The sequence below is a fragment of the Mesoplodon bidens genome (assembly GCF_964165515.1).
Source record: "Mesoplodon bidens genome assembly, chromosome: 2".
Taxonomy (NCBI): Eukaryota; Metazoa; Chordata; class Mammalia; order Artiodactyla; family Ziphiidae; genus Mesoplodon; species Mesoplodon bidens.
Genome location: NC_138177.1, coordinates 155,390,988 through 155,462,815, shown reverse-complemented (window position 1 = coordinate 155,462,815; position 71,828 = coordinate 155,390,988). Strand labels below are relative to the sequence as shown.

At 43.8% G+C, this 71,828-nt stretch overlaps 3 protein-coding genes across 3 annotated transcripts; all 3 read right to left on the bottom strand.

Moving 5' to 3' along the window:
* Positions 1–43,406: 43,406 nt before the first annotated feature.
* On the bottom strand, positions 43,407–58,326 carry RRAGC (Ras related GTP binding C). Its single transcript, XM_081225822.1, has 7 exons — positions 58,001–58,326; positions 56,073–56,276; positions 54,911–55,110; positions 52,281–52,395; positions 50,927–51,069; positions 48,743–48,891; positions 43,407–44,950 (listed from the first exon to the last, which is right to left on the bottom strand). The coding sequence occupies exons 1-7, from the start codon at positions 58,235–58,237 to the stop codon at positions 44,799–44,801; spliced, it is 1,200 nt and encodes a 399-aa protein (XP_081081948.1). The 5' UTR covers positions 58,238–58,326; the 3' UTR covers positions 43,407–44,798.
* Positions 58,327–61,448: 3,122 nt separating this feature from the next.
* On the bottom strand, positions 61,449–68,300 carry MYCBP (MYC binding protein). Its single transcript, XM_081225825.1, has 5 exons — positions 68,197–68,300; positions 67,930–68,002; positions 64,319–64,367; positions 63,946–64,075; positions 61,449–62,680 (listed from the first exon to the last, which is right to left on the bottom strand). The coding sequence occupies exons 1-5, from the start codon at positions 68,278–68,280 to the stop codon at positions 62,636–62,638; spliced, it is 381 nt and encodes a 126-aa protein (XP_081081951.1). The 5' UTR covers positions 68,281–68,300; the 3' UTR covers positions 61,449–62,635.
* Positions 68,301–68,523: 223 nt separating this feature from the next.
* Positions 68,524–71,194, bottom strand: GJA9 (gap junction protein alpha 9). The gene has a single exon (XM_081225821.1). It carries the CDS (start codon positions 71,098–71,100, stop codon positions 69,556–69,558), a length of 1,545 nt encoding a protein of 514 aa, XP_081081947.1. The 5' UTR covers positions 71,101–71,194; the 3' UTR covers positions 68,524–69,555.
* Between the last annotated feature and the right edge of the window lie 634 nt (positions 71,195–71,828).

Below are 71,828 nucleotides of genomic sequence, written 5' to 3'. Positions count from 1 at the left end.
GCTCTGGGCGAGGGTGTGAAACCTGGGGCCTCAGTCGAAGGTCACCCATAGACCCTCTGAAACTCTGAGTGGGAAGAAGTCTTGAGGGTGCTACCTTGACATCATGCTCAGCCCCTGCACACAGTGGGATCAATCACAGCCAACGCCTTTGCCTGGCAGTTACCCTACCAATTCCTTAGAATGAGTGATGTCTCCGAAGCCTGGGAATGTGCCATTTTCCTCCTGCCTCGGGGCCTTGGCATATCCTCTGCTGGGAATCCTCAGGTCACCTGGCAGAGTCACATGCACAGGGTCCCACTTCACCCCAGCCTGTGGCTGCCAGCATCCTTGCTCAAAAAGAGCCCAAGTTCATTTGTTCTTTCCTCTACGGGCTCTATATGGGCTCCTTCCTGCTCTCTGCCAATAAACAGTAAACCTTCTATGCATGGTGAGGCATGTTAACTAGATTTACGACAGTGATCATTTCACAATATATACAAATATCGGATCATTATGTTGTACACCTGAAACTAATATAATGTTTTATGTCACTTATACCTCATTAAATTTTTTTTTTTAAATCAGTAAGCCTTGCTATCTAAGCAACATCAAATTCTGTGGGCTTTCCAGTTTTATGCCCTGAGTATAATCAAGCCCTCCAGCCTGGGTAACCAGACCCAGGTCTCATGCAGACACTGTCCAAGAGAACCTTCTGTAATGATGGAAATGTTGTGCTCTATCCAGTTCAGTAGCCATCAGTCACAGATGGCTACTGAGCACTTAAAATGTGACTAGTGCAACTGAGGGACCAAATCTTAATTTTATTTTTGTTTCATGAATCTGAACTTACTTACATTTAAATAGCCACATGTGACTAGTTGTTACCATATTGGACAGCACAGATTCCATTCTCAGGCCTCAGGGCAGGCCTAAATTCTAAGACAGAGAAGAGATTCAAGGCTCAAGGACAACCCTACAGGAGACAGGCTCACCTCTATACCTTTGAACCCCCTGGGTCCTGACTAGCTTGGAGCATCATTTAAAGAAGAGGAAAGGACTTCCCTGGTGACAGAGTGGTTAAGAATCCGCCTGCCAGTGCAGGGGACACGGGTTCAAGCCCTGGTCCGGGAAGATCCCACATGCCGCGGAGCAACTAAGCCCGTGCACCACAACTACTGAGCCTGTACTCTAGAGTCCATGTGCCACAACTACTGAGCCCACGAGCTGCAACTACTGAAGCCCGCGTGCCTAGAGTCCGTGCTCCGCAACAAGAGAAGCCACCGCAATGAGAATCCCGCGCACTGCAAAGAAGAGTAGCCCCCGCTCGCCACAACTAGAGAAAGCCCACGCGCAGCAACGAAGACCCAATGCAGCCAAAAATTAAAAAATAAAAATAAATAAATTTATTTAAAAAAAGAAGAGGAAAGAAGAAATTACAAAAGGTGAGCTCAAAACCCTTCTTTACTGATTGCTCCATTCAATGCAGTCTTTTCTGAAAATTATATTCAGACTGCTTTTCTCGCTAAATATTAGAAGGCCGAGGAGCTGGAATTTAGCAGCAGAAAACCAACAGGCTTCTGCCTTGGGCATGCTCTCCATCATCCCAGCACCTGCCCAGAAAGCAGAAAACATCTCAGGCCAATTTTTTGTCTTTTAATTCTGAAAGACCAGAATGCAGGTGGTGAAAGGGTATGCAGAGTGTGCTACCAAAGGTATCTCAAAACACCAGGACCTGCCATCAACCTAATCTGGGGCAGACAGCGGCTTCAAGCAGAACTAATGGCTCAGTTATAGACCTCATTAGTGGGTGAGATTTTACCCTCTTCCTTACTCTGATTGCCGAGGTTTTTCCCCACTCTGCTATTGAGCGGAAGGAATTTTGTAACAATGTTAAATTATTTGCCATTTCTGAGAGGGGGGAAGAATCAATTAAAAAGGAATCTGGAAGAGGGTAAAAATGAATTTCCTCATCATTGGTGCTGATCATTGAAGATGGGATTTTCCCCCGCAGAGCGACTGCAAAGAATAACAGTCCTAGGGCGTTTGATAAAGAAAAAGTTCTCTCTCGGTGGCGATTAATGTTGCCATCTCCCACCCCTTTCCCGCAAAAGGGGCTTGGAATTCTTCAGTTCAACCTCCAGCTTGGTGGAGCCTCCGCAATGTCCCACGTTGTGGTGCTCGGCAAAGGAGATTTTATGTGTAACCAGGTGCCGTGCTTAGCATGGACAAATGCATACCCCTTACGAAATACAAATGCATTTTGTTCTTCCTGCAGACCTTTCTGGGGAAAGCCTGGCTGTCCTTCCTTGCGATAAGGCTCTTTCTAGAAAATGGGGAAACGAACTCCCGGACACCAAGCCTCCTTCTCCGCATCCCCACGCAGTATTTAGCCAGGAGCCTCCTGCACCGCAAACAGGTCTCCATCTCTGCTCTCATAACCTCTGACAATTCAAATTGCTAACAGTATTTCCGTTTGGAGAAACTTTTATAAAATATTACAATCAATTCAATTTCATTAACACACTTGAACCTCTAAGTTCACCACAGTGGAAAACACAATACTTCTCTATTACATCAAATGTCTGGTCAGATATATATCACAGGAAACTGAAACCAGAGGCACTGGGGGACCCTGTACATCCCAACTTAGCAAAAGGAATTATCTGACAGTTGGAAATGAAAAACTACTATTAAACATTGTGGTTTATTGAAAAGTTTAAACAATAAGATTAAGGAAACTTCTGCAATATTAAGAAATGTATATTATCCTACTTTACCTTGCTTGGGGAATTCCTCAAGGATTTATTATCCTGTTACACCACCAAAAAGCCTGTGTTATGTTAAGGGATTCTGCCTTCTTCCCTGCATTCCGCATGAATCTAAAATTAAGAGGCAATCTTTCTGCAGCACGTTGCACTTCCCTAAATTAGGTTTGGTTTCCAGTGCAGAATTTGGAAGTCGGTGTTTTTCCTCCAGGTACCATTGGCCCCTAATAATAAATGCTCTAGAAAAAAGAGTCCCCTTTTCTCTGTGCTTTTGTTGTTCACACTGAAATGTATGCCCATGAAGCTGGTGAGGATGCTGGGATGGGAAGCTGACCTCCAGGGCCCAGGGCCCAGGGTACAGAGCGGTGGGGAGGAGCCCGGGGCTGCTGCAGGAAGCGGTCGGACCTTTGACCAGCCAGGAACAAAGAGGTCCTTGGGTGTTTCAGGCTTCTAGAAAGCAGCCTCCAAAATCCTCAGAGATCATAGGTTGAGCGGCCTGACCCATAGCAAGTCCTGCTTCCTAAACTAGCTTGTTCCCTGCTTTCCCAGCACATCTCTCAGTGGGTCTCCATTTGACCCCCAGCAGCAGACCAGTTCTCCCTCCAGGTACGAGGATTCTGTCAGGGTCTAAAGCTTCAGATGGGAAAAGAACTGAGCCCTTGACCAGCCAGCCAACAGCCTCTCAAGGTTCAGATGCCTCCACTATAAATAGGGGGTATTGATAATGTCCGCCAGATGTAACCCCAGCCTGGGGGACCTACGGAGGGGCTTTTCAAACCTTCCCAGGATGTGGGTTGAGTCCCCAGACTCACACACCTGTGGTCTGGATTCTGCTCCTCCACAGCATCTCTGTTCTGTCCCACATCACCCTAGGTGCAAAGCTCAGCCCCTTGACTAGTGTCCACTAGAAATCCATTCACTCTGAGCATTTAGTGAGTTTCAGTAGAATCTATGAGGAAGGGAGTGGCAAGGGGAGTGGGGAGAGAGGAGAGAGAGGGGCCTCATCAGACAGTACAAAGCCTGCCACCTCCCCACGCCACCCCCGTCCCGCACTGCCAGTTCACTGATAATCCCATGGCTTATAAGTAGCAATGATCATTCCACCACCTGAGTGACACTCCCTCTAGCAGGCACTCTTGTCTCTGAACTGTCTGTGCAACGGGGCGGGGGATAAAGCACCCAGAGTCATCCACACTCTCAGCCTCCTGGGAGGACCAACTGCAGGGCTTGGAGCAGACGGATACAGCCTTTGGCTAGGATTTGAAGGTTTCACTGCTCCACATTGCTAATTAGCACCTGCAGAAGCTGAATCTATAATCCTGGTGCGGATCATGCCAGCCCAGTCTAAACAACAGGGTATTTAGATCCAGTTGGAGAGGATCCATGTGGAAGACCAGGATAAGGAGATGTGCGTTATTGTCTCAAGTATGCCTCACTCCTCAGGTAGCCTCTAGAAATCTGTGTGCCTCTGAACCTCAGTTTACCCCAACTGCGACTGGGCATGATTCTGCATCCATACTGGCAATGAGTGGTTCTTCACTGGTTTGGCGTCTTTTATAATCTGAAACTCCAAACCAAAACTATTTTCCGGTTCCAGAATCACTTTATCTCACCAACCTGCTGCTGCAGCTATTTAGTCCTTCCCCTTCCCCTTACAACTGAATTAGGTAAAGACCTCTCTGTCTCTTGAATGCCGCCCTCAGTTTGAGGTGTGAGGGCAGAGCTTGGCTCACGCAGGTTAGCTCCTTTAGGACTTGCTTTCATCCACTCTGTTCATGTTAGAAATGTTACCAGATGCATTTTAATCTCCATCTGCCATTACAGGGAAATTATCCCCAATTTTTTATTAGTATTACATCTTGTAGTTCTAAAACGTAATGTTTAACCATCAAACCTCAAGACAGGCTTGTCCTTCAAAATTCCAAATCTCTCCTTTCTTGGAAATTTCTGCATATGAATTGTTAGCTGAACACCCAAAAATCTAATGGTTTGCACTGGTATTCAACTGTATTTTTTTTTTCAGCACAATAGAATTAACACTCAAATCTGACTTTCCTCGGGACCACAGGAAGTGACCAGGCAGCTGCATTTCTTATCCAAGGAAGGTCATTTTGCCAAATTGGACATCCCAATGTTGCCCTGATATTCCCACAAAATTTGGGAAAAGTTGCCAGTGAAGCCAAATATAACAGAAACCACTCAAACACACTACAGTACCCACTCATCGTGACATTTGGGCCTGGTCTAGCCACAGCTTCCACATAACTTAAACCCTCTAATGCGGAAACCTCTAAACCCAAGCACACCCTCCCTGTGCTGTGTGGAAAAGATGGGGGTGAGCTGTAAAGATGGGTAGGTGCTAAAAACAACAAAGTTCATCTTCCTGAACATTAGAGAGAATCCTCCTCCTTTTTTCACAAAACCTCTGGGTGAAAAGAAACAGCATTTTCTCCCCATTATCCCATTGCTCTTCACAGCCTCCTGTGAGGTCAGTATTATTGTCCCCATTTCATAGATGGGGAAACTGAGGCTCTGAAAAGCAGTGACTTGCCAGAAATCACACTATGAGGGAGTTGCAGAGGTGGGAACTTGTACTCAGGTGTATCCAGATTTAAAGCTCTTCTCAATGGTTATTCGTAGTCCAATCCACCCCCATACCCACCACCATCATCCAATGCCTGAATCCCTTCTGTGGCTTCCATATCTAATGGCCATCCTGCCTCTGCTTGAACACCTGCAGAGATAGGGGGCTCACTCCTTTCTGAAGCAGCCTCCGTCCCCCATCAGCACCCTTACTCTTTCTTGCCTCTCCACTGCGGAGAGCCAGGAAGACTTCCACTCCCACTGAGGCAGGATGATAAGAGAGAAGCCTTAGAGCTAGCTTCTAAAACATTAAAATTAGAAACAGTCGTTCAAAACAAAGGGAAGGGGCCTCCCTGGTGGCGCAGTGGTTGAGAGTCCGCCTGCCGATGCAGGGGATACGGGTTCGTGCCCCGGTCTGGGAGGATCCCACATGCCGCGGAGCGGCTGGGCCCGTGAGCCATGGCCGCTGAGCCTGCGCGTCCGGAGCCTGTGCTCCGAAACGGGAGAGGCCACAACAGTGAGAGGCCTGCGTACCGCAAAAAGAAAAAAAAAAAAAAAAACCAAAGGGAAACAGACAATACAGCAACAGCCAGGAACCTAGCCTGCTCCAAAGAACTTGTCAATTTCGCTTTTCTGAGGAAAACAGGAGTAAGTGAAGAGAGTAGGTGATGGAGAAGACATCATTCCTGGTACCCAATCTCCATGGGTCTGAGTGAGGCCAGCTGGCCCCATTTGGGAGATAGCTCCTATCATCCACCCAAGTGAATGTCCAGGGAAATGTGGATTGGCTTTTCTCACATCCCTACACTGTGTCTAGGGGGACAAGAAACACTGCCACAAATTTTGTGGATCAGCAGAGAAATGCAACAGTTTGACGGATTCAACTCAACTAAGGGGCTGGAACCAGCTTTGCCGTAACGTCTCTCACATGCTTATGGTGTACCAGGGTCTCTGCTAGTATCTTTACCTATCACTGCATCTCTTAACCACCCTGGGAGGCAGATACCATTATTGTCCTTGTTTTAGAGACAAGGATTTGAAAGCCTTCTTTATCTCTGTGCTCTGACCCAGTCATTTGCAACTGAGCCTCAGTTGCCCCATGCCGCTAGCAAGTGGCAGAGCTGGAATTCAACCCCACTGGGTTTCAGAGCCTATGCTCTTAATCACTAGCTACACTGCCTCAGTATACTGCAGCTATAGACATGGTGCTTACACAACAGGCAGTAAGGGTCTGCCAGTAATTTTTGTGAGGCCAAAATCAACCAGTCAACAAGCTGAAAACATCATACAGAAACCACAAGTCCAAAATCACTGGGTGAGAGCAGAGGTTGCTAAAAAGCTTCAGAATCTGTTTTCACAGTTCGTATAATATCAAAACCAAAACCTTACAAAGAACCCAAAATGAAAATGTCTTATTTATGCATAGTGAATAATAATATATAGATTATTAGCAACCAGAATCCTACCACATATTAAAAGACTAACATACCAGGACAAAATGGAGTTCACCCCAGGAATGCAAGGCTGGTTCAATTTTAGAAAATCTATTGCTATAATTTACTATAATTAACAAATTAAAGAATAGGGACTATATGATCATTTTACAGGTGCTGAAAAAGATTTTATAAATTTCATCATTCACTCCAGATTTTAAAAACAGAAAAACTCAATAAAATAGGAATAGGTAGATACTTCAATAACATGATTTATACATCTTAAGCATCAAAACAAAATTTAGGCAACACTGAGTGTTGGCAAGGATACAGAGCAACCGGAACTCTCATACATTGTTGGTGGACATGTAAAACTCTTTGAGAAAGGTCTGGTACTTTCTTATAAAATTAAATACAAGCCAGCCATTCTCCTAGGTATTTTCCCTAGAGTAATTAATGAAAGCAAAAGTCCTCAAAAAGACTTTTACATAAATGTTCATAACACCTTTATTCATATTAGCCTAAAACTGTAAAGGATCTGAGTATTCACCAACAGGATAATAGTTAAGCAAACTGTATTATATTCATATAATGAATGCCTTAGTCTGCTCAGGCTGCTATAACAAAATACCATAGACTGGGTGGCTTAAACAACCAAAAAGTCTATTTTTTCACAGTACTGGAGGTTGGAACGTCCAAGATGAAGGTGCCAGCATGGTCTAGTTCTGGTGAAGGTACTCTCGTTGGGTTGCAGATAGTTGCGTTTTCACTGTGCCTGCACATGGAGGAGAGAGACAGAGAGAGAGAGGGAGAGAAGGACAGAGAGAGAGGGCTCTTCAGTATCTCTTCTTATAAGGGCACTAATCCCATCAGACCAGCGCTCCACCCTAACAGCCTCATCTAACCCTGTCTCCCAAAGGCCCCATCTCCAAATACCATCGCATTGGGGGTTCAGGCTTCAACATATGAATTTTGGGGGGAACACAACATTTAGTTCATAACAATGAAGTAAGACTCAGCAATAAGAAGGATTGCTGATACCTGTAGCAACGTAGATGAATCTCAAAAACATTACGCTTTGTGAAAGAAAACTTACACAAGAGTATGATTTCTTTTATATGAAATTCTAGAATAGGTCAAACTAATCTATGGTAGGAAGAAATCACAACTGTGGTTGCCTGAGGTAGAGGGATGGGAACTGAGCTAAGAATGAATACAATAGAACTTTCTGGAATTATAGTAATATCCTATATCTTGATAGGATTTGGGGTTATGCAAGTGTACAAATTCATCTAAACTCATGGAATGGTATAATTAGGGCCTGTGCATTGAATTGTATTAAATTTTACCCCTCTAAAAAAACGAACCGTATCAAATATTGAACTCTGGTTAATGAGATGTATGCTGAAATTTTTAGAAGTAAAGTGTACTGATGTCTTCAACTCACTTTGAATTGCATCCAAAAAAATCAGACAGATTGATGAATGGATGAAGGGAAGGGTAGATGGATAGATATGTAATAAAACAAGTATAATAAAATGTTAATTGTAGCAACTAGGTGCTGGGTATGTGAGTATTAGCTATATACAATTCTTTCCACTTTTCTGTATGTTTGAAATTTTTCATAATAAAATGTTAGAGGAAAAAGCCAGCTTCATACTTAACAGTAAAATACTAGAAGCATTTCCATTAAAGTCAGAAATAAGTCAGGGATACCTACCCTCATCAATATTAACTTAATTTCTTTCTGAAAGTACCAGCAAGTTTGCAAACTCAAATGCCTTTAGGGGCCATGCAGGTAATGTAAAAAGGTAAAGAGAGTTAGGTTTAAAATAATAGGGACTGGTTAAACTCTGGCGTCATGACCCACCTTAGAGCAGCAGCACATGCATTCCAGTGCATTTTCTCCTGCAGGAATACCAGCCCAGTGTGGTCTAATCACCTAAAATTTCATGTGAGGCTAGAATTCCAGCTTTGGTATATGTGCGAAACTCAATTTTTTTAAAGATGATTTAATTGTTTTGCAAATACAGAAAATACACCTTGCCCTAGAGCACTTAGTTATTTATCAACCTCCAGACCAGCAACAAGTAAGAAAAATGTAAAAAGGAAAGGTCATTTATTTGCAGAATCTAAAAAAACAATACAAACGAACGTATATGCAAAACAGAAAGAGACTCACAGATACAGAAATCAAACTAGTGGTTACTGAAAGGGAGAGAGAGGCAAAATAGGGGTATGGGATTAAAAGATACAAACTACTATGTATAAAATAGATAAGCAATAAGGACATATTGTATAGCACAGGGAATTATAGCCATTAACCCGTAAAAACTTTTAATGGAGTATAGTCTGTAAAAATACTGAATCACTGTGCTATACATCTGAAGCTAATATAATATTGTGAATCAACTATACCTCAATAAAAAAATTAAAAATTTTAAAGGAAAGGTAAATCCAAGATATCAACTGAAAATCTATTAGGAAATCTAAGAGTTTCAGTAAGAGGACTGATTACAGATTTAATATATAAACATTGATAACTTTCCTATATATAAATCACAAGCCATTAGAAAATATACAGGAAGGAAAAAAATCTCATTTATGATAGCAACAACAAAAGAAAGAGACCTAGCAAGAAATGCACAGGATCTAAGAGAGTAAAGCTTTAAAACGCTGCTGAAGGTGTATCAGGCAGTATAGGCTAAGTGATGTTGCAGAAACAACCGGCACCAAAATCTCAGTGGCTTAATGCAATACAAGCCTATTTTTCTCACCTGAATTCAGTCGTGTATCTGGGCAAGTTTTCGAAGCAGCTGCCCTCCTGTGTGGTTCGGCAATAGGCTTACTTTGATCCTGAAATACCTCATGCTTCCATGATCACCAAAGCAAAGGAAAAAGAGAGAATCACACATGTGTTTGTCATTGTCTCAGCCCTAAAGTGTCACATGTCACCTTTACTCATATTTCACTGGCCAGAACCAGTTAGTTGCCCTGCCATGTCTGAGAAGCTGCAAAATGTAGGAGAACAAATTAAATACTTGCTGAGCATTTACTGCCCCAGAGTAAATGAAAGTCATATTATGATCTTGATGTAAAAGACAAAAAAGATATCAATTCTCCCTAAATTATGTCATTAATGTAATATAATCCCAAAGTACCAAAAGAGTATTTCTTGGAACAAGACAAGAAAATCTTAAGTTTATATGTAAAAATAAACATATATGTATAACCAGGAAAATGTGGGGGAAAAAAAAGAGTAATGGCATGGTGGCTGATCTTACTAACATGTTAAAACAAATTACAAAGCATCAGTAATTAAAACAATTTGGTACTGAAATATGAATAGACCAACCAATCAATGGAGAGAATAAAGGGTCTAGAAATAGCCACAAACATATATTGGGATTTGGTATATAAAGATGACATTTAAAAACAATGAGGAAATGTTTGATTATTTAATAAATAGTGTTGGAACAACTGGCTAGCCATTTGGGGGAGAAAAGCTAAATTCTTACCTCACTTCTTATACTCAAACATATTCTGGGTAGATGAAAGATTTAAACACTAAAAAATAAAAATATGAAAGAAAACATGAAAAATATTTTTGAAAATGTGAAAAATATTTTTAAGATCTTTCTAAGTAAGATACATATCCAATGAATTATTTTAAAATTAACAAATTTAACTACTCCAAAGTGTGAAAATTTCTGCCAGACAAAACAAAAACCAAATCAAAAGACAATGGCAAACTGGGAAAAAGATAATTTCCATAATATTATGTAAGAACTCTCAGAAACCAAGAAGAACAAGTCCAACAACCCAATAGAAAAAAAGACCAAAAAAAGAACACAAATGACTTTTAAACATTTTAAGATGTTCAGCCTCAGTCATTAAAACAATGAATTATTATTTTTTATCTAGCAGATTGGCAAAGATAAAAAATGTAATAATACCTAGTGTAAGAGAAGATATGAAGATACCAGCATGCTCATGAACTATCAATAGGGTTATAAATGGGCACAACTGCTTTAAAGGGTAAATTGGCAATAAGTTTCAAATTTTCAGGGCTTCCCTGGTGGCGCAGTGGTTGAGAGTCCGCCTGCCGATGCAGTGGACACGGGTTCGTGCCCCGGTTCGGGAATATCCCACATGCCGCGGAGTGGCTGGGCCCGTGAGTCATGGCCGCTGAGCCAGCGCGTCCGGATCCTGTGCTCCGCAACGGGAGAGGCCACAACAGTGAGAGGCCCGCGAACCGCAAAAAAAAAAAAAAAAAAAAAAATTTCAATCTACCTGATCTTTTTCTTTTTTTTTTTGCGGTACGCGGGCCTCTCATTGTTGTGGCTTCTCCCGTTGCGGAGCACAGGCTCTGGACGCACAGGCTCAGCGGCCATGGCTCATGGGCCCAGCCGCTCCGCAGCATCCTCCCGGACCGGGGCACGAACCCGTGTCCCCTGCATCGGCAGGCGGACTCTCAACCACTGCACCACCAGGGAAGCCCTCTACCTGATCTTTGAGCCAGCAATTTTACCTCTAAATAATTACCGATATACTCACACACCTGTACAAAGAGTATGTTTGCTGCAGCTTTTTTATGTGATCACCAAAAAAAAACCCTAAAACACCTAAACTTTCATCAATAGGATAGCTAAACACATAAAAAATATTGTGATTGTTGTATAAAGAGACCTTGGAAAGAGACACTAATAAAAGTAGACACCCAGGGTGGGAGGGGAACACCCACAAGAGAGACAGGGATAGGAGTACGACTTCTTAATGTATTCCTGTTTCTACGATTCTGATTTTTGAATCTTTTGAATGTATTACCTCTTCCAAAAACAAAATTGAATTGAGAAACAACAACAACGAGAAAAAGAATGAGATTGATCTGTATATGCCAATACAAAATGATCTCCAAATACGTTAGTGGGAAAAAAAGCAAGGTTCAAAAATCTGTCGAGTATGCTACCATTTATGTGGCAAAGTATATGCACTGAAAATGTCTAGAAAGATACATAAGAAACTGCTAACAGCGGTTTCCTCTGATAAGGAAACTAGAAATCTGGAGTGGAAGAATTACCTTTCATTTCATACCCACTAATGCTTGTTTTTTAACAGGTAAATGCAATACTATTTCAATTATTCGATCTCCAGATCAAAATCACTGGGCTAGAATCACCACGATGAAATCAGCTGAATCTCACAGAAACAGATGTAGCGCTTGTGTGTGGGATTAAAAAAAAAATAGCAGGGAAGGGAAAGGTCCCCGCCTACCAATATTCAGTGACCTAAAGGATACATCCGGAGGGGCACTGAACTTTGGGAGAAGAGCAAGACTTCAGAGTCAAGTCCACCGGTGCTTGAATCATGACTTTGTCACTTACTAGCTGTGTGACCTCAGGCAAGTTCCTTCACCTCTCTGTGCCCGTTTCTTCGTTCCTTAAAAAAGGAATTGTTACACTTGTCTTCTGTTATGATGATTAAGTGACATAATACAGGTAAGGTGCTTAAAGCCCTGGCATGTAGCAAGCATTTAATTAGTAGTAGCAGGAGAAAGGTTAAATTATCGTACCCTGGTGCTCTGGAATATTATTATATGGCTTTTGAAAAGAATTACATAGGGCTACTCCTGATAACGTGGAAAGATCTCCAGGCACATTCTTACGCGAAGAAAGCAGTGAGAGACCAGAATGTATAACAGGACTGCAACTTGCGGGGGGGGGGGCATGGGGGTACCTATATTATTTATGTTTCGATTTTGAATTTTTAAAAAATTCAAATTGCTACGAGTATTCAAAAGTCTGGAAGGCTCTACACCAATCTGTAAACGGTGGTTATCTCTGGAGAGGAAGTTTGAGGAAGAAGTGTTGGAAGGACTTTCGCTTTTTACTTTATGTATCGCTATATTGTTTGAGCTTTGCACGACTAGCGTTGATCACTTTTTTGATTTTAAAAGAAGTCTTTTTCATTAGAAAATTAATGGGAATTAGGAATCTGGTGCACGCTTCCTCAGCAGCCGGGCCGGGGAACTGGGGTGGCAAGGCACTCACTCCCAGCTCTCCGCCCCGACCTCCCTAGCCTCCCACCCCCGCGCCCCGGACCAGCCCGCTCCAGCAGTGGAGGGCAGCGGGGTGCGCACGGGGGCACAGGGGCCGCAGGGACGGAGACGGGGGAAGAGATCGAGGGGGGAGGGGCCCTCGGGGGTATCGGGGGTGGAGGGGGCGCAGGGCGGGCGCGCGGGGGCGCGCGGGGGCGGGGGGACACGGAGCCACGGGGGCCACGGGGGGCGCGGGGCCCCGGAGTGCGCAGCCCGGGCAGGCCAGACACACGCTGAGCCCGGAGGCTACGCTGCCGTGCCATCAGCGCCGCCATCAGCTGCGCCGCGTGCGGCCCCGCTTCCCCCGCTGCTCGCGGCCGCGGGCCCCCGGCAGCAATAATGAGGCAGAGCGCCGTGACCGCGGCCCCGGGCTGCGCCGCCGCCAGCCGCGCTGGCCCCGTATTAGCATTTTCGAGGCCTTCCTGTTTGTTCTTTTGTGCTCATTTTCCATCCCGAATGCTCGGCACATCCCGGGCCGCATCCTTAGCAGCGGGGCCACCGAGGCAGAACGCGGCTGCCCAGGTTTGGGGAAGCCAAGCCGGCCGCGGGCCCGGCAGCCTCCGGAGCACCCCTGCCTCCTGCCCTGTCCGGCCAGACCTCCTTGGGGAGGCCCGCCAGGGAAGGAGAGGCTGGGAAGGGAACCGGGAAGGGGCGCACGCTTTCGCCCCAGAATATGCCCTGAGCGGGGTCTCCCTGGAAAGCTCCCTGCCATCGTCTCTGCAACTCCGGCCGGGGTGCACAGGCTCCAGAGCCCGACTGGAGTGGGCTTGGGTCCTGGCTCTGCCACGGAATGATATGGAGCCCTGGTCTACAACCTCTTCTCTGTGTGCCTCGATTTCCCCACCTTTAAAAATGAAGCTGGGAACCTATCTCATCGGAGTAAATGCTTGTAAAGCACTTATCTTCGTGCTTGACACGTTATCTAATTTATTCTTCAACAATCCTGAGAGGTGGGTATTAATACTGTCAAAGTAAATGGGGCTCAGAGGGGTGAAGTGGCAGAGGTCTTGACAGCTAGGGAGCTACCGCACTGCTGGAGGAAGCAGCCAAGAGCAGAAGTATTTGTCTCTGAGGTAGACTGAGGCGTGCACTTTGCGACTAAAGTTTTCTGGCCTAGGGAGCAGATCAGGAACAAATGAGTTCAAAGGAGGAGGCTGGAGAAGAAGGCTGTGCTTGGGGTGGCATTTTTAAAGAAGGGGCTAAGAAGCCCTGAGGTTCAGATGTAGGTGTGCATGCAGCTGCTGCCCCAGCGTCAATCAAAAAGCGCTGCTGCCTCTTTCCACCATTCATGCACCAAGTATATGCTGAGCACCCGCAATTAGCCTGGGGAAAGGGATTGGGGGTTGGGGGGGGTGCAAAACCTACTACAAAGCTACAGTAATCAAGACAGCATGGCACTGGCATAAGGCCAGACATAGATCAATGGAATAGAATGAGAGTCCAGAAACACACCTTTACATTTATGGTCCATTGATTTTTGACAAAGGTGTCAAGATAATTCAATGGGGAAAGACTAGTCCTTTTCAACAAATGGTGCTGGTACAACTGGATAGCCACATCATCATACACAAAAATGAACTGAAAATAGATCATAGGCCTAAATGTAAGAGCTGAAACTATAGTATTCTTAGAAGAAAACATAGGAGTAAATCTTTGTAGCCTCGTGTTAAGCCATGGTTTCTTAGATATGACACCAAAAGTGTGTGTGCATGCACACACAAAGAAAAATTGAGCTACATCAAAATTTTAAACATTTGACCTAAAAAAAAAAAAAAAGAAAAGACGACCCCCAAAACAGGAGAAAATATTGACAAATCATATATCTAGTAAGGGACTTATATCTAGAATATATAAAGAACTCTTACAACTCAATAATAAAAAGACACATACCTGGGCTTCCCTGGTGGCGCAGTGGTTGAGAGTCCGCCTGCCGATGCAGGGGACATGGGTTTGTGCCCCGGTCCAGGAAGATCCCACGTGCCACGGAGCAGCTGAGCCCTTGAGCCATGACCACTGAGCCTGCGCGTCCGGAGCCTGTACTCCGCAACGGGAGAGGCCACAACGGTGAGAGGCCCGCGTATCACACACACACACAAAAAGACACATACTTGATATTTTTTAATGGGGAAAGATTTGACTGGACATTTCTCCAAAAGAGATATACAAATGGCAAATAAGCACATGAAAAGATGCTCAGCATCATTCATTAGGGACATGCAAATCAAAAATACTATAAGCTACCACCTCACACCCACTAGAATGGCTATAGCCAAAAAGGCAGGATGTGGAGAAATTGGAGCCCTCATACACTACTGGTGGGAATGCAAAATGGTGCAGGGATTGGAAAACAGTTAAACACAGAATGACTCAGCAATTCTACTCCTAGGTATATACCCAAGAGAACTGAAAACATATGTCCACACAAAAACTTGTATATGAATGTTCACAGCAGCATTATTCGTAATAGCTAAAATGTATTAAAACCCAAATGTTCATCAAGTGATGAATGGAAAAATAAAATGTGTGTTATCAGTACAATGAGTTATTCAGTCAGCACTGTCCCTAAGTGCAGGAAGTGCTCTGTATCTGTACTGAACGAGTGAACAAATGGAAGGTGAAAGAATGACTTCAGCTGAAAGCCGTCCATCTACATTCCCCTGGGTCCCTGGAAAACATCTCTAGGCACAAGCAAAGCCCTACACTGAAGCATCATAGTCACCGCAGAAGGGACCCTGGTTCCCTCACCTCCTGGCTGCGTGAGCTTGTGCTGCCCTCCTGGAGCACACTTACTCACCTGTCACAGGGTCGTCAGTGCCTGCCCACTTCCCTCCCAGGGCTGTGCGACTCAAATGAAGTGTGGCAGGTATTAAGTGCAATCTTCAAACTCAAGTGGTCAAGGAATCTTTTTTATTTTCTTTAAGTAAATATAAGACCAGCTCTGAAGACCCAGCCCTCTAAATCATCGGAAATTGAATCAGGTGTGACTGGGGCTCTTCCTTGCCCCAGGGTTGCTTCAGGATCCTTGGGTCTTGGGCAGCACCAAGCCTCAGAGAAGGCCCCTGGTCACTACCTGCCCTACTTGTTCCAAAGGACATGCCCGGGAGGCCCAGCCTCACAGCCCCTTTGGTCAGACAGCTCTGCTACCCCCATGCCACACAGCCAGCCTTCTGAGGTTGTGTTGTCTCTCCTAGAAATGGGTCCCCAGGATCCCCTTGGAGGAACCCACTACCCTCTCCCATTCCAGGTTCATGAAGGCTCTGTCCTCTCTCTCTCAGTGCTTTCCAAGGCAATCCCTACTCTCTAAGATAGCCAGCATCACTTTTTCAAGGAGCTTTGGTTTTTACAGAACAGGAGCCCTCTCTTCAATCAACTCCTGCTTTGCCCCGTGCAAGAATCCCTGAGGCAGAGGAATTCGAAGGGCCAGGCTATTGGCTTGGAGCATAGGGATTGGAGAATAGAAAAACAAACAAAAAAAAAAGTACAATGCATTCATATGTCAAAAATAGATCCTGCCACAAGCAGGCACCAAAGAAACTCTAACAGATCGTGAAGGGCCATGCCTTGGGTTGGAGTTACACAGCTTGAGTGGGGCTTCAGTTACCTCCACGTGGGGTCACCATCTGGGAAATGCCTGCCACGGTAGGCCATTAACAAATAATAATTTGTGGAAGGGATGAAAGAACAGAAAGGTCTGATTTCTTCAGTCCCAAGCAGCAAGCTTTTCTGACTTAAGCAGGGCCTTCAAAATCCAAAAATCAGGCTCTTGACACCCAACATCGGCCTTTGGGCTCTCTTTGGTTTCTCTGTTGTTCTAGATCAGGGGCAGGGTCTTCAGCCTGAGTGCCAGTGCTGACTGCCCCAAATGGACTGCCACTCAGGAGAAAACATCTTGCTGAGCCATCCTGGGAACACCCACAACCATCCTAACATTGAACTAGTGCTTCCAAATGCCAGGCACCCTCCTCCCTTCGAGATGGTATTTCACTTAATCTGCAGGAGAGTCCTACTGCACTCCTCTGTTGACACTGAGAAAACTATAGCACAAAGAGGTGGGTTCAACCTGCATCTGTCTGACTCCAGAGGCTGTGTTCCTAACCTCCCTCACACATACTACCTCCAGTTGTTTTTAAAAAGTCTGGAAATGTACCCATGATGGGAGAAGCAAATTCAGTAGTTTCTAGTAGGAGTCTGGGGAGAGGGTCACTCAGCACTGACCCACAGAGCACTGGCCCACAGAGAACCAGTAGGAGGCTGAGCCACAACAGCCCTTATGTGTGCGATACTGACCCTCACGTCTCGGACTGCCCTGTGGTTCTGGGGCTCAGAATACAAGATCAAATGCGCAGGTAGTCAAAAGCATGTCATACTTCTGCTCAAACATCTTCAAGGCTTTCCCATCACCCCCACAACCAGACCCCTCGGCCTTTTCCAATCTGCTGTGGAACAAGCACTGGTCTGGAATCTGGCGATGTGAGCTTTGTTTTCTTCCTCCGATCCTGGCTTCCTCCTCTGTGAAATGAGCATCCGCATCCCTCGGCCCTTCCAGCTCAAATGGCTTGACTCCATGTGTATCTCGGCAGCCTCATCTCCCAGAAAGTCCCTTTGCATTTTAACCAAAGCACTTCCCTTGCCCTGGAATCCTCATGCCTTCTCTCCCCTGGGTCTTTGTTTATGATGACCCTTCCTGTAAAATCTTCTTCCCTCCCATCTCTGCCCACCCAAATCCTCCTCGTACTCCTAGCTCCAGCCCTAACATCTCTTCCTCCAAGAAGCCTACTCCGATCCCCAGAGGAAGCATCCCCTCTGAACTCTCCCAGCACAATGTCTGTGGCTCTCCCTTCTTTTTATGGGGTTTTATGCCATCGCAAGAGGTACAATATTGTTTGGGTCAAGGATGCAGGTTTGGGGACTTTCCTGGCAGTCCAGTGGTTAGGACTCCATGCTTCTGCTGCAGGGGGCTCTGGTTCAGTCCCTGGTGGAGGAACTAAGATCCCGAAAGCTGTGTGGGGCAGCCAAGAAAAAAAAGATGCAGGTTTTGAGTCAAACAGACCTAGGTTCAAATGCCGGTTCCCCAGAGTGTTATGATCTTGGGCAAGTGACTTAATGGTGCTGAATTTCACCTTCCTCGCATGTAAAATAGCAATAACACAGCATCTCCCTCAGAGGGTCATGGTGAGTGTTAAATAAAATGATGCACGTAAGAGCTCAATAAATAGTTGGTATTACTATTGTCTTGTCTTCCTCTTGATGCAAGCTCCTTGAGGGCAGACATAGCATCTTTCTCATCCCCTTAGAGCTCAGCACAGGGTCCTTCCTGAACGTAGTTAAACATTTTTAGAATAAATGAAACAATCAGAAGTAGTTTCAGGCTGTACACCTATGTTCATAGCAGCATTATTTCACAACAGCCAAAAGGTGGAAGCAACCCAAGTGTCCATCAATAGATAAACAGATAAACAAAATGTGGTATTTACATAAAATAGAATATTATTCAGCCTTAAAATGGTAGGAAATTCTGACATATGGATGGATGAACCTTGAGGTCATCATGCTAAGTGAAATAAGACAATCACAAAAAAAAATAACTATATGATTCCACTTATACAAGGTACCTAGAGTAGTCAAATTCATAAAAATGAAAGATGGAATGGTGGTATCCAGGGAGGAGGGGAGGGAGGAATGGGAAGTTGTTGTTTAATGGATACAGAGTTTCCATTTTGCAAGACAGAGAGCATTCCAGAAATTGGTGGCACAACATTGTGAATGTACTTAATATTATTGAACTGTACACTTAAAAATGGTTAAGATGCTAAATTTTCTATTATGTGTATTTTATCACAATTAAAACTAAATAAGATAAAATAAAATCAATAACTTGTTCAGACCTTTAAAAAATAGTAGGGGCTTCTCTGGTGGCACAGTGGTTGGGAGTCCGCCTGCCGATGCAGGGGACACGGGTTCGTGCCCCGGTCCGGGAAGATCCCACATGCCAGGGAGCGGCTGGGCCCATGAGCCATGGCCACTGAGCCTGCGCATCCGGAGCCTGTGCTCCGCAACGGGAGAAGCCACAACGGAGAGAGGCCCGTGTACTGCAAAAAAAAAAAAAAAAAAAAAAAAAAAAAAGTAGATTTAGGCTGAATCCCTCAAGAGTCTCAGTAGGAACAGAGCAGCTGGAAAGATGGGCTTAAAGTTTAAAATGTTTGGATATAAAATCTGTTTTAATGTCTGTGAGCCACTCATATATACATATGCTCCAAACGAGCTCATTTTTCTTCTCCTTTCTGCTCTGAAGGGTGACATAGAGATCATCAGCACGGAAGGATCTGAACGACCTGCTGATTACAGGATAATATTCTTACAATGGGGTTAAAAGCACTGGCTGAAAAGTTCTTTCATAAAACCTGCTACATGAGAAGAGAAAATAATTTATGAGAACATGAACAATTAGCACTTTGTAAAAAGAAATAATGCACTTAACTTGATCCCTATATTTAACATCTATTAAAGATTATTCTCATGAATGAAACTCGACCTGGAAATTAACAAGGGATTTAAATTGCATTATGCAAGCGAAAGATAGAAACCAAGAAGCCAGTGCACCAGCTCAGGACTTCCAATATGCGGCTAGGATGGCATCTGTACAGTGAAGCCTGACCATTTCTTCACATTTCTCTGAGCTGCAAGATGTTGCTGCAACATATAAGAGCATTTGTTTCAGCCCCAAAATCCCATGATAAAAATCCCTAGGTAGCTGCAAGCACAAGGTTGGCACCCTTCATTTTTAAAAATAACTTCTAGGTCATTTTTTTACTGATAAAACTAACCAAGAGATTCCCTTTAAAAGGATGTCTGCACTGCTTCTAGATCTGACTCTGGATTGTTTCCATAGAACCATTCAAGTGAATCTATAGGGCAAGGCTAGATCAGAAATTGTATTCTGGGTCACCTAGTTTCCTCCAAGTTACAGAGCATTTTATTCCCCAAAATGAGCAGCTCAAAAGGTGTGCAATGGGTCTTAGAAAACAAGTGCGGACTATAGATATTTATGTGCGCTTTTAAAAAAATAGTTACCATGTACTGAGCCATACTCTGTGCTAAGCAACCCACAACCTGCCAGGTCAGTTTTATTATCCCCATTTTACAAATGAGAAGACTGAGGCTCAGAGAGTTCACTTACGCTCACATGGGCATATCTGGGATTGGGACCCAGGTTCCTCTGCTTCCAGAGCTCACTGGCAGTCACTACCCTTTACCGTGGGGGGCAGAGATGATGGCAGAAGCATAGAAACCCTCAAAGAAGACAAGCACAAGTCCCCCCCCGCCCCCCCCCCCCCGTCAACCCCTGGAATGACCCAGAGCCTGTATCTAGAACCAGAGGCTGAGCTCTCTGTTTGTCTCCTGACACAAAGCATCCTGCTGCTTCCCAGGGGACTTGTCAGGACCATGGGCTCTGATGCTGATTGCTAAGAATTGCCCCACTGGGAGGAAGCAGAGAGCTTCTTGCCATTGTTCAGACCCCCTGCAAGATAGGGTCTTGTTCACAGCCTCATGGGAGATTTGGCTTTGTTTTTTTGTTGTTGTTGTTGTTGTTGTTTTCTATCACTGTCACTCTTGCTACATCCAAGTTTTCTGGTTATTGTTCCTAGTGCTGGATCTGGGCACAATTTACCTCTTTGCTGAGAGAAAAACTCGGCTCTCACAGTCCTGGCTTGGTGTGTCTGCATGCAGAGCCCAGCCTTCCCCATTGTTATCTTGGGAAAGAAAAAGCAGATGTTAACCGTTACCCCTTGAGAATTCACCTTGCTGTGCTGTAAAAGTCTGCATTATTAACATTCCAAAATCCTTCCACTCTTGTATGCATCTTAGATGGGAGTGAATTTTTGAGAATTCAAAAATGTGGAGGGGATGGAGGTGGCAGAATTTTATTAAATTGGCCCAGGGCAGTTTTGAAATTTGAAAGTTTCTCACTCTCCGTGGCTCTGGCCAACTCACAGCCAACTCAGTTGAGCAGCTTGTACGAAGGTGTCTCATTGGGTGGCCGTCTCCATCCTCACAGAGGGTGAGGGGCAAGCACAGTGGGCACCCAGGGAGGACAGATTTGTCCAGCTCCAGCTGGGCACACTGGGAAGAGGGCACAGTGGCAAAAGGAAGACACTCCATAAGACTTCACAGTAAGTGCATTAAATAGTAGTTAAATTAATAGATCCTTTTTTAAGACAAATAATTCTAAGGCAACTTCTCTTTTATATAAGCCAGCAATGAAACTCAGCGGTTTCTTCCTTCTCTGATCTGGCTGACCCATTGGAAAGTAGGAGATGGGGTTTTTTTGTTTTTGTTTTTCACTCTATTTTGAAAAAAAAGAGAAACAGCAAAACCAAACAGCCACTCATTGTAAAACTGTAAAATAATTTCAAAGGGTATTTCCCAACATACAAATGTGCTTTGCAGCAAAATAACTGCAAGTTTCTGTAACAATAGAGCAGAGTGATTAAGTCCAGGGCTTTAAAATCGGGAGGACCTAGGCTGAGTTCTGTCTCTGTTCCTTTCCAGCTGTGTCACCATAAGCAAGTTAATTAACCTCTCGGAGCCTCAGTTTCCTCCCCTGCCAAGTGGAGAATGACAATAGCACCTACTTTATAGGTCTGCTCTGAGGATTAAATAAGATAAGGGAGATAGAGTACACAGCACCTGGCACATACTAGGTGCCCAAGAAATGTTAGCTGCCTCATATTATTATTTTCACCATCATTATTGTTGGTGAGGTCGTTTTTGAAGTACATTGGCCCCCAGATGCAGTAGCATCCATACATCCTGCCCTGAAGCCAACAGCTGGGATTTGGTTTTGCATCATGAACTAGACCCAAGCAACTGCAAAATAAAGGCCCCTTCCAACAGGAAGAGTTTCTCCTCCTCACCCCTCACCCCCACCCCCCTGGTTTTGATCTCAGAATTCCCAGCTACTGAAGATTTACTAAGGACATTTGGGGGTAGGGAGTAAAGAAAGACACAACATAATCTATTCCTGTAATTAACTGCTTAACTAGAGCTTTCAATTAATGGAATATTTTAAAGAAGAGAGGAATGGATACCCACCATCTCTGATCTGTCTTCCCAGAGGTAAGTTGTTCCCTAGCCCAAGCGTAAAGTGCCACCTCAAGGAAACTCAGGTGAGTCCTGGAAGGAAGACCCACGTGGGTTAGTTGTAAATGGCAGGGTTGGGGGGTGTCAGCGGAGCCCGGAGGGGGAGATGGAAGTTTGCGCAAGGCTGCCACAGATCGGGATGAAACCGAAAAGGATGGTCTCATTAACGCGAAGTAACCGGCCAAACTAACTGACCCAGAGTCCATATTCCCCGAGCATTTGGGGAAAGAGAGTTTGCCAAAAGCCGCAGCGCCCGGTGTGGGAGGCTGAGCGCAGCTCCCTGCAGAGGGAGCTGTGCTGGCGCTCCCCCGCCCGAGTAGACAGCCATCCATCACTCCGGGAGAGGCAGCGGTGGGGACGTGAACTCGGTCACCTCCTCCCCCTCTCTCCTCCCCAGCAGCCTCCGAGGAGTCGAGGCGGTGGCGGCAGCGCGAGGAACAGAACGCGCTGCAAACTGCTTGGCTACCCCTTTGCAAGACTGACGCCGCCGACACAAGTTTTTCCATTTCCCCAAACAGCCTCTGCGGCTGCCAGTAAAGACGGCGGCTCTAAGCCCAGGCACGCGGTCAAAGGGGGTCTTATACAGCGGGTTCGGAGAGGCCCTCTCCGCCCGGGGCGTGCGCTGAGGCCTCTGGGGATACTCACCTTCCCCCTCTGTCTGCTGGCGGCCACGCCGGGGACCCGGGCCGATTGGGCGGCTGTGCGGAGTAATTACCGAGTAATTCGATGGCGGGTCTGATAGGTACCAGGTCTAAGTCCCCTTCGAAATCGAATTCCGCCGCCTTCTGCGTCCGGCGTGGGCAAGGGACGGTTAACGCCAGGGATCCCACATTCGCAAGGGTTCTGGGGTAGGTGTGCTCTGAGCCATTGTGGCCTAAGCCGAGTTGACAGGCTCCATTAGAGAGCGGCTCTGTCATGGAAATTGTGGTCTTAACAGAGGGGTATGTGGTGGATACCAATTATTCGCACCAATCTACACTGCCTGGCAGGCCCCTTTCCCTGCCTGACTGACGCGATCAGGGGATGTTCTCATCACCATTCTCTAACTCCACAGACCTGCCCTCATCAGACCTGACCTGCAGGGGCTGGAATGGGGAAGGCATGGCCTGGAGACCCACAGCACGGAAAAACAATGTCCCTTCAATGCCTGACCCAACTCCTAGGACCTAATGACCCATGCATTCTACCCAGAAGCCTCAGATGCCTCTCAAAATCAATGCAAACTGCAGAACTTTGCAAGGACTGTCAAATCTAAAGTAGAAAAACATTTGAACAGGTTTTACGGCAGCAAGAGTCCTGGTGTGGGACACCTGGATGCCTGGGAGTGACCTTGACAAAGACCTTCCCCCTGGATCCTCAGTGTCCCCACCTCAAGTGCCATGATAAGGCCCAATTTCCCGGAACCTGAAGCAGATCACGTCTGTCCCTGACCAGGGCATAAAGATGGCCGCTAAGCCAAGACAAATTCAGGTGGAGCCCCCTTCCTCCTAGAAAGCAGAGAAGCCACCTGGAGAGAAGGAACTTGACTGCAGAAGGGAGGGGAGAGGGTGTTTGTGAACCTCACCTGCCCAGGAGGCAGCTCCCAAAAGAGTAACACAGGACCCTGAAGGCAGAGCCCCTAGGACTAGGACTTGGATCCCCAAAGAAAGAGGCCAACGAAACAAATCCATGAATTCCTATCATACTCTCCAGAGACATCAGGACTGACCCCAGCCCCCTGGGTCCCACCTCCCCCCTACTCTGGGAAGGGCAGTGTTTGCCCCACCACCATCACCACGGCCACCTCCTCTACACAAACCTCTCTATCCAGTGGCTGGGCCCAGGTCCCGAGGTGTGCCAGCCAATCGCTTCTCCCCAGAGGTGCGGCCGTGGGGATGGGGAAAGGAGGGGTGACTCAGCCAGCCACTGTGCGTCTTGGGTGGGGGAGTGTCGCCGTGGCTAAGAGGCCGTCAGTGACTGACCCAGGGTCACTAGTGCGAGGCTCAGAACGCCCAAGTCTGGGGCCCAGAGAAGGGAGAAGGCTTAACTGTGGGCCACTTCTAAAGAGACCGGATCGGGATAGGTCCGGTGGCCCCCGCTGCGGGCCCTGCACGCGCATCCCCGGCTGCCAGAGCTGAAAGCGCCGCCACCCCGCGGAGGTCCTGGAGCCCGGGCCGCCGCGCCCTCGGACCCCGCGCCGGGAGAGCCTGGAACAAGCCCCCGCTCATTCCAGGCAGGGGAGCCTGGACTGCTTCCAGCAACCCTCTTCCTTTGGTCACTTGGACTCTGTCACCCCGGGCTTGCGTGCCCACAGCAGCGCCTCCCACGGAGCAGCCCGCGGGGCCTCCGGCCGGACCCTCCTGAGCTTGGCGGCGGCCTCCGCTGAGCCCCCGCCGGCCGCGGGGCGCGGCGGAGACCAAGGCTGCCATCTAGCGGGCGCGGCGGGTGGGCGCCGTGAGGAACCCGAGCCGGGCCGGGGCGCCGAGGGCTCCCAGGGTCCACTGCAGCCCGGACGGGTTTGAAAGACAAGCATTCGGAGCAAACTTCAGCACGAGCTGTGTGACCTTGGACAAGTCCCCGACCCGTCTTGAATCAAACCTGCTTTCCTGGTAAAACGGAGAGGGTACGACTTCTCCGCTCAGGGTCGTCGGAAAACGGGACAGGGAGAGAGGCACATCCCCCTTCCTCCAGGCCAGTCCTCCGCGCGCCGCTTCACACCCCACTCCTGCCCAAATGAGTCTTGAGCAAACCCAGTCCCCCAAAGACGGTAGAAGAAGGCGGCGCCACGGAAAGCCAGCAAAGCAGGAATCCACAATGAACAGCAGGATCCTTTTCTAGGAATTGTAAACCCAGAATTGTAAATAAAATGCTAATGATTTATTCGTGCTCAAACTCCGGGGGCCGCGTCGCAGCTTTTGAAGACAATTCCAAGGGAAGCTTTCCAGGAAGGCGGGCCTCCCCGCGACGCCTTCCAGGGCTCTCCGGGGGCTTAACAGGCAGTAGTTCTCTGCGGAAAGCCCTGAACTGCCCTTGACTGAGAACTGGATGGGGTTAGAGGAGGAATGGTCTTTTTCCTTCAGTCTACAACTGAGTCAGTCCCCCTCAGCACACACTCATCATTCATTCAACAAATATTCGCCCATCACCAAGTACCTACCAAGCCCTTAGCTGAATCCTGGTGGTCAAAACAGACGTAGAATTCACATCTGGTTGGGGAAGGTTGACTTAATAAATGATCCCAGAAATAACTCCATGCAAATTACAGTAAGTGCCTCAAAAAAAAGAAAGAAAGAAAGAAAGAAAGAAAAGTATAGATTTTTAATGTCCAGGATGGATTCCATAAAAGTTTTGGAAGCTTCCAGGGGCTCTGGGGGGTGGGGCTGGGGGTTGATCCTGTAATGCGCCTTGAGGGTCCTAAATATTTTAAGGTATTTCTTCAACGGATGGGCTTTAAAACAAATGAACAAACAAACAAAAATAATTCAGCAAGATGAATATACAGCTGCTGCTGCCATGGTAGCCGTCTTGATGCCTGACCTGGCTGGGTAAGGGTGGGGTCACTGAGCCCATCAGACTGCTGTCCAGCCAGCCCAACCCACGAAGCAGCACAGACAGCCTCACTTTCAGCTACTTCACCCACCAAAGCAGGAGGCTCAGAGCCAGCCGGAGAAGCTTCGGTGGCTACAAACCCTAAAACTCAGAGCAGGAGACCTGGAGCAGCCCCACCCAGCTCTCCAGAGCTCTCTGCAAAAGCACATCGCAGGCTGTGTTTATTTTTAAGAAGACCTCTCTCCCCCACTTTCCCTTTTATGTAATTTCTTGAGAAATGGTGAGTTTTGTTTAACACTGACCTTTCTAAGTTCTTTTTAAATATAAGACACAAACGTTACTAAGGATCATCAAGATTCCTGCCTCCGTCACTAAGCTGGGTTTTGCATTTGGGAGACCTCCATCAGCCCACCAAGGAAACAGTTCCTTCATGACTGGTCACTGAAGACCCTTTTGTAGAGGAGATTCAGGCATCCTGCAGAGGGCTGCTCTGAAGAACCTTTATTCTTCCCTTCAGTGGACAAATGTTATTGATATCCTGCTGTGGACTGACTCTATATTGGGTCCTGGGAATGTAAGACAGATAAAACAGCTCCTGCCCCTAGGGGGCTCACAGTCTGTGTCAGGCTCCTCCTTTGCAAAGCAAGGAATTCTGTGATTCCCTTCCCTGGCCTGGCCGTGTGGAGATCTGGACCCCAGCACAAACCTGTGTCCTTTAAATTAGTGTATGTTTTGAGGGAATTCATAAAACAGTCAGGTCCCTAATGCTATATAAAAAAAAAAAAAGGATGGCATATAATCAGGAGAGCCAGAACCAAAGCGCAAAAGACAACCTCTCTGGGGCACCCTTGTTCCAACTCCCACCCTCTAGGCTGAGCTATATCATGCTTATTTCACAGGGCTGGGTTCTAATAGGTTTCTTTAAGACAATTTCCATGTAAAAAAAAAAAGTACAAGCAATGAAAATGAATGAAATTCAGCTACAAGAAACAACATGGATGAATCTCATAATGTTGGAGCCAAGAAACAAGACACAAAAGAACACATACATACAAGATGATTCCATCTATCCAAAGTTTAAAAGCAAGCAGCAGTAAGCTATTTGGGTGGGAATATTATGCAAAAAGGCAAGGAAATGGTCAAGGTAGGATTACTTCTAGGAGGGAGGGGGTTCAGATAAGGAAGGGACATACAGTGGGCTTTGGGGGAGTGGGTAATACTCTAGTTCTTAACCTGGATTGTGGCTACAATAGTATTTGCTTTATAAATTATTTGTCAAATCGTGTCTGTGTTTTATTCACTTTTCTATATATGTGTGATAGCTCACAATAAAAAGCACATTCAAGAAAAAGGAAGAAAAGGAACGTCCAGCCTATTTTTTAAATGTGTTATAATTTTTTCAAACTGAATTCTTCAGTTTGGGTGTCTCTACCCTGCCTGAATTCTCTATAACTGCTGTATCAACCTTCTGTTTGATTCTCTCACGTGACTGCAACAAGGTCTAATCCTGACTCAGCTTTATAGATACAGAGATGGGGAAGAGCTCAGCCCAGGAGACTTGACTTCTGGTTCTGACGTGTTACTAATTCACCATGTGACCCTGGGCAAGTCCCTTCCCTCTCTGGGCCTCAGTTTCCTCGAGTGCACAATGAGGGAGTTAGAGGAGATGATTTCCTCAGGCCTGTAGTTATGTGAGAGGTACTTAGTATGTTGGATGAGGTTTTCTCTGTTCTAGAAACCCGCTTCCATCTCCCATGGGACCCGTACCCTGGAGCCAAGCAAATCCCACAGTGATGTCACATTGCAGAGGAAGTGAGTGGTGAGTGTACATCCTAAAAGCAAGGCCATCAAACACCCAAAGTGGCTGTTTGAAACTGCCATAAAGGCTGTTCCTGGGGGGTGGGCACCCCATCTCTCACCACCTCCCTGAATCCACACCTAGAGAATCAAGGCACCGTCCGTTCTCAGATGCCTCCCCTTGGCGGAGGCAAGAGCTGCCTTTGGGCATGATGGCCCTTGGGGACATGAACACCACTAAAATCCCATTGATTAATTGTGTGCCACCCTTGGATCAATGGCTGGCATTAGGCGAGCTTAGCACAGTTTTATTACTCTGACTGGCCTCTTGCAGATGTTATAGATGAAGAAATAAAACGAGGAGAAGAGGGAAAAAGGACAAAATCATTAGTCTGAAAGGTGCAAAAGAGCATCTTCTCTATTTTGTATTCAGATTTAGAGCTGCACTGGGAGCACACACAACAATCCATTTTTATGTTGTTTCCAGAAGTTCAGTTCAGCCTCCTGACTTCCCACTTTACCTGATAGCTAAAACCCCAGGAGCATCTGGTCCATAACAATGGCCAGCCTGGCCTCTGAAGCCATTCCAGGACCCCGCCAAACACCTAAGGTCCCATTCATTCATTCATTCATTCATTTCTCAAAAGGGCAGAAGGTTTTTGCCTGATGTAGGGAAACAGGCCTAACCCTCCACCAGATAATCCATCTTGAAAGGGTCCTATTTGCTCTGAAGGTACTGGTCCTTCCACAGGACTTGTAGAGAAACCTGCTACACACACAGTCACCAACTTGCCAAAGCTTTGGTTCCAGCAGAGGAAACCCACGGCCTCTGCTCACTGAAGCTCTACTGAGAGACGCTTTGAATTAAGACCAGAAATGCTTTTAAAAGACTTGGGTCCCTGGCTTCTAATGATGACCTCTTCCTTAATTTTGTGATGGCTTCATCTGCCTCCTTCCATCATCTAGGTAGCTATAAAAAGCTAAACACCTCCTACTAACCCCATTAGGATGAAAGCGGAGGATTTTATTATTCATTTTTAATAGGAAGAGGCTCAAACTCCCCCAGGAAGTGTAAAAGGTAGGGTTTTGATGTATCTGATGTGGAGAGGTTGCAACAAAGCAGAACCCCCGAGAATGGGAAAGCCTTGTTGGAGGACGAACAGGAAAGACTGGGGTGACCGGCTCTGCACGGAAGGCAATGATCTCAGGCAGCCCCGACCGACTCCTCCAAGTTGCAGACTTGATTTCAGAACCTGCCTGGGAATCCAGGAATAACCCGAATCCCCTAGAACACCGTCTCCTGATAATTGTCTGTTAAACATTTGCAACTCACACACAAAGGTAACTAATCGGAATGGTTCCCTCCAGGACTACGCTGTTCATAACAGTAATAAAGCCCCTGCCACAGACAGCATCATTATCCAAACGCCATTAATGTCAATATTCATATCAAATGCCATCTGGCAAAGGAGCCTGCAAACCTAAACCCCTCCTACTCTAGGACTTTGCAGCCTGGTGGGGTGAGGGCGACCCACAGCCCTCCTCCTCTGCAGCCTGATGCTCAGGACGGGCCTGCCTGGGAATCCAGGGCCCCACCAACAAGCTGATCCCAGGAGGGGACTGAGGTATACAAGGAAGAGCAGGACCGGAAGGGTAAAAACATCTAATTTATTCAGTGCCATTGACTTTTCTTCAAGTCTTAATTATGAAGATGCAACCAATTTCTCCTTCACATTGTCATAATAGGAAGCTGATTGAGTATTTATACAAACCTCGAAGGGATCATTGTTTGGAAGAGAAACAGAACTTAACCGCCCGCCAGTCCTTGGGGTTGCCTTGCAGACAACGTCACATCCAGAACCCTGTACTGAAGTTGAAAGAGCTTTCTGCAGGGAGTAATTAGGTGACCCCAGAACACAAGTTCTTCCTGGAGAGGGAGGCTGGGTGCTTCGGGCACAGCTCAGCTCCTCCTCTGGGCTGGATCCTGTTTCCCCAGCCACTGCATCCATGTCACTGGGTGGCCTTCTGAGAACCAGCGACCACCGGGCCATGAGGCCAGCATCCTTGAGTGTGGGCATGTGAAGACAAGGGAGAAGGAGGGAGCCTTGTAGGTGTGGGCTTGTCAAAGTGGTGCTGAGCACAGGCAGAAAGAAATACAGGAGCAGGCTTCAAGGAGGTCCTCACAAACCATGCTGGATCTCATTTTTCCCTCTGTCAACTGTATCTATTATGATTATAAATATCTATAAATGAATCAATGCGTACCTGCTGCACAGGGTTATGGTGAGAGTCTGAGTGAAGCAGTAGTGATGCTGATGTTGACAGTGATGATGTTGATGGCTACCATTTATTGAGTTTAATATGTGCCAGGTACAAGGCTGAGTGCTTCATGTTTTATGTCATTTAATCCTCACCACAATCATGGGGGGTTAAAAAGAACTGATCTCCATTTTATACAAGATGAAACAGAGGTTCAGAGAAGTTAGGTAAGCTACCTAAGCTTACCCTAGCTAAATAACCTAGTGAGTAAGAGAGCTGGAGTTTGAGACCAAATCTACCCAGCTCTAGTGTCCAGGCACTCGACCACTATTCTGCCCCCCTCCCAAAAGCATTCTGTAAGCTCTGATATACTGAGCACAGGATCTTGAGTGAGAAGGCCAGGGTTCCAGTCCTGGCTCCACTGATTCCTAGCCATGTGACCTTGGGTTTGTCACTTTGCCTCTCTAGGTCACAGTTTATCTGCCTGCCTCACTGAGTGGCAGTGATGCTCTTAGGAGATGAGGTCTGAGCCTAAGTGCTCTTCCTAATGGGTAAAGCACTGCACAGATGAAAAGAGCAGCCACGACGAGCCTGGCTCCTAGGAGAGCAGCGTGGACCAGCAGGAAACAGCTGGGAAACAGTGCAGCAACTGCAAAGAGGAGTGCAGAGGGGAAGCACCAGGGAAGGAAGCGCTGTTTGAGCCCAGTGTCTGAGGCAGCCAGAAAGCAGAATGACCGTTTCCAGCCACTGCGGGCTCTCTAGAGAGCAGACAAGGGCCAGGGAGATGTGAACTGGGCCACAGGCAAAGGACTGTCCTTTGGCCCTTCAAAAGCCTATCTGGGGACAACGCACTCCCAGAACCAGGGGCCTGGACAGCGGGAACAGGAACATAATTGCCCTTAGCAGCAGCCGTAGCACCTTTCATACTGAGACATGACTGGCTGGCAGCAGCATTTAGAACTGCTCTGACATGTACTGTCTCAGGGAAAGGGAAAAATGTATCACAAGACAGGAAGCTCTTCTCTAACCCCACTTGTAAATCCTTTTGCAAGAGATACAGGACTCAAAAAAATCAAAAGACAAAACAAAAAGAAGTGAGCTTCCCAACATTGGAAGCATCCATGCACAGCCCACCAGGGCTGTCCCAGGGAGGAATTCCTTCATTGAGAGGGAGGTCTTCAGCCCCAGAAATGTAGTTCTATAGCCACCCTTTGTAATCACCCAGCACAAAGTCTTCATATGAGAGACAGGGACAGACTTGGAGAGGAGACACAGCTATTTTCTGGAAGAATCGAAGTCTCTGACACCAATACAGTACTGTTCCCACTCTATGTAGCTCATGTGATAAAGTCGAGTCATCCCATATCCCCTCTCATTCCCTGCATGCCTCTTGGGGCCAGCACGGTGGACTGGTGCCAAGGATGGGGTAAGTTTGGAGGCCAGGACAGGGCTGGGGTTCCCTGGCCTGGGAGAGCAGAAGACACCACTGCCAGAGGTGAGCAAAGTCAGAATGCAGCTCAGACTCTGGAGCAAAGAGACACGTCCAGCGTGGCAGGTCAAGATCTAATGGGAAATCTGTGTAATCGCACCAAATGCCAGCCAGCATTTAGAGCTCACCTTTACAACCAATGAGGACATGACTCGTGGCTTGGTCAGCCCTGTTCAAAAAAGACCTGGGGGGCTTCCCTGGTGGCGCAGTAGTTGAGAGTCCGCCTGCCGATGCAGGGGACACGGGTTCGTGCCCCGGTCCGGGAAGATCCCACGTGGCGTGGAGCGGCTGGCTCCATGAGCCATGGCCTCTGAGCCTGCGCGTCCGGAGCCTGTGCTCCACAACGGGAGGGGCCACAACAGTGAGAGGCCCGCGTATCGCAAAAAAAAAAAAAGACCTGGGTAGGATGGGTGCTTGGAGTGAATAGGAGCAGTTCCTGCCACCAAGTACCCAGGTGCCTACACCCTGAACTTGACCACCCACTGGACCCTCTGAAAGCCTTGGGCACATCTTCTTTGACTCCAATCTAATCCTGCAACCCTGGCAGAGGGAACTTTTTCCTTTTCTACTTTTCCCTAATGCATTCAGGCAGAAAAGTCATTAATACTTCACAAAGAATGAAAAATCAAAGGAGGAAGACAATTTTTTACTGTATTTTTTAAACATTTGGGTAAGAAAAGTCAGGTGTCAAAAAAAAATCCCCATTTACATCTTTTAAAATACGAGCAATTAATATTTTCCACGGAGGTTCACGCTCCCTCTCTTCATTCTGTTTGCAGGGTATTGTTAAGCCATGCTTTGTAATTTGTTGCATGTTTAAATATTCAGTCTGTATTTCATTTGGGCTCCACATTTAATTCAGCCAACATGTTCATTTTAAGATCAATACTGTCATAACTATGTTGAAAAATTAAATTATTGTAACTTTATTTACATTTCTTAAAAGTACTGTGAAAATTATTCTTAACCAGGACCTAATCAATGTTAGAGTCTAAAAATATGCCACTCTGCATGAAGCTATAAAAAGATTAATGTACATTTTTTTACAAGAAATTAGTAGCTTAATGAAGTGGATAAAAACGCTGTCACAATTTTTATTGGATCTAAATTGCATAGTAGTGGAGGTACAGTAAGTGCCTTCTACATAATGACATAATGAGTCATGACTGGTGCTGGAAGGCTAATTTGCCCTTAACTGACACAAAACCAGGGAATTAACATCCCAGTCGCTCTACGCCAATAGCAGATGCATTATTTCATTGCACAGCAGGGTTTTTAACTAAACTCTTAACTGTAGAAATATTGATCTATTCTTCTGTGAAATGATGAAATTGGAATTTTTTAAAAGGACATCTTAAATTATGGCTGCTGCAGTGACATTTGTTTTCACAGTACCACGTCTGCCGACAGAGCAGATGCAACAAGAGAAGTTTGATGAGGCTCCTACCTGTGTTATAGAGTCTTTAGTCAGAGGAGAGAGGAAGGGGAAATTTTGCATGAGAGCAAATGCTGGAGTTTGAGAAAATGACAGGCCATCTACAGGAGCCCCAGTTCTGGAGAAAATGTTCTTGGGCATTGTCCCAGCCCATGAACTGGTTTACTTTGAAGAGTGTTTAGTGCTTGAAAGTTGTTTGGGGTAAAACATCACCAAAACAATGATATTCAACTTAAGTCTGAAATAATAATTTAGTGGTTCAATGTAGTCTGGGGGTAGCTGAAGGAGCTAGAGACCCTTGTAAGAGACAAGTATAAAGTTAGAGACACTGTACTACCATGGTTTCAATTTTGTCATACATTCATTCATTCATTCTGCCTATATTTATTGGGCACCTACCAAGTGCCAGAGATGGATAAATACAGTCACTTCCCTATGGGGGCTAATGATTGCTTCTGTTGAACAGTGCAATGCAACATATTTCTTTGTTTAACGAAGTGAATTAACATTCATCTTGTTTTGAAAGTTTTGCAATAAACCTGGTACTAACGTCAGATACTTTGAGCTATCGCAACCCAGGAATTTAAAAGAAAAAAGAACAGTGTACCGACTAGCAGATATACATCTGACACCTCTCATGTGTCTCTATTGACACTTGGTTAGCATCAAAAAATAATAATAAAGATTGGCAAATCAGGGGCTTCCCTGGTGATGCAGTGGCTGAGAGTCCGCCTGCCGATGCAGGGGACACGGGTTTGTGCCCCAGTCCGGGAGGATCCCACATGTCACAGAGCAGCTGGGTCTGTGAGCCATGGCCGCTGGGTCTATGCATCCAGAGCCTGTGCTCCGCAATGGGAGAGGCCACAGCAGTGAGAGGCCTGCGTACCGCAAAAAAAAAAAAAAAGAAAAAGAAAAGAAAAAGATTGGCAAAATCAGATTCTTTGTGACGGAGGATCTGGGAGACCAAACCTATTTAACTCAATTCAACAAGCTTATATTATGGTCATGACGTAAGCCTGGGCACCCAAAGTAACTACATGTAGTTGGATCCAGTGGGTCTCAACAACACGAACGGACAGTGAGTCACAAGGGGACAGCCTTATTTAATTGGTTTGGGATGGACCTGGTATCGCTATGTTTTTAAATCAGCCTCAAGTGATTCTAGCGTGCAGCTGGGGTTCAGAACCACTGCTAAAAAGGCATACAACGTAACAACAACAGAGACTGCTCAGACCACACCAAGTTGGAGGACTTGATGATCAGGCTCTGACTAGGAGGGAAAAGGAAGAGAGCCACACATGGGCCAGGTGAGGAAGCACAAAAGAGGAGCAATTTGATGCACTGGAAACAGCAGACAATCAATTTAGTCCCCCTACTCTGAGTCTAGGACCGTGCTCTACTGCGTGTTAAAAACCACTAAACCAGGCTTCCCTGGTGGCGCAGTGGTTGAGAGTCCGCCTGCCGATGCAGGGGACACGGGTTCGTGCCCTGGTCCGGGAGGATCCCACATGGCATGGAGCAGCTGGGCCGGTGAGCCATGGCCGCTGAGCCTGTGCGTCCGGAGCCTGTGCTCCGCAACGGGAGAGGCCACAACAGTGAGAGGCCCACATAGGATATTTTTAAATGCATATATATATATATGCTTAATTATAAAAAGGATACATATTCATTGTAGAAAAATTGGAAAACACTGTTAAAAAGGTAAAAAAAAAAGGAAGAGACTTTTTAAATCTGTTATTTTAAAGATGTATAAGAATCAATCAATTAACTTTAAACCATCCTAAAATTGACTGCTAAAGCATGTATGGAAGATTCTGTCCTTACACTCTCATCCAGCATCATCCCTTGAAAAAAATGTCCATTTGATAAAGAGAAAGGGAAGCCCATTGTTTTTTTAATTTGCATTTCTTCTATTACTTGTGAGGTTTTATGGTTTGTCATGTCTTGGGCCTCTTCTACTTTGTGTGTGCATGCCACACACTAATATTTTTTCCTTGTTTTATTTTGGAATGTGTTTCTTACTGATTTGTAAAATTATATGAAGAATATTAACTTTGTTGAGAGTTCCCTGGTGCTCAAGTGGTTAGGATTCGGTGCTTTCACTGCCGTGGCCTGGGTTCAATCCCTGGTCATGGAACTGAGATTCTACAAGTCGGTCAGCAAGGCCAAAATCTATATCTCTCTATATATATACATATATAAACTTGGTCTATTACACATTGGCAAACATTTTTTCTGGTTTAATCCTGTTTTGTTTATAGTACATTTTGACATAAAGAAGCTTTGCATTCTTATGGGGGGGGGAACAAACAGAACTCCTTGTTAATGGAGTTCTCTAATATCTTATTTCTCCTCCATACCCTCTTTGAGTGTTGACAAGCCCCTGGGACTTGGAATTAGAAGATCAACATTCCCTTACCAGCTGTGTAATTTAGGGCACCTGACTTCACTTCTCTCTGAAGCTCTGTTTTCCTTCACCTGCACCCCAACTTTTGTCAGGATGAAATTCAGCCACCACTCTAATGGCAAGAACTTTGCTATCCTGTTCACTGATACATCCTCAGGACCTAGAACGGAGCCTTGTACTCAGTAGGCACTCAGTAAATATTTGTTAAATGAGTGGAAATCATCTGTCCTGGACGCTGACCCAGGGCAGGCAAGTGGTCACCCACAGCAAGCCCAGACATCACTGTCTTGAATGGGTCAGAATTTGTATCTCCTGGTCCTGCCGTTTACATTTTTTCCATTATTCCCCAGCCCAGTAATGTATGTATTGAGTACATAGTCTAAGGACAGGCCAGTTTTGAGCACCCCTGGTGGATACGAAAGAGAGCTACTGCACAGACTCTGCCTTTAACTTAGTGATGGCTCTTGTAGGATTTCATTACACATATAGAATAATTAAAAGAGGAGATGAGGGCTTCCCTGGTGGCGTAGTGGTTGGGAGTCCGCCCGCCGGTGCGGGGGGTGCGGGTTCGTGCCCTGGACCGGGAGGATTCCATGTGCTTCGGGGCGGCTGGGCCCATGAGCCATGGCCTCTGGGCCTGCGAGTCCGGAGCCTGTGCTCCGCGACGGGAGGGGCCACGGCGGTGGGAGGCCCGTGTACCGCAAAAAAAAAAAAAAGAGGAGATGAGATGGGCCAGAATGTGGGCCAGGAGTCTTACTGAGAAGTGAGATCAAGAAGCGAAAAGCAGGACCAAGGAAATCTTGTTAAAGGAGGAGGTCCCCAGCAAGGGATTTGAAGGATGAAGACACTTCTGACATACAGAGATGAGGAGGATGGTAAGGCCAGGTGGTAAACCATGATCCAGGCTTGCTTTTTTTCCTAAGACTATTGGCCTAATGTTCTACTTGACCACAAGACAATTACATTTTATATTCATGATTTCACTCACCGGGACTATTTTACTCGCTCATTAGCACTCACAACATCTGCTAATGCACTGGTTTCAAGAAAAGCTCTCCTTTTCCACTTAGAATTGGAAACCCAGGGAAAAAATGTGAAATCCAGAACATTCAGCCTAGTCAGGTTTTCATTTCTGTTCTAAATCAGCCTCCTAAGTGGTTTGTGTTCAGACTCACAACTGTTCTTCACCTTTTTGAGTGCAGACCCATTGAAGAATGAGAAGAAAAACCAGGTTCCTTCTGGCCAGTTGGTACATGTAATTTTGCACACAAGTGCAGGAGCCCTTGAACCCCTGGTAGCCCATCCAATGACTCCTAGAGTCATACAGTGAACTCCTTGCATCAGAAGTTGGCCCTGAAGAGTATCCAGCAAACCCCAGGCTTCAAATTCTGTAATTATTATAATCTCCTTGGCCTAAAGAACATTATTTTTTGGTATATTGCAACTGGCCACAAAATCTGAATCTTTCTGGTTCACTCCTTTCCAGAAATGATTTCCTTTCTCACTCACTACCTGCCTGAGTTCCTAGCTAAGAATCACAACCCACATAGTGTGTAGGTGTATAAGTTAGGGTAATACCAACTGCTATAACAAATCAAGTCCATAATCTCAAAGACTTCACATCAGAGACGTTTATTCACAGTTTATGTAACATTCCAATGCAACTGTTTCTTGTTAGCAGATAAGCCTTGCACAATGTGTCCGGGGGATCCAGGCTCCTTCCACATCAAGGCTCTGCATTTTCAGCAGTGTTGCTGTGCTCATTAGCAGCCATCTGGTGGAAAGAAAGGATCCTGCACGGAGGATCGTGCATGAGAGGATTTTATGGGCTAGACTTGGAGTGGTGTACACCACTTCACTCACATTCTTACAGCCAGAATTCAATCATAACAGCCCATAATTGCAAGGGAAGCTGGAAATGTTATTCCTGTGCCCGAGAAGAGAAAGTTTGTTTGGTGAACAGGTATCCTGCCTCTGCCACAATGGATGACTACAGCTACTCTCAAATTGCTCTTGGGCAAGCTGTTCAGAGTCCCCATTAGCCATTTCCCTTCCTCCTTTTGTAGACTCAGCCTCTAAGGAGCTCTGTTACTACCAAGAAGACAGGCCTTTGCTCAGGCATCAGATAGATGGGACTTCAAGTTCACGTTCTGCCAGTAACTAGCAGTCGGTTCTTGGAAGTTCCTCTCTGGGCCTCAGTTTTCTTACCTGTAAAATGGACCATAAGAATAGCTCCAACCTCACGACATTGGCGGATTGCATGAGAAGGCACAAGTAAAGCTCTCAGCATGATAGCTGGCAAGTTGTAAGCAGTCAAATAGTCTAATACCAATGCTACTGCTAATAATAATTATAACAAAAATAATGCTATTATTATCATCATAGGCTAGTCCAGATTTTGAAAAGGAAGAATCTAAGAGACAAGCCGAGGCTTCTGTAAGAATTGAGATAAAATGTGATACAGGTCTGGCCTGGGGTAAAATAAAAAAGAATACTAGCGCTCAACAAGTACTTTTATAACCATTATCTTGAATCTGAAAGAAATCAAGAATAAATCATTTCAGGATTTAATAATACATTGGGAGAAGAGAGTAAAGGACCTATACAGTTGAAAATGGTCCTGCTCTCCAGTTCAGAGGTTTTTCCCAAGTCTCCAATACTCCTAGGCAAAATTAAGGTCTATTTGTTCTCACCCGTCAGGTCTCTCACTGCATTTCACATTTCAGTCTACCTGGTTTTCCTCTCACTGCAAGGATCATTCTGACTTCTTCCCCAGCGATCCTCCTCCCACTGATCTACCGTGGCCTTTGCTTAGTCCTGCCCCCACCCGCTCAGTGTCCTTCTCAACCCTCAGTTCAGCCTCCTTCCCCTCCTTCCAGCCTCATCACTCGAGTTGTCCAGAGAACATTTCCACTAAGATCCTATGACCCCTGACACTTAAATGAGTTCCTTTTTGCCAAATAGCCTGCCTTTCTCAATGATCCCATTTCCATCAATACCCTGCCACAGGGGTCATGTAGTGGGGAAACAGAGCCCAAGGAACCTTCAGTCCTAGTATCTTCTCTTCTAACCAGGAAGAACTATAATGCAGCAATAAAGCATCCTCCAAGCACAGAAATGGCAGGCAGCTCCAATTTCCAAACACAGCTATTGGGAAATGGTTAGGGCTCTAGGTTTACTTCTTAGCTCATCTTGAAAAACTGTAAAGCCAATGCCTTGCTGGGACAAGGCCCCAGTACAAAGAGTTCCACCATTGCTTTTCAGAATAAGATAGGCTCAAATAAATTAACATTCGCTTCTCAGCTGACTCATTACCTGGAATGCGAAGTTTGCATGCCTATTGAATAGAGACAGGAGAGAGAACAAAGAAAAGAGTATATACAACTTATCAAAATGAGTGTACCAGCACCTCTCTTAAAAAACAAAAACAGGGCTTCCCTGGTGGCGCAGTGGTTGGGAGTCCACCTGCCGATGCAGGGGACACGGGTTCGTGCCCCGGTCCGGGAAGATCCCACATGCCAGGGAGCGGCTGGGCCCGTGAGCCATGGCCGCTGAGCCTGCGCGTCCGGAGCCTGTGCTCCGCGGTGGAAGAGGCCGCAGCGGTGGGAGGCCCGCGTACCACAAAAAAAAAAGGGACTTCCCTGGTGGTCCAGTGGTTAATACTTGTGCTCCCACTGCAGGGGGCACAGGTTTGATCCCTGGTTGGGGAACTAAGATCCTGCATGCCATGCAGGCAAAAAAAAAAAAAAAAACAGCAAAAAGAACACTGTAGAAGATTAATATTCCATTTTTACAGACCAAGCTTCTGTCTGTTCTGCAGGCTATGTTGTATTAAACCAAATTAATTGTCACATGTCTCCTGATATTTCATCACTTTAGCTCAAAAGATGCTTTTCTTAATTGAAGTGTAGTAGATTTACAATGTTGTATTTGTTTAAGGTACACAGTAAAGTGATTCAGTTATACATACATACATATATTTTTTTCAGATTCTTTTCCATTATAGGTTATTACAAGATATTGAATATAGTTCCCTGTTCTATACAGTACATCCTTATTGTTATTATATATATAGTAGTGTGTATCTGTTAATCCCAGACTCCTAATTTATCCCTCTCCCCCTTTCCCCTTTGTTAACCATAAGATTGTTTTCTATGCCTGTGAGTCTGTTTCTGTTTTGTAAATAAGTTCATTTGTATCATTTTTTCCATTCTACATATAAGTGATATCACGTGATATTTGTCTTTCTCTGACTTACTTCACTTAGTATGATAATATTTAGGTCCATTCATGTTTGCTGCAAATGGCATTATTTCAATCTTTTTTTATGGCTGAGTAATATTCCATTGTATATATGTACCATATCTTTATCCATTCCTCTGTCGATGGACATTAGGTTGCTTCCATGTCTTGGCTACTCTAAGTAGTGCTGCTATGAACACTGGGGTGCATGCATCTTTTTGATTTAGAGTTTTCATCTTTTCTGAATATATACCCTGGAGTGGGATTGCTGGATCATATGGTAGCTCTACTTTTAGTTTTTTAAGGAACCTCCTTAAAAAGGTTTTCCACAGTGGCTGTTTCCACAGTGGCTGCAACAGTGTAAGAGGGTTGCCTTTTCTCCACACCCTCTCCAGCATTTAGTATTTGTACACATTTATTATTTGTACATTATTATTATTTGTAGACCATTCTAACCAGCATGAGGTGATACCTCATTGTAGTTTTGATTTGCATTTCTCTAATAATTAGCAATGTTGAACAAAACGTTGCTTTTTAAAGTATAAGGATCTTACAGTGGAAGTTGCAGCACTTTTCCAGACACACGTTGGTAGTAACGGGTACTTGGAGGGGTCAGAGGGTAACTAGTTTCCTTCCACTCAGTTCCTCATTGTAACTGTCCTTTTGCAATTTTCTCAATTACATTTTAAACAGTTCTGAAGATGCATTGATGTATCTAGTTCTTTTTACATTAAGATTTGTTTTTGTAGAACAAAGTCACAGCTGGGGCTTGTGGAGAGATGATATGTCTGTGGAAGGATAATGTGCTAAAGCCTTTCCTTTGCAGTGTTTTAGCTCTCAAGTGTGAAATAATTACAACAAACCTCATCTGAGGCAAAAGAAAGTGATGAAAGCAGATATTATCATTCAAATATGTGGCATTTCCTTCCATGGGAGTCTTTAAGAGAATACACATCTACAGCAGATGGCTTAGGGAACAAGTTGTTCTGCCTGCTATAGGCATGAGCATGGTGTGGTCTTCTTAAAGCCCCCTTGTAACCCGTAATCCATGAAACAAAGAATGTTATGACCTTCATCCTATCCAACCCCTTGTTAAAAAGCTGATAATGAATAGAAAAAGTGAAAATCACAAACAGCTTCACTTCCAATACAGTGTCTCAAGTCATCACTGAATATGATTTCAGGAGAAGTAACTTAAGCAATCCTTTGGATCTCTAAGTTAAGTGTACACTTAGGTGATACAGGTAATTTAAACTTTCAGAACAGAGCCAACGGGCAGGAGCCGGAAAGCTTGAGTTTAAATAATACAACACCGCCACCTAGAGGTCAAGCACTAAGGAAATGGACACTGCAGCCGGACCGGGTAAAAAGCTACAAGCTACTGCCCACACAAGAAAAGCATCACTGCCTTCACATCAAAGCTGCAATGAGGGGGCTTCCCTGGTGGCGCAGTGGTTGAGGGTCCGCCTGCCGATGCAGGGGACACGGGTTCGTGCCTCGGTCCGGGAAGATCCCACATGCCGCGGAGCAGCTGGGCCCGTGAGCCATGTCCGCTGAGCCTGCGCGTCCGGAGCCTGTGCTCCGCAATAGGAGAAGCCACAACAGTGAGAGCCCCAAGTACCGCAAAAAAAAAAAAAAAAAATCTGCAGTGAGGGACACTTAAATGAGCACGGGTTTTCTTCAACATACGGGATATTGGAGAAATGCTACAGAGTAGAAAATATGCTTTCCCCATCACTACCTATAAGGACAGGTGATGAGCAAGTCACCCAAGAAAGGGAGCAGAGAACAGACCCACCCACGTCAAGGTGCTGGGGAGGGGGAGTGGTTAGAGGGCTTTTGTAGAAGATATGGCATTTAAGCTGACCTTGGTAGGATGAACAGAATTTCTATAAGCCAAGGGAAGCAGATTCCAGGCTGAAGAACAGCATGAGCTACTAATCTCAATTGTGAAAATGCACAAAATTTCCTCTTATTTTACCACCAGTCCACTAAAGGTTGTATTAAGACACTTGGGAAATGGAATAAAAATCCTATTTCCAATCCCACTGAAAATATTCCAGTAAAGTGTCCTTTGGTATATTTATTATATGCTGCTTAAATAGGCATTTCTTAAAACAGTCAACCTTCGGAACGTGGGATATAAACCAAGGTAAACAGATTTCTCTATTGCAGGTCTTCTCAGAGAATTTAATATTTGACTGTACATAGTAAATCTCCAAGCAGAGACTACAGAATGCTGTTTCTAAAGTTTAACTATAGAATTCATGTTCTGCAAAACACCCCATGAGTAAACCCCTCCCTCCCTACTAGGGAAGCAAGGTCAAGTGGTGATTTAAGGATGCAGGTTCTGGAATCAAACTGCATGGATTCCAATTCTAGCTCCACCACTCACTATTAGGCCTCTCCAGGCCTGTTTCCCCATCTGCAAATAGAATAGAGGACCTACCTCACCAGGTACTGTGAAGATTACATGAGGTAATACACACAGAAACCACCTGAAATAATCTGTAGTAGGTGATGTCCCTTCATGTCCCTCCCGCGTGTGCTTTACACGTCCGGACTCCCAACTCCGTAGGAGCAGTTCAAGGAAGATGCTATTAAGAGAAATACACTCCAGCTATGCCCAGCTGCCACCTATAGTCCCTTGGAAGACTGTGTTCCTTCGGGGTCTCTGGGGGAAAGAAGGGGCGTGTTTAAAGTTACTTTGCTAGCTTAGGTGAAAAACAATAATGATATCCACTAATTAACCTCTTCTGGATATAACTGGAAGAGCTTTCAGCATTTGCAAAACAAAACAGGACAGATAGAGGATCTTAACAAAGCCCACGAATCACACACATTAAACTTGTGACAATCATAATTTTATCTTTAAAATCGCTTCTCTGTGTACACACAGAACTCTAAACGTAGGAGGTAAATTAATACAATTCCAAATACCTTGAACATTCTGTATTGGGACATCATTACATACGTGTCTGTGTGTGTACACGTGCATGTGTGAATGTGTGTATGTATGAATGTGTGTGAACAGGAGAGGTAGTGGTATGTAGAACAGCTCAAAACACCCTGCTGCAAAAGATTTAAAAGGTTTTATTTCACCGTCTCTCCCAGCTCTCTGAGGTAGCCAGTTGAAGATAAACACCCATCGAGATGCAAAACATTTCAGGCAAACCCTCCTTGATAGTTTTCTGATTTTTCCATTTCCTTTTCCTGAGTTGTCCCCTTTCTTCATTCACTTTATTTCTATTCCACCATTTTTCACCTGTTCTCCTTAATCACTCCCTGAATTTGTAATTTTCCACAGTAGTAGGAAAAAATATTTCTTGGGCACCTATACGCCATGGTACACTCATCTTGAGGCATCATCTCCATTGAGTCAATGGGAGCCTGAGGCTGGAGATGAAGGCAGGCAGCACTGGGCTGCCAGGTCTGCAGCACAGGCCCCCACTTCACTACTAACTAGATCTATGACTGGGTTGCCCCCTGGTTTACCCAGAACAGCGTAGTTTACACCCATTGCTCTGGCATAATTATTAATGGCATCCCTTCCACTCTCAACAGTATCCTGATTTGGAGTTTAAGTTAATATGTTCATCCTATTACCCTAGACAATGTTCTTTACTCCTCTGGACTTCAGTTCCCATAATTTCAAAAAGGATACAGGATTAGATAGTATTTTTTTAAATCTATTTTTGTGATTTCCAATTGTTTTAAAATTAAAGTAATCCAATCATGAAATTAAAGATCTTTCAACCTCTACTTCCCTCCTTTCTTTCCTTCCTCTCTTTACTCCAACCAGTTGAGACCCAACCTAACTATGTAAGCAGAACTTAACATTGAAGGGTCAATAATGAGTATCTCAGAAACTGGAAGAAATGAAAAATGAGCTGGAATCAGTGCAAATTTTGTATACTGTATTCTACTCATCTCATCCCCTGAACCGCTTCCTGGTTTGGATATCATACATCAATTATGCCAGGCCCTGGATACTCCCCACCATGAGTGAGATCTGTTGCTATGAAACACCATTTTTACCTAGACCTCCTACCCTAAATAGAAACGGGCCAGGAGATGGTTATCTGGACACAAGGCATGAAATTCCTGCAACAGGACAGAACTTGAAGTCTTGAGACATAAGGCAGTTTAACCATATGAGGCAGCAGAAGAAGAAGAAATGGATGATGACAGAGCGGGACAAGCCAGTGTTCCATCACCCCAACCTTCTATTACCTTAGGCAAATAAAAAACTTATTCTGGAGTAAATACATTTATTGATACCCATTTTATATAGTTCAATGAAATAATCTATAAATATAAAAGCATTTTTTTTTTTTTTTGGATATCACCATGGTCCATGTAAATACTCAACAGTCAGAATCGTCTGCAGGAAGCACTCCAAGTCACACGGTTAGGTTTACAGACCTGAATATACATATTTCATTAAACAGTGGCACTTATGTACTCAAGTGGTCCAGTGGCTTTGGAATATATGACTACTGGGCATGTGGAGTAAAAATAACGTGTAAGTTTAAGTCAATGGAAAAGGGTATCAACCTTCAACAAAAAGAAACAATTATGAATTAATATCCTAGGTGAAGAAAGTACCACAGTTGACACCTGGCGTCAGAATACTGAAGACGAAGTATGTTTAACGACACGCCGTGGTGCCATGTGTTCTCTTCAAGTCCCAGTGGGCAGTCCACCAGTGCCTTAGGGTCATTCAGGATCAACAAAACAGCAATTCTTAAAGGATCTCGATAGCTTAGAATAAAAGGAACGTGGGGGCTGGTATCAAGTTTAAAGAAAAGTGAGCTACATAATTCAGTGACAATGCATTTCCCTCCTAAGAGGAGGAGATTGCGGGGAAAACAAATTTTTTTAAATTCCCTTTGTTACAGTGATCAGAATCATTTATCTAACGTGGGAGCAAGAACCCAGATGTCTGGTACCCAAAACACAGGTGCAAAAATTTTCTTCTGTTTTAAAGTTTGTTCTTCAACACTTCCAAGGGAACTAATGCAGCGGCCACTGTTGAGCCTTGCTCTCGACTTGATGCAGCATAAAATTTTCTCATTTCCTCAGAAACAAATACAGGAATGTCCTTTGCTGCAGTCAGACCATGTGTCTTCTGAGTTAGCAAGCAAATGCATTTAGAAGGTCTGAGGTGTGCAAGGTCCAAAATTGAAATCTGAGAGGCAGTGTTAGAATTTAAGCAAGGCAGGATTTTCAGAGACTACTCAAATGAAAATCTAAGCGAAGCATATAAAAACTCAGTTCTTTCTATTATTTTCAACTGGTAATTGACAGCAACATTCTCTGGTAAGGATGGGTAAGTGATGTTATCTCCAGGTCCAAAATATCCCAACTACTTAAAGTAGGACCCCCAAGAGGAGAAAGACACTTGAGGTCTGTGGTCTATAGAATTCTTTTTTGCCATTTTTTTTTAAAAAAGAAATAGTAGCTTCAGTTGCACACCACTGGTTGAAGGGGTTTTCATCCAAATGAGAAACTCTACCCCTTGTCTCTAGTGCAACAGGCACCAGACTCCCACAAGCGGCAACTTCCATGTCCTGTAGCACATGGCATCTGACCCTGGAGTGAAGAATAAGCTGGCACAGACCCCGACCACCGGCATTCAGGCTAGATGGCATTTCGCGGCGTGCCATTGTGTGTCAACGCTTTCAGGCTGGGGGCACTGGTCTGGTGACCACAGCTCCTGTGAGAAGTCACACCCACCTCAAAAACCTCATGAATAGCTTTTCGGAAACAATGGAAGTTGTAGTCTATTAAACCTGCAGGAGAGAAAAAGGAGATCAGGCCTCCTGAATGTCAACTGGGAGACTATCTACTAGGAAACATTTGGTGATGGAAAAAAATAATTGATATGTATTTAAAAACATATATCCAATTGAGGAATTCTTCACACTGGCAACATGATGAAGCGTATGCCCAAGTGTTAACATTGGTTACCTCTAGGGCCTGGAAGTGACCAGGGTAAATAAAAAATCAATCAGGAAGACAAATTTGCTAAGAAAATTTACAATGAAATCTAAAGTGAAAGTAAAATACTTTTTGATTTATCGAGATTTTCCTTTTACAAGTCTCTGAGGCAGCCAAAGAAAAGCTGAAGGAAACAGTTGGAACAGTTTTGCAAACTGCTCAATAGAGCCATGGGGTTGAGAGGTGTCAGAGAGGCGCATCAGGCAGAGCCTCAGGAAGCCTGCTTCCCCTATACGGGAGGTAAGGCAGCTCCATCCTCATCTGCTTTATGAACTGGCTTCCAAATAAGATTTTGGTCAAACAAAGGGCTCCCTACAGGTACGTATGGACATATGGCCAATTCTGGCCACTGAGATAAATACAAGTGTGTGAGACTTCTGTGAAGTCTCCTTAAAAGGAAGACTTCCCTATTCCTCCCCATTCCTCCTTAACGTCCAGAATATGGATAAGATTGCTGGAGCTCCAGGAGCCATTCCAGATCACAAGGAGAACTTGAGAATAGAAGCCAGTGCTGAGAAGGGCAGAGCAGAAAGAGAGGACTTATGTCCTCGAGGATACTGGGACGTAAAGACAGCACACGAGAAAGAAATCACAACAATCTGATGTTAAAATGACTACTGGGAAAGAAGTCCAAAGGTGGGAGAGCTAAGTGCAGGGCAAGAGCAGCAATGAAAGCTGCAGGTGTGAGGCAGAGCTCTGAGGATACGAGCAGGATTTAATCGGGCAGGAAAGGAGGGCAGAATCACAAGACCACAGCAGGGAGCCGGCAGTGAGGAAACACAGCACACAGGTGGACAACAGGAAAGAAACTGGTCTGGCTGGAGATAGGGGTAGAGAAATTTGGGGAGAAGTACTGGGAATGGAGTCTGAATAAGCAGGTTAGAGTCAAATTACAGAGGTCCTTCAGATTCAGGAAAAAATAAAAGTTTTAATAAGTTCAACTACATTAAAACTGACTTCTATGCAAATGGTAAAATTAAACTGACAATCAAGGAAATGTGAACACTGGCTGGATATTTGATGATATTATGAAATCACTGTTAAGTTTTCTTTTTTTTTTTTTACACATCTACTGATGGTAACACTGCTATGCTTTAAAAAGCGCACTACCTCTTACAGACACCTGCTGACATCTGTATAGACAAAATGATTTGATGTTAGAGATTTGCTTCAAAATAACCCAGTAGGGAAAAAGGTATAGCAAGCAAATAAGAATGGCTATGATTTTGATAACTGTTGAATCTGGGTGATAGATAAAAAGGGGTTCCTCACATTATTTTCTCTACTTTTTTGTGTTTGACAGTTTCCACAACAAAAGAGCAAAAGATAATAATTAGTTGTGAGGAGGATATACAGCAAATAAGACTGACCATGTCTTGATGACTGTGAAAGCAGGGAGATGGGTACATGGAATCACTGTGCTAGTCTACTTTTGTGTATATTTGAAAATTTCCATAACCAAAAGTTTAAAAAATTTTTAAAGATTAGAATGGAGAAAAATAAAGAACTCCTAAGAAGTACAAAAAAGACACAGTACAAAAAAGATAAAAGTATATGAACAGATAAATTACCAGAGAAGACACCTGAACAGACATAAAAGGGTACCTGCAGTGAAAAAGATGCTTGCTCTAACCCATAATTAAAGAAATAAAAACCAGAGCCAAATGAGGTTCCATTTCACACCTACCAGACTGACAATAACTAAACAGTCTAACAATATCAAACATTATCAAAGACATGAAGTGACAAGAACTCCCACAAAGCACTGTCTGGGGTGAAAATAAAGCCACTTTGGAGAGCAATTCAATAATGCCTAATAAAGCTGAAGACATATGTCCTCTTTAAATTTCACTCCTAAATACTTATTACTCTTGAGAAATTCTCCATATGTGCAAAGGCAAACTTGTTCATGAGCATTACTTGCAAAACTATCTGTAATCTTAAAAATCATCTACATGTCCAGCAAGAAGAATATAAATTGTGGTATATGCAATCCATAGACTACTGTGTGGCAGTGACAACTGAATGAACGAACTGGAGCTACATCTATCGATACAGATAAATCTCAAAAACAATCTTGAATGAAGAGAAACAAGCAAGTTGCAGAAGACAACTTACCTTTGGACATCATTTACACAAAGATACACAATATCCTATATTGTTTAAGGATAGATATGAAGTGAAAGACTAAATCATGCACAGGAAAAAGAAAACACTACATTCAACAGAGTGCAAGAGGGGGGTTTCAACTGAGAAACACACAGAGGACAAATATGTATTTGTCATGTTTCAGTTCTTAAGCTCAAAGGTGAATAGTCACATTTTTGTTGTACCCAAAACACTTTGTATATCTAAAATATTTCAGTAGTATCAGTGAAATAACATTAATTCATTCAATATTAATTAATATCACAAACCCAGGCAGAAGAGCAGGGACTTGTTGCAGTGAATAACAGAGAGTTACTATAGATCCTTGAGTAGTTAAATAACATGATAAAAGGAATTTTCTGAAATCTAGTCTGCCTTTAGAATAAAAGATGATACATGCTGAGCCCTTAATATGTATGTTGAATGCAGCACCACAGGCTGGAGGAATGAGGACCTGGATTGGAGTCACCAACAGTGGAAATGGAAAGGACACCCGAGAAACAGTTCCAAGAAACAAATGGTAAGATTTGGTGAAAACTGAATGTAAACACAGGAAAAGAATGGAAAAAGGAAAACACAGAATGCTCTCTGTGAGATGATCTGCAAGAGCCTCATGGGCAATTACACCATATGATTACCTGACTGCACATAGCTAAGCTTGGACACCAGAAAAATGGCGTAACGAGTAACAGAAGTAGAGCAGCCAGGATGGTCATGAAACAAAGGGGAAAATATTCATCAGTTTTTGACACCATGGACAAGATAAAATATTTAAGTGAAGATGTCTTACTAATAGCTCCAAACACAGGATGGAAACACAGGCCCAAGCCAGAGTTGGAGAGGTGAATTTTTCAATCAACTACACAGAGAAGATTAACGGAAGGCATGGATTAGATGCGCTGACCAGGAGAATTAAGTGAAGAAGTGGGCAGGAGACCTGGCTCTGAAGAACACTCAAAAAGAAAAACAGTAGAAACAGGACAGGTGGTCAGAGAAACAAACACATAGAAGAACCCGGAGAGTTCTGCTTTAGGGAAGCAGAGAGAAGAAAGCTTGAGGGAGGAGGGACTGACAGGGTCACATGCTTCAGAAGGCTGAAGAGGCCACAGAATGAGAAAAGGCCACTGAACGCAGGAAGAAGGAGACCTAGTAACCTCTCAAACAGCCTCAGCAGACTGGTTCAGGTGGAAGCCAAACCGTAGGCAGTAGACAGGTAATGGAAGGAGGTAAAATGAGAGAGGCTAGAATAAAAAACTTGATTTAGAATAGAAGGCCAAAAGAAGGCAGGAGAAAGTCTGCACTCTACGTGGACGGGAGGGCACAAAAGTAGTTTGAGCTGGTAAATCCTCTAACACTGCAATATTGTTTTTTCTTGCTTTCAAGAACCTAAGAAATTATGACAAAGAACTTGAAGAAATCTTTTAAAAATGCATTACCTTTTCGTTCAAAACTCTCTTCCCTAAGGATGCAGACCAGTGCCAAAAATTTAGTCACCTCCTTTAAATACAGGACCGTTGTGTTATTCAGCTTGATGATGGCCATAGATTCTTTGTCGTAAGCACTTCCACTTCCATCTTCCTTTAACCTGTTTTAAAACAAAGTATCATCCAGTAGAGGTTTCCCAACTCAGCATTTTGTCACATTTGCACAACAATAAGGGTTTCCACCCAGTTTCCTGAACGTCTTTTGAGAAAGGAGAATGCCCACTCGCCCTTATTGGAACAGAAGCTGTGTTTAGCTATGGGTGCGCAGCCCATGCTGCAGTATTCATTCCTTGCGCTCACATCACCTTGTTCACCTAGGATGCATGGAACACAGCAGGTTTCCAATCTTCCCTCACACTAATTGGTGCTGACACCCTCTACAAATAAAGAAGGACCTGAAATATGAAAACTGCCATCAGTGAAAAAGGAGTAAATACAAAAACTAAAATAAATAAATACGGTCCCATTCAAAAAACATAAATCAAGAGTCAAGTAAGCAGGACTTCCTAGTGGCACAGTGGTTAAGAATCTGCCTGCCAATGCAGGGGACACAGGTTCGATTCCTGGTCCAGAAAGATCCCACATGCCAGAGAGCAACTAAGCCTGGGCGCCACAACTACTGAGCCTACACTCTAGAGCCCGCAAGCCACAACTACTGAGCCCGCGTGCCACAACTACTGAAGCCTGTGTACCTAGAGCCCGTGCTCCGCAACAAGAGAAGCCACCGCAATGAGAAGCCCGCGCACTGCAACAAACAGAAGCCTGCAAGCAGCAATGAAAACCCAATGCAGCCAAAAAAAAAAAAAAAAAATCAAATAAGCAGCAAACTGAACTTCAATAAAGCATACCAAATTGCACACATGTATTGTGTTAATAACGAAGTAATGGCTATTTCTCTTCTTTTTTATAATGTACTTTATCATATATAATGTAGTTTACAGTGTACCTTATACTGAAAATAAACTTTATAACTAAATTTGATTTTTTTAATTATAAAAATTGGCTTATGAAAATTTGATTTGTTTTAAAGAAAAAGCGAATGTTCTATTTCATCTATTTTTAAAATTAGGAATAGGAACATGAAACTTTTCTGCATAACCTATGGACAAAATCTCATTTTCACTGTGGAAAGAATAAAAACAAAGGAGAGCATATAATCACAAAACTGAAAAAGAGACAGGAATGCAAGACAAGAATAGACAGGTAAAGAAGAGGTAACACAAATGCATTCTCCTACCCAGAGGCAGCTGGACAAAGACACTGACAAGTTAGGCGGAGAGAGCAAGGTAAAGGGTAGGGACAGAGAGATGAAAGAGGAATTTAGACTAGGTGGAGCAGAGAGGAACAACAGATAAAGGACACAGGTATCAGAAAGCAAAGGTAGTGTCAGAGCATCGAGAAAGTGCATTCTGAGGACTGATATTAATACATGAGATGAATCAGGGCTATTAGACGCTGCAGAGGTTACTGGCTTTTGAAACACCAGTAAATTCACCAAAGTTTCTTTTGAAACACCAGTAAATTCACCAAAGTTTTCACTTGTCCTCTGGGTTATTCTACAAAATCACTTCTTTGCCAGCTTTTACAAATTTCTGTATAGAGTGTGGTAAATATGCATAAAACAAGAGTTTATATTTTAGAGACTTATTTTGGAAACTTAGATGTATAGGTCAAATGTTTATAAGTTCTTCTGACATCCAGAATTCTGATTTCCTTGTTTCTGAGCTCTTTGAAAGATTAAGGATCCCTCAGTTCCACAAAACCTGAGATTAAATTAGGAACCAGTACATACTTTGTTATTCAGAGTGTTTTAAATAAATTAATCTTATTTATTGATCCAGCTAAGTCGCAGTAGTGAGAAGACACAGTACAAAGCCCCCAAATAATAGCAGGTGAAACTTTCAGTGATAGTAAGTCTGGCACTAGTCACACCGCTCTTATCCACCTATTCCGAAGGAGTAAGACCCAGCGGCCCACCCACACAGAAATCATGCTCCAAATTGAAGCACTATGGTCAGAACAATTCTACTTCATACAGTACTTGCTAGACGCCTCAGAAATTAATCCCCCTGACAAATCAGGCTGGTAGTCTTCCCCGTATCTGAGATCTTGCAGAAATATATATGTACAACTTACCCATATATACAAGACACATCAATTACAACATCAATCATGTCACAGCAAAGTTCATATGACTGCATATCCACAGGAGAACTGTCTGTTGCAATGTAGATTTTGCTGACAACATCGAAGAGAAAAGCTTTTTCAATACCTGAATTCTTGAAAAAACAAAGTTGAGTGTTCATTTTTTTTTTAAGAATCACATTTGTAAACTTATCAAAGATCTTGAATCACTGATTAACATCCAAGAGCATTTTTAATTATACAGCCTAAAACCAAAAGAGCAAATAGTACTTGCTTAGGAGACACTTCTCTTATCCAAAGAATAAAAGTGGAATTATTTCTCTGCTCTGATTTACTGACATAATCGCACCAGTCAAATTTGTTTTTTCTTCATCCTCTTTACTTAAATGAATTATTTCCTAAGACGCCACACACACACCCAAAAAATTCTCCAAAAATCAAGCCATGCTACATTTTCAATAATCCTTTTTGTGGCAATAATCAATCTCTGCTTCAAATGACCTTGCTACCAGAAAGGCTTGATGTGGCAATTAGCAAACCATAAAAGAATGTTTCACGTCAACATCTAGCATAACCCAAAAAGCCCAAAGAATTGGGGATCACTACACATTGAGTCCTTCAAAGAAATGTTTGGGAAATATAGTGGCTGAATGCTAAATTTATTGGAAGAATATCCTTTTTTATTAAGCTGAATCCTCAAAATAAGTAATGTGAAATATGACACAGATTATAGTTAGTAAGGAAAGGATCAATTTTTCAATGTGACCTCCAATAAGGCAGAGATTAAGTCCAATTCCCAAAACCCAGTCTACCCTACTTACTACTTTTCCTTCAGGAAATAGATACCATGAAGATATTAATTCAGAAAGCATGAGAAAATTTTTCATCAGGGCATTTTAAAACAAGAAAAAGTGAGTATGAAGGAAAAAATTCAGAAAATAACTCAAGCCTTTTTTGTTTGTTTGTTTGGTTTTTTTTGTTTTTTGCGGTACGCAGGCCTCTCACTGTTGTGGCCTCTCCCATTGCGGAGCACAGGCTCTGGATGCGCAGGCTCAGCGGCCATGGCTCACAGGCCCAGCCGCTCCGCGGCATGTGGGATCCTCCCGGACCGGGGCATGAACCCGTGTCCCCTGCATCGGCAGGTGGACTCTCAACCACTGCGCCACCAGGGAAGCCCTCAAGCCATTTTTAAAATGTTTTTATTACTTACTTTACACTTAATTGTATTATTAGTCCTTAAGCTTGATTCAGACTAATTCCAGCCATTTTTTGGAGAACTTGATAACACAAATATATTCAACAAAAACGGAACCAGAAACTACAGTGAATTAAATAGCTCACTTACTGATATAAAGATATTTAATAGATTTTCCAAGGTCGGTAGTTGTGGGATAAGTTTCTGCACCACCTTACTAAAGGCTTCAAATATTGAATGGTCATAGATACTAGTCAAATAAAAGCTGAAAAACACAACATAGTTTGATTAATTTGAAAAATCTTAAGTCCAGTGACAATTATCATGATACATAAAATTTTAAGTTTCTTAACATTTGATTTCCGTAACTTCAAATAAAGCCTCTTTATCTTGTGTACCATCCCCATCATGCAAGATGACAAATGCAGTTTCCCCACCTGGCTTGTAGCTCTCCATCCCTTCATTGCATTTACACAGAGGGCAATTGAGGCAGTACACAGGGAAGCATTTTCAGATGCAGAAACCTGAATGTTCACCTAAGTCTTTGCAATCTGATCCAAAAACCTTGGTTTCTTAAGCCCATAACTGACAAAAACCAAGATAAAAGAGAAAGCTCATAGGAGATAGGTGACATTTATTAAATAAGAATACAATACAGGTCTCTACTAAAATGTTACTGCTTCAGAAAGTTCCTTCCTGACCCCCCTACCTAAAATAGTACCCCTGTACCCATTACTTTCAACCCCTTTCCCCTAATTTGTTTTTCTTCACAGCACTGGTAAATACTTAAAATTATACTATACATTTATTTATAAGTGCTTCTGAGCTGTCTCATTCATCAGAATATAAGCTCCATGAGGACAGAGACTCTGTCAGCCTTGCTCACAGCTGCAGGCCCACTACCCTGAAGAGTGCTCATAAACATTTGGTGAATAAATGAATGAATAAAACTGGAGCTTAGAATTTATGTAAATAACATATTAAGGAGGATGAGAGCAGGGGCTCTAGAGAGAATGGAACAGCTATCTGGAGGCCTAAGAGGATGCACAGTGAAGTAAAACTTGTAGATTTAACCAAACACATATTTGAGAGAGAGAGACCTTTAACAATAACAGTGTGGTCAATTGTACCTACTTTTTCACTCAGGAAATACACGCTTCGTTATAAAGTTGTATCCATTATATAATTATAAACACAAATTACAAAGTCAGAGACACATAACTGTTTATATCACACTTTGTACCTGATTCAAAGATACTTTCAAAGAGCTCACCTAAGAAGTTAACCTAGATGGGGCTCTAATCTAGATGTTAGAACAGTGGCACAGGTGAGACCAAGATGATCCCCCCACAGGCACTAGGGTCAAAGGAATATTTTGGCAATGTGAGAAGGTCCTGCAGGAACTATGAGGCTTGGAGGTGGATGGGGACAGGGAAGAACCTCCAAGCCACAGGGCATTTCATAGTAAGCTAAGTTTCTGGAAATTGGAAATCAAATACAGCCTCATCCATAGGCCTGCTAGTTATTAATAAAGCTTAATGCTGTTAACAAGGCCTAGGGCCCCACAGAGAACTGGAAAAAGGGATGGTGCGTACCAATGAGGTGGGGTGCCCTGGAAAGGGACACAGACATGGTGTTAAGAGGATCAGAAGGGTTCCCATGGGCACTGGAGAACACAGGACAATCGTGGCTTCAAATCCATCATTCATGGTGGAAGAATAAGATTGAAGAATTTTATGGGAAGATACTTTCACTTTCTCCTACAAATACTGCTGAATTTTTTTAAAGCCTGAATTACTTGCACATATTTTAATCCAGGCTAGAGGTCAATGAGACTTTTCTATGTGGTTTCCTAGGAGAATAACAGAAAGATCTTGGAGCCAGAGGCCCTAGAGAATATTAGGGGTTGGAAAATGGGGGTTGGCTTGAGCCTATAGAGAAGTCATTATAACAGACCAGGGATAAGGAAATAGCTATGGTTTGTCTCTCGCCTGCTTCCCCTTTAAGCTGTTTATATCATCAAAAGAACATTTTCTTGGGTACTTTTTATTAGTCATTTCTACCTAAACCATAAAAAAATAAATAAATAAGATGTAGGAAATATCTCTTATACACTTTCAGAACACAAGTACACAAATCATCAATCCTATCTAGTAGATGTTCTTTAATAATTTCTTAATATTTAATTATGAATCGGCAGTTCTTTAAACTTGAGAGTTCTTTAAACATGATAAGATACACTCACTTAACCCAATTTTTAGAGATTCATAAAAGCATAAGTGTTTTAAAAAACATAAACAAGATACATTAGAGTCCAGACATTAAAGTGTACCCTCTTTAAAAAGCTCTTCCTACTGAAACAGATACTGTGAAAGCTCAAGCTACACTTTTACAACAAATGCGACAGAGATTCCTTGAACTGAGGCAAAAAGGAAAAAAAAATAATAATAATAATGAAACTAAGAGAGGGGAGCCCCAAAGCAGACTTATGCCATGAGGAAACAGCCTGACTCCAGTCTCTTGAGATGAATTTGTAAACGCACCTACAGAAACACACTTCACATGACTTCCACCTCTGGGAAAATGCAAAAAAGGGGGAAAGTAACTTCTCATAACATCAGGCTCCCAAACCTGCTTGAATTCAACAACAAAGAGATCAAAAACATTACGGATTTGGGAAGGGTATACCAGTAACAGAGAGCTACGTGTTTGTAATGACAGAGATGGGAATACATTTACACACTTTCCAGGGCTCTCATATCAAACACACAGGTTGTTACCTAAGGTGGAGTTTTTCTAGCCCAGCATCTGCAAGGTCATCATTGGCCCTTTGATGAATGTCCCTCTGTGTTTCTATTTTGTGATCATCAGACAGACCATCAACTTTGTGAATAAAAACCTCAAAATTCATGTCTGGGTTAACTTTGTAGGCTTTAGAAACAGTAATGTGAAGTCTTGTTAAAGCCTCCATGTAGTCATCCTGTAAGTCAGAACAAAATATTTTTTAAAAAGAAATCTTAAGAAAGCCTCAAACTACCTCTTTCCCCAACCACAGAAAATATATTATCCCAATTATTCATAAATATTCAAACATCCAAATACATTAACTTATACCACTAAACAGATCTTCAATCGCTCAAGATAAAGAATTCAACTACCAAGTTAATGCTTGTAATTTTTAATACTGATAATATAAGGAAAGGAAATGGGAAATGGACACTTCTTCCCAACAGAATTTTTAAAGTAATCCCAGCTCTGCCATTTATTAGATGTGTGACTTTAAGCAGGTTGCTTAAACTCTGTGATCTCAGTTTACTTACCCATAAAATCAGAATTACTGTACATACCTCCCAGTTTTGTGAGGACATTAATTAGGTCATGTATATGAAAGCAGCCATTACAGAGCCTGTCACTCAGAAAGCATTCCTAACTAATGCTTAAGCTTAGAAAAAGTAAGATTCTTAAGGATGGAGACACGTCCCATCAGTCTGAGTGCCCGCCACATTCTAGGCCCTCAATAAGTGCTCCTTGGGCTAAACCCTACTTGGTCAACTAAAGAAACTATTCACTTTAATATTTACTGACTCAGTTCTCACATTCCTCCTTACATTATGGGCACTGATGAGACCTTTTCAGCGAGTGACATCACTATTGTAATAGTTAATAGAGTACAGCAATATCTACTATTAACAAAAATGGAACGCTGCTCACTAACTAGAACTCAGGGATATAAACCATATCTCCTAGTCATCTGATATTCTGTACTTGCACAATGGCATGCCTGTTCCCAAAGCACCTCTGCAGGTACATCTCTCGCACTGTTAGGGAATCTACTGGCAAAGAAATAAGCTGCAAGAAGCACATGACAAATAAACAACTTTCCTTTGTTCCTACATCTTCCGTCACCAAAGAAGAAAAGTAAACATTATCATTTCTAACTACCTGTGCATCAATGACATATATCAAAGCTCCTGTTCCCCTGAAGATCATCTCGTAGTCAAAAGTAGGGTCGAAAAAGTCCATTTGCCCAGGAAAATCCCATATTTGGAAATTCACAAAGGAGCTATTTGAAATGTCATCTTTGTAAATCTTGTTGGTACTTTCCAAAAAGAGGGTCTCGTTGGGTGACATTTTATGAAACACCACCTGTCAAAAGAAAGAAAACAATTTAATAACTACTCCACTTTTTATTTAAAATACAGAACTCCACCCTGAATTAACATAATTTAAAGAACTTAATCCTATAGCAAAAATTTTAAAAGAGGTAAAAAGTGAATGGTGTATCCACTGGTACCCACTATCCTTTAACTTCTAACAGAAGACACCAAATTACTGAAACCAAATCACCAGAAAACCTGAAACTTTTCTGCTATTTTCTGTCTGTATTCAATACTAGCAGTAGCAATGTCTCTCATTTCAGTTTGATTTTTTTTCTGTAAAACTATCAATTCTGCCAAAATCTGCTTTAAGATTATGAAAACTTATAGCTAAAGTTTAAGCAGTTTTGTTCACTGAAAACTTACTGGAATGCCCACATCAGGCTCTGAAAAATAATCAGAAATGAAACTGACTGGACCCTGCCCTCAATAGGTTTGCAGTCGTGTGGAAGAAATGAAACAAAGGCAAATTACACCAAGCAGAAAGTGACATATTGAGGGAGGAGGAATATATGTGGGGAGGGGAAAGAATGGGAGTTGACAGGGAAAAGACAGCTCCCAAAGAAATGGTAAAGGCAATTGTTAAGAATCAAAATTATCACAATCTATACAATTCTAACACAAAACTAATTTGCCTCTCTGTTACTTTCTACATGAGGAAAATGGATAGTTACTCCCAAGGCTTAGATAGTGAGTAACAAGTGAAAAGAATTAAAATCAGTTTGCTAAAAACCTACCATAAATGTACTCAGATTTTGCTGTAAAGGTAAAAGATAAATAAAACACAGTAATCCATTACATGTGGAAGAAGGTTACTTTTTAAAAACATCATGTCTACAGAATATCATGCAGAGATTTATTCTGGAGAGACCTCTGCAACAGAGTGGAAAGGGCAAAAGGTCAGGTATCTAGCATTTTATCGCCAGCTCACTTTGTGTGTAAGAGCCATGGCTGATGAAGGAGGTCAACCCTGCCTCTATTTCCCCCTTATTAAAAAGTGAGGAACCCTCCATCCGTTCCCGACATTGCCCAAGTGAAAGCACATGGACTGACAAAGGTCTGCAAATATTCTCCAGGTCTCAAAATTTTTGTAGCCACACACAAACGGGGGAAAATAACTAGTAATTAAACTCACCGGGCCACAAGTACTAAAATAGGTGGAAGAACAGCCCCCAAATCCCACAAATGTCACAGTGAAGTCTCTTTCGTACTAGTAACAAGAGCAAGCATTACAAAGGCCAAAGAGTCACTACTCTTTCTGACGCTGCTCCCTGGGGCTCACCTGGGAAGCCCTGAAAACTCAGATCACCTGAAGTGAGAGGCACAAACACAACCGGGTCCGGGGACGGAGTGTGCGAAGTTCTCCAAGTTAGAACCGGGGAACAAGTCTCAGTTTCGTGAATGGTACAGGGGCTGGGTCCCAGGAGGCGAGGTCCCGGGCGGTGCCACGGGCACCTGCCTCGCTCCGACCACTCGGGGAGCGCGGGGACCCAGTCGGCCTCGGCTGACCTGGGCGTGGACTCCAAGATCGGGGTCCCGGCGAGGGCCGCGCCCGGGCTCTGCTCCCCGGAGGAAAAGAGAAAGCGCGCTGGGACAGCCCGGCCGGCCACCCCAGCCGCCGCCCTCCTCGGGGCCTCCCCCCCGGCGGCCACCCGCGCCCCCGGGTAGAGGAGGGAGGGGGAGGGGCGCAGGGGCCGACGAGGCCCCACTCACCTTCTGGATGGAGGACTTGCCGCTGCGCCTGAGCCCCATGAGCAGAATCCTAGGCTTGGAGCTGTCAGCGCCCCCCGGGCCACAGCCTCCGCCGGCCCCCGCCCCAACCCCGCCGCCCGCCGCTGCCGCCTCCTCTTCTTCCTCCTCCACGCCGTAGCCGAAGTCCTTTGGGAACGAGTCCGCCGGGCCGTAACTGCCGGCGAGGGGCGTCTCCTCCGCCCCGTACTGCAGGGACATGGTGCTGGAGCCGCCGCCGCCCGCGCCCTGACAGGCCACGCCAGGCCGAGCCAGGCCGCCGCCTCCCCAGGCCGCCGCCGCCACCGCCCCCGGCAGCCGCCACCGCCATGCGGCCCGCCCCCCGGAGCCCGGCTCTCATAGGCTCGGCGCCCGGGCCCGGCCCCTCATTGGCCGCCCGAGCTGTCACTCGGGAGCAGCAAGGTAGGTGGTGCCCGTCACGTGCCCGGAATCACCTGACTCGGAGCTGTGGAGGGGGAGGAGGAGTCACGAGGAGGGTGGCCCGGCCCGACTGAGCCTTGAGCCCTCTGCCCTCCGCCCCAGCCCGCACTTCGGCCCTGCCCAGCCACGTACCTTGCTCCTCACCGCTCTCCTGCTTTCTTCCGGGCTCCGGAGGCCATCGCAATGGGAGATGCTCTCTGGGCACTTGGGAGAATTGACTGTCCTCCTACTACTATTGTGCTCGCCCAACCAGTATTTATTGATGCCCGCGAAGTCCTGGGGCACAAGGGGCACAGAACTGGAACCGCCTTGGACCCTGCCTGCCCTCAAGTTGCTCCAAGATTAATGGGGATCGGACCTCTGCGTAAGTAGCTTCCGTACGAGATATCAAATCGTAAGGTCAAAGGTACAGATAAAAATGCTCGGGAGTTGGGTGGATGGGAGCATCTCTAAGGAGCTGGCGTCTGAATAGGTCTAGAAGGATGGATATGGTTGGGATGTGCAAAGGTATGGAGGAGGAGCCAGCCAGAGTGAGGGCAAAGCGTCAAACAAGGCAGAGTCATGGGTGAGATAGTTCGTTCTGGCAGGTAACTGGACCCTGATAGGAAAGCAAGTGCGAGCAAGGGAGAATGTCTTATCCACTTTCTTCAGCAAATCACTGACAGTGAATACTCCTGCCACTTCACACTCATCAGGACCAGATTCCCCCTCCTCCCCACCCGAAGTCTACTTCTTCAGTAATCCTGTCCACCCATAGAACATTGCCTCTTCTATGACCTCCTTCAGATCAGAAACCAAAGGAATGAATAAAGAAAGCAAACCAAAGCAAATGCTTATCACCAATATGTTTGGGAAAGCTAGAGGAATTTTTACTCTTCGGTCAGGCTTTAGAATTGGAAATCTGACAAAAGAGGATCCTCTTCCTGAAGGGGGCATGGGTGGTGGTACTGATCTTCCAAGGAAACTAACTTCTTGATTATGAAGGGAAAGCATGTATGCAAATCTGGGACTTGGTTCTGTCTGAATGTCGAAGTTAAAGGTAGGACACATACTTAGAGGTCATCTAGTCCAACCTCTCACCTAAAGAGAATCCACTCTACAGTGTCTCTGACTGATAGACATGCAGCATACACTTCAATAGATCCCAGGGAAGAGAGCTCACTATCAACAGGCATCCAATTCCACTGTGGTAAAACTTTGTTTAAAAGTCTCTTATTCAGGCCAAAAATCACACTCCCTGGAGCTTATATACCAGAGTCTATAAGCAGTGGTCTTCATCTTTTTCACGACAGCACCTCAAATATTAGATTACGGTCTTCATTACCCACTGTCTTCTCTGTTCCACATTAAACATACTCAGTTCCTTCAGCCATTCCTTCTACAGTAATGTCCAGTAGCACTTCCTGTGATGATAGAAATGTTCTACATCTACACTGCTCAATTGTTGCTAGTGTGACTGAGGAACTGAATTTTAAATTTTGTTTAATTTTAATTGCCAGATGTGGCTAGTGGCTACCCTATTGGACAACACAGCCTTATAGTTTCAAATGCACTCTCCTTTATATGCAATTGAGCTTGTCAACATCCATCAAATGCCTGACACCTACAATGCAATACTGACCAATACAGCCTTCAGGGTGACTGTTCAGCACCTGGACAACATTTCTATTAATGCTTTCCAGAATGGAATTTTTTTTTTAATATCCATGGAGTATAAGTGGTTCACAATGATAGTCACTGGAACTAGTACTTTGTCAGCAATCCTAGTGCCTAAACTTGTATAGCTACATTTTTTAACCTAAATGTAAGACTTGATATTTCAACTTTTTGGCTTGGGCTGTGAAGTTTAGGTACTTCAAGTTGTTGATCATTTTCAAGCTCATTTCAATATAGTCTACCAACCAGCACTTCCAACTTTGTGGCACTTAGAGAATTAGCATTACTACCATCTGACCCATATGTAGTCCTTTACAATTTGCAAGGTACTTTTACATCCATTATGTTTAATTTGATCCTTACAATACCTTGTGAGGTAGGCAAGATAATGAAATCTACATTTTATAGATAAGGCAGCTGAAACAAACAGGAACTAAACGGACTGGATCCTTTTTTACTCCATTGAGCATCTTCTTGTATACTGTCTTCATCCAGATCCTTGATAGAAATGTTGAAGAGGACCTCCAGAGGCCAGGCTGACCCTGAATTCATAGCACTGACTGATACAGCAGTTTAAGCAGGTCAGTTCCCCCAAAAGGTCTGATTATCCAACCCACAGGTTGCCATTCTGTTCAAAAGGATGGTACAAGAGACAGTCATCTGACTTACATAAATATTAATACCAGTCCCATTGGGAAAAAAGCAGATGAGGGTTGGCTGCCAGAAAAAATTTCTACTTGCCTGTCCACAGAGGGACTGTCATACCAATTGCTTAAGGAAGCCAAGTCTCCCTCTCTTCCAAAACCCCCATGGGGCCATGTTTTATTATTATTTATGGTTCTTAGCACATCCTGTCCCACATTGTAGTTGGTTATATACGTGGCTTATAGCTAACTTCAAGTCATTCACCTTTATAACACCTAGTACTCAGCCCATTGCTGTCCATGTAGGAGGCACTAGAACTGGTAAAACATAAACCAATTCAAGTAAATGTTCTTCCAACTGTATCTGACTCCCCTCCAAAAACAAACTTGTGACTAGAAGAGGCACAGACCATTGCCACATTCCTGCCAACATGACTGATTGAAATGCCCTTATGATTGGCTTGGTCACAGTTTCCAGCAGGTGCTGAGGCTTTTGCTAGTTAAACCAGCTTTCATTGGATTTTGTTTTCTATGTGTGTTTTCACCAAAAAATAAAGACATTTCTCTAACAATAGGGACAGAATACATGAAATAGGACTACTTCTTAATAATGCTAGTCAATCAATAAGGAAAATAGGTCATCAGTAACACAAAACATCTGACTGTAGGTCTTCCAAGAAAGCAAAAAGGACTAACAAACAAGAATATAGTGCTTTACCATTTACAAATCTTTCACATACATCCCATTTGACCCTCACAACAACCCTGTGAGGTAGGCAGCACAGATATTATTCCCATTTAACAGATGAGGAAAGTGAATCTCAGAGCAATTAACTGATGTGCCCAAGGTTCTACAATTAGTAAATAATTTGTATTCATATCAGTCTTTTGCCTAAAAATTCAGCACCCCACCTCCCCTCATACTTGCCTACCTACTTCACAGGGATAATGAAGATAAAATGAATTCAAGGCTAGAAAAATACTTTGAGGCAAAAAAGCACTATATAATTACACCTGCAAACTATAATTTTCCACGATATATGGCTCATTCCCCTTCTTGTCCCAGCTTGTGCGTGAACCCAGAATTTTATATTGCCTCTGTTCTGTGTTCAGCTAAGCAACAAGTAAGGCAGGGGAACAGTGTGATTCTCTTTAAAGTTATATAAATTACAATCAGGATAACTGCTATTATAGCAAGTTGAAAAACAACACAGAAAGGCCAATGTGCAACTGGGACCCACGGAAGCACACAGTAAAGCAAGGCAACATTATCAGATAGGGCATGATTGCATAGAAGGAAACGTGGTGTCAGAGTTCACACTGGTACACACACAGTTATCTAAGGCAAAGTGGTGGCAAAGAAGAGTCATTTGTTCCACATTATATAAACAAGAGCAGAAGATTCATGAGATCCCATGCAACAGTATCTTATGTCACACAGATCTCTCCAGCTGCCTACAGAGAATATAAACAACAGTGTCATCTTCATTTTAAAGAATGACTGTACCTGTGTTCATATCCTGAACTAAACCAAGGAATAGCTCCATGCTAAACTTCCTTGGCTAAAATACAACCAGTACCATCATTCCTAGTCAGACTAATAAACAGAATGTCTTTTAAGGTAATGAATTAGATGGCTGTGTTTAGATTTTTTTTCAGGATTCCCTTTTGATTCTCCTGCTTTTAAGACCCAAAGAAAGTTATATTGAGTTTTTATTGGTGATTCTAAGTATATGTGTTTATAACAGTTAAAGTGTGATAGGTGAATTTAACATATTAAAAGAGTGCTATAGCATCTGTTCAGAAAAGATTATATACTATACAAACTATTCAAGTCATACAAAACCATTTTTCAGTGTCTTTTCAACTGAGAAGAATCCTATTCAGCACGCTTCTCCTCCTGAGGTGGTTCATACTGATCAAGCTATGGGGCAAAGACAGAGGAGTTTAGGTGAATTTGATTCTAAATTGGGTAAAAAACTTAATAGTAACAAAATGAGTTAACTATTATATTCAATTTAATTACTGAATCAGTAAGTTTATATTAAAATCCTATCCTTTTTAAACCACTCAGTTATTTTAATATTTAATATAATCAAACCTAGTGAAAGTTCTTTTTAAATAAACCTTTAAAATTACTGGGAAACTAAAACTTAATTCCCATTCATGACTGCACTACACAAATACTTGATATGCAATAATCTATATCTTCCCAAAGATGTTGTGGCTTATAGTAAGGTACTTTCTTCCTCTCTACCATAAGTTTACTGAACTTTCTCCTAAAAAGCAGAAAAAAAGAACTATGTGACATACATTAATCTAGCCAGTCAATGAGGAGCAGCTAACGCTTTTGACTTAAAAGGTGCCAAAAAGTTGTGTGGCATCTACACACTGTGGGATCTCGGATAATTTCAGACACTGAATTTTCTGTTATGCCGAGCTGGGGTCTGCTGCAACACTGCGCTAAGATTTGAGTTGTTCCAGTTAGCTGTCAGATTTGAGAAGCTAATTAGACTTCACTGTGTTTTAGTTTCCTCACCTACAAAATGGTCTGTGCACCCGTGTCACTTATCTCACAAGGTTGAGAAGATAAAACACATCATGAGAAATGCCTAGAGTCACGTGAAATGCATTATGTGATTCAGATGTGGTAAAATCTCAAAGACTTAAGAGTTGACTAGTTTGAACTTTATGAAAATTCTCACGGGAGCTTAAACAAAGAAAAAACTTCAGCGCTAGACAAAATTAAGGGCAAGCAAATGTACCGAGGTTAAGTGCAGACAAGTTTACAGAGTTAACACATTACAGGGCCACCACATGACTATGCAGATTGTGCACTGCACAATCTAATGGGTTCCATTAGCAAAGCAGTGGCCCTGTATTGACCTATTAAGTCAACTGCCTAAGACTCTAAGAAATCTCCATTTACTTATAAACCACTAATCATTAACCAATATTTTCATCTTTTTGTCGATGAAGGTTCCCAAGAACCTCTTCTTGACCACACTTTGCTCATCCTATTTACAGTTTGCTTGTGGTTTTCTAGACAGGGCATCAGCTTGGCCTTGCAGTTAACTGAGATTGATATTCACCCGCCTCCCTCCCCTACTGTCCATTTTAGTGAGGTTTTGGTCATATAATCATTAAAGGTGACATTATTTTTAATATGAATTCTTTCAAAAATTTTACCTTTGTTTTCAGTTTTTTATTTTCTTCTACAATAGCTTCATATTTCTCTTTCATTTCTGCCAATTCTAGGCGAAGCAGCTCTATTTCTGGATTTTCTGGGGTAGCAGCTCCTAAGTGATGCTTTAAAAAACTAATGTAAAAGTTAAGAATTTACTGAGCTCAATGAAACTAATGAAATAGCCTTTTGAAATAATTCTCTGATGAGAGTTACCCCACCCTACCACAAATATTTACCCAGAGATCAAAATCCAAATACTCCAAGAAAGTAATTTTTTCAATAATCAAAAGTATTTTAAAGGTTATTATCTATGTGAAAAAATACGAGTTCAAAAAAATAAAGGCCTTTTTCTGACTTGAAAAATGAAAAGGATACTCCAAAGCACTATTAGGTTTCTCTGGTTCTTCATATAAGGCTACCAAAACTGCAAATCAAAAAGCAGAAAAAACAACAATTAAAGTCTTAAATTAAAATGGCTGAAATTATAGTCCATACCCCAGTAAATATTGAGTGTCTATTATACACCACGCACATTGCTAGGACTGTCCATACCATGGTGAACAAGAGAGACAAGGTCACTGCTCTCAATAAATTTACAGTCTAGTGCAAAAGATGAACAAGGAACTAGACAAAAAAAGACTATCAAGCAGCAGTATAGGGTAATGGGTTATAGGAGCACATTGGAAGAACACCTAACTCAGCCCAGGGCACCAGGGAAGACCTGGGACCTAGGCAATGGTTTCAGATAAAAAGGGAAGGCCAGGGCCAAAAGAACAACATATTGAGGAACTGAAAATTAAGTGTGTCTAGATGGGAGTTGTGAAAAGTGGGGCTGGAAAGGTGGTTAGGGAGGAGACTAGAGGATCCTGCAAGTTCAGTCAGGCCTTGGTCCTAAGAACAAAATGGCATGTAGTTAAACAGTTATAAGCAGGGGAGTGACAGGATCACTCTTGACTCCTGTGTGGAAGACTTAACAAGTGGGACAAGGATTTAAAGGCAGAAAGAGCAATTAAGAGGCTGATATGGTAATCCAGTTTAAAGAGAGTGACCTGGGAATTCCCTGGCAGTCCAGTGGTTAGGACTCTGCGCTTCCACTGCAGGGGGCACGGGTTCAATCCCTGGTCGGGGAACTAAGATCCCGCGTGCCTCGTGGCGCAGCCAAAAAAAAAAAAAAGGGAAGGAGTGACCTGCACTAGTGTGGTAGAGGGATGAAAACAAGGTAGATACGTTTGAGAAAAACTCTGTAGAGAATCAACAGGGCTATGGTTAACTGTTGAAAGGAAGAAGCTCTGAATTCAAAATATTCTTCAAGAATGAAGTTTCACACACAACATGCTAAACAACCACCAACCAAAAACTTTACCAGTAATCAACATGCTCAAATCAAAATAAATACTTTAGTGGTTTCATATCCAATAGTTCATGTCAGCACTACCTTTTCCATCTTATTATTGAACACATTCCTTCTAGGATATACTACTCAAGTAAAAATCTAAACCAGTGGTTAATTTTTTTCTGCACGGAACTCTTTGAAAAATCTGATCAAAGACAAAAAACTCTTATCTACACTCAAAAAAATGTGCATATCTAGACCCCAGTTTAAGAACACCTCATAAACCAACTTACATGCTTCCCTTATATTTTTTTAGAGTTGTAATAACCCTTCAAATATAGACAGTATTTAAAAAATCAAATGGGCAACTAATACTAACAACTTTCATTAAGTTCTGATACTCTTCTAAACGTACTTACAGCACTGTTTTTTAAGAAATTGGCATATTTACATCATCACTGCCCTCTCCTCTCCTTCCCTCTTCTTTCAGTGTTACAGAACACTTTAATTCCTCTACTTATTACCTTTTTCTTGAAACTATGTACTCAAGCCTGTTTCTTCTTCCATTAATGTCCACTGATCTCTACCAAATTCTAACTTTATAAGACATGAATACTCTTACCCTTTCTTCCCTTCTTCCCCTACCCTTTCTTTTAGCTTCTAAATTTCTGTCAGTGGTAGTTACAAGGTTGATAATTACAGAACATAATGTAAATGTCAAGTTTCCTGTGCTTTTCTATAGATGAAATATACTTCCTTTTAAACAGACAAGAACTCTATACCCAGTGTTTCCCTTTTTGCCTTAGCAGCCAGGATTTTTAGAGGTTGATACAGTGCTCAAAATAACTAAAATGCCTCTTCTTCCAAATATCTTTATCTTTAGCCATCCCTATAGCGTTTTAATGTTAGCGTTTTAATGTGGAAATAAGCTAGATAAAAATTATAAGTTAAATCTGTGTAAAGTACACAAAATCAAACTTTAAATAGATCATATCAGTAGATACTCTGTTGTCTGATGTTACTTAGGAGACTGGAAATCTGGGAAAGTTGAGGGGGAATACCAGTAGATGTCAGTAAGGGAAAAGAAGCCTCTCGTGGTTTCCAGTCTCTCATGAAGGAAAATCCATGTGTGGCCACAAGGCTGAATATCTTCATTTACTTCCCACTATCGTCACTTCTCTGTCCTTACCAGTGTATGTTTCATTCACTCCATCCAGCCACTCTGGCCTCCTTACACTTCCTGAAACTCAACATCACACTTCATTGAGGTCTCTGCTCAAATGCTCTTACGAGAGGCCTTGCCTCACCACCCTACATAAAATGGCACACCCATCCTCCTTATCCCCTTACTTTGCTATGTTTTTTTCATAACACTTACCGCTGGTTGACACTATGGTTTATCTGTCTCCCCCAACTAGGATATAAGTTCATTTACAGCAGGGACTTTTTTTTCCCCCCACTGTTGTATCCCCGGTGCCTAGAACAGACACCTGAATAAAATGGTTAAATAAATGAAAGAAGTGCGCTTGTGGAGTTTTTTGAGGGGTGGGGGAGGTCGATGAAATTCCAAGAGTCTGTGATACCTCCCCAGATGACAGCACAGGTGCTTTCATGTAGTCCCTTAAATGTTTAATGAAACTTATTTGCAAAGAGATAGGAAACTGGTACCTGAATCTAAGGTAGCAACTCAAAATTACCAGCCCAGGCTTGGGAATTAAAAGCCCTGCATTCTACTAAGACCCAGAGTTGCTATTCTCCCAGAATTTTCTCCTAACTTTTGCTTCTGGCCAAAGAGCAGTTACCAAATTATTTCCCAGATACTTACTGTACTTCTCATAGGGACCCAGATCATCATCCCTGCCAACTCCTCTGTTCTGCACCCTTGAAAGTTCCAGCCAGTGAGTTGAGTGATACATAACAGGCATTCGCCTTACGGCTTAGCTAATGAAATAAGCAGTACCCACACTACCTCTTGGAACCCTCCAGTTTCAAGCACCTTATTCATCTACTTAGATCTTGAACCCCAGAGTAAGAGATACAGTGTAACAGCTTCCATTTTTAAAAGTGAAAACAATATAACTGTTTTGATGTGCCCTCAAGCTCTTTAAACTGCGATTCTACTTTAATTGTGAAATCTGCACAAAGTAGGAATTGATATAGACTACGAAACGGGGTTCGGTTGAAAAGCCACAAGCCAAACCGCTACTTCGGGGATTAGGTTCACTTAGCTACTTTATAGCCCGCTTTCAAACCTGGTCATTTCCTCACTTGCCCTTTGTTCAAAGTGTTTCTGTACAGGATTTTGAGGGCTCCGAAAAAAGTGTCAGGAGGGAGGAGTTGGGCTCTCAAGGTCTTTAGCAAACATGCTCACTGCGGCTGCTCAAGGCAAAGCAACGGAAGTTGGAGGGACTTCGCAACAGCTGCAAGAGTTTCACTCCCTGCGGCGAGAGCGGTAGCGAGTGCGAGGCTACCCGACCCCGGCGGCGGCCGGCAGCCAGGCGTGACCCGCCCCCGCTAAACCCCGAGGCCCACCTCGCTGGACCCGGGACGGGTTCCACCTGTTTCCCTCCTGCCCCACGCCACGGCCCGTCTGGGGCGCAGCGCCGAGGAGCACGACGAGGTCACGAGAAACCCTCTCCTGGCCCATGCTCACCCTTGGTCAGCGTGTCCAGCACCCCCGACTTCTCCAAGTACCTCCGGAACTGCTCGCGCTTCGAGTCGGCGGCCTGAGGAGACACGGCGGGTCAGTGGCCGAAGCCCGGGGGCCGGAGCAGGAAGAAGGCGCTGGGAGTCCGGCAACGCCGCCTCCGCCTCGCCACCTCAAGCCCCCCAGACCTACGCGCGCGCTCCCACTCCCACCCGAGCCGACCAGCGGCTAGCTACCGCCCGCATGCCCCCAGCCACGCCGCGCCCCTCTCACTTTGTAATGGGCCATAGTGGCAGCGGCAGCGGCGTAGCTGGCGCCGGAGACCGTGGCGGGAGGGCTCGGAGTGGCACTGCCCATGCGCGGAAGGGCGCGCGCGCCTGCGCACTTGCGAACCACGGGCCGGGATCGCCGGGGTGTGGCTCGTTTTCATGGCGACCAGGACGCTCTGAATGCCCCATAGTGAGCAGAGCCAAAGGAGGCTGCGTACGCCCGCCCCTCTGTCTAGCAAAGCAGGACTTCTCCTTCCTCTTCCGGTTCTCGCAGAGATTCGGTTACTTAGTAGGAGGCTGGGTTTTGGTAACTCCGGACAAGTGTCCAGGTGGGGCCAAGGATGGGCGCGGCGCCAGGGGGCGGGGCCTACTGAGCCCTGGAGCACTAGAACTCATTCCAGAGACTGGGGGTCTCCTGACACCGGAAGTGGGCGGATTTGTCTCAACTAGGACCTCAGGAACTCTGGCAGCGTGTGTGTGCTGGCTTGTCGACTCCCATCTTGAAAAAGGGGGCACTAACGAGGGCAACCGTTGGATTTCCAGTGGCTGGAGGACTGCTTAGAATCGTCTGTTTGGGCTCCAGCTCTTATATTTGGAGTCTCCTTGATTTGTGGCCAACTTGATGTGGGCCTCCGGAGGGTGAGCAGTAATGTGCTAATAATAGCTAGCACTTTTGAGCGCTTACTGTGTGCCTGGCAGTGCATTAAACACATATGTTTCTTATTTTAATTCTCACACCGTCCCTGCAAGGTAGGTACTGTTAGTAAACTGTCAAGGATAGATAACCAGTGAGTAGTAGAGCCAAGACTCCGATCCTGGCACTGAATCACGATGCTATCTATAAACTGGTGAAAGAAAGCGACCAATCTTTTTAGGATTTTATTTACCTAGATAGCAACATTATGATTATATTCAAGAGAGATCAGGTTGCAGTCTATAAAGAAACTGCGTTAAGTCCCAGGGGTAAACAAAGTTTAATCAGTGTCCAGAAGTAAAAGATTAATAACCAAAAGAGGGAATTACATAGATTAAGAACAATCTCTGAAGGCTATGCTCCCTTCAAGGAAAAACCTGATTCCATTTAGCTTCGATTCTGACATGTGATTTTCCCAAAATTAGTGTTATTCTGAAGGGAGCCTGTAGAAAAGTAGTCCTGATTTTGGTAACTCTATGTCTTTGAACTTGAAACTACTCCTTCCCAATTCAGAATTAGAGCCATTTTCCCTTTTTTAAATGGGTTTGCAGTTGTCTATCCAAACAGCTGGTCTGTAGAGCTGCCCTATCTGTTGTTTCTGTGCTCAACCATCATTAAGCTACTTCTTTGATAATGTAATACACAGAATGTCTAAAAACCAACAGCTGTTCAGATCTGAAGGTCTGTGGGAGCCCGCCTACCAATGAGGTTGTTTGTCAGCGACACTGAATGATTTGGAGGACAAGCAGGGGGGTTACTGCAGGTTCTGACCAACTCGGATTCAAAGGACAACCCTCCCAAAGAATCAGGAGTGTCTGGAATGTCAAGTGGATGGAAGTCTCCCTGTGAAGGAGGAAGCGTTCTGATTGTGCTGTCTCTGAGCTGGCCCTTGAGGTTACCTTTAGGAGGTAATGCCTGGTTTTCATTTTCTGCAGAGGGACCCCAAGTAGCACGAAGCCATTTCGGTTTCCAGGTGTAGTTAGCTAGCAGAGAGAAAGCTGTTTGGGGTGACTGCCCCGTGTGGTTGTTCAGATCTATAGCATCACCTGGAATAGAACAGTGACCTTTAGAGTAGTGGTTCCTTTTGCTGTCTTTGCCATCAATTTCTCTTTTTCCCCTCAACTGGTTACCATTAACTTCTTTTCCAGATATTTTATGAGTGTCTTCTTTATTACTTGAGTTGATGTTTTGAAGATGACCACAGGTAGTACTAAGCATGCACATCTCAGAAAGTAGCGTTTCCTGTTCATCCAAAATGCCTTTGTCATCATTTCCACTGTGATTATCAGGATCTGTCTGAAATGCAGGTGGATTTAAACCAGGGTACGCTGCTGTGTGTGTTTGCTTTTCCACTAACAGACTGTAATCAGGTGCAGAAGAGAATCGTTTCAGTGAATTTGCAGATATGTTTTGGTATTTGGCAAGGTTTTGTTTTGACTTGTTGGTACAAAATTCATTATGTTCATCCTTCAATTTATATTGTCCCCAAAGCCCTCTTTTAATCTTTTTAAAACCTAGATGGAATATTTCTAGCACATTTAAGAAAAGTGAAACAGTAGCTATGGATTGCATAAATAATAGGAATATCGTCTTTTCTGTGGGTCTTGAGACAAAACAATCAATTATATTTGGACACGGGTGGCCGTGGCATTTAAATAGAGGCTCTAAATGAAATCCATATAAAAGATACTGTCCAATCATGAACCCAACTTCAACCACAGAGCGAGTGAAAATGTGTATCACATAAGTGCAAAGCAAGGTTCCTCTGAGTGGAGCTTTATTTAGTTTCCTTTGCTCAAGCTCATGCAGTTCTTGCTCCAATCTCCTCCGATCCCCAGGCATTTCAAGCTCTACCTCCTCCAGTTCACCCCTCAGTTGAGCTTTCTTCATCTGCCACTCCTTCTCCAGAACTCTCAGTCTGTACAAAGCATGGCCCATGTAGACCAGGGATGGTGAAGACACAAATATCACCTGCAAAACCCAGTATCTAATGAGGGAGATAGGAAAGGCCTGATCATAGCATACATTTCTGCAGCCGGGTTGTTCTGTATTACAGATGAAGTCAGACTGCTCATCATTCCAGACATCTTCAGCAGCTACACCCAGAACAAGCATTCGAAATATGAACAGGATGGTGAGCCACATCTTTCCAATCATGGTGGAGTGGATGTGAACTTCCTCCAGAATGCGTCCAAGGAAAGTCCAGTCCCCCATGTTTATTTAGTCAGCCATCTTAGCTCTGAACCCCATCAAATAGGAGGCAGATAAATTCTTCCATTCTGAAGGGTGTGCTATTTCTTAAGGCAAACCTATGGCCAAAATATGAACAAAGCATCACTCTTTCAGCATGCTGGTTGCTCTACTTTTTTCCCTAGAAAGTTGTAATAATCTGTTAGCAAGAATATGTTTAAGATGTCAGGAATATAAAATCATTTATGTTTAGACCTTACAATGCAATGGGAAAAAAAAAGATACCTGGAGGAGGGGTGTATATATTCCCTCCTATGAAGAATAGAATTATAGGAATTCCTGTAAGAGAAGAGTCTTCTTACTCAGCTGAAGTTTGTTGTTTTATTTTTTTAACTGAGAACTTTTGGAGAGGTTCCTAAAACTACTGACTTGATCTTACAAACCTATTAAGATTATTTTATATAAAAACTATAACCAAAGTCAATGATTTTTAAATCTCATTTATGCACAAAGGAAAAGGCATGTTAATTTCATAATCCAGTAAGATACAGCATTTAAAGAAACCAAAAGAAACAAATCTGGCTCTCGCTATAAGAATGTAGATTAGTTTTTTAATCCACATTTAAATGTCTAAATTCTAGTTTCTTTCGCAGTTTTTGAGCATTTTCAGAAATCATTTCAGCAATATATTTATGAATATTTATGAAATTATTACTAACTTTGTTGTGAAAATTTTCCAAAAGTTCTCAACT

Coding starts and splice junctions, on each gene's coding strand:
- RRAGC (XM_081225822.1), bottom strand. CDS start 58,237: ATGTCCCTGCAGTACGGGGCGGAGGAGACGCCCCTCGCCGGCAGTTAC. Junction 56,277..58,000: donor GCAAGTCCTCCATCCAGAAG/GTGAGTGGGGCC, acceptor TTCTTTTGACAG/GTGGTGTTTCATAAAATGTC. Junction 55,111..56,072: donor TATATGTCATTGATGCACAG/GTAGTTAGAAAT, acceptor TCTGACTTACAG/GATGACTACATGGAGGCTTT.
- MYCBP (XM_081225825.1), bottom strand. CDS start 68,280: ATGGGCAGTGCCACTCCGAGCCCTCCCGCCACGGTCTCCGGCGCCAGC. Junction 68,003..68,196: donor CCACTATGGCCCATTACAAA/GTGAGAGGGGCG, acceptor GTGTCTCCTCAG/GCCGCCGACTCGAAGCGCGA. Junction 64,076..64,318: donor AAACCTAATAGTGCTTTGGA/GTATCCTTTTCA, acceptor CTTTTACATTAG/TTTTTTAAAGCATCACTTAG.
- GJA9 (XM_081225821.1), bottom strand. CDS start 71,100: ATGGGGGACTGGACTTTCCTTGGACGCATTCTGGAGGAAGTTCACATC.